This window comes from Cavia porcellus, unplaced genomic scaffold, assembly GCF_034190915.1.
Source record: "Cavia porcellus strain 051 isolate PalLab524CR breed Dunkin Hartley unplaced genomic scaffold, mCavPor4.1 scaffold_21, whole genome shotgun sequence".
Lineage (NCBI taxonomy): Eukaryota > Metazoa > Chordata > Mammalia > Rodentia > Caviidae > Cavia > Cavia porcellus.
In genome coordinates this window covers 66006016-66078104 of record NW_026947504.1, presented here as the reverse complement: position 1 = coordinate 66078104, position 72089 = coordinate 66006016, and the positions used below count along the sequence as shown (strand labels likewise).

General features: G+C 38.1%; 1 protein-coding gene across 1 annotated transcript; it reads left to right on the top strand.

The window, feature by feature from the left end:
• The first annotated feature begins 34700 nt into the window (after nt 1-34700).
• Dleu7 (deleted in lymphocytic leukemia 7) lies at nt 34701-64008 on the top strand. The gene is made up of 2 exons (XM_003477327.5): nt 34701-35784; nt 56564-64008. The coding sequence occupies exons 1-2, from the start codon at nt 35344-35346 to the stop codon at nt 56768-56770; spliced, it is 648 nt and encodes a 215-aa protein (XP_003477375.1). The 5' UTR covers nt 34701-35343; the 3' UTR covers nt 56771-64008.
• The last annotated feature ends 8081 nt before the right edge of the window (nt 64009-72089 follow it).

Sequence of the window (72089 nt, the reverse complement as noted above, 5' to 3'; positions counted from 1 at the left end):
TCCTTTCTTGTTTGGTGCAATACACCCCATGGCTTTATCTGGCTAATGATTTTTTCCATATCAAAAAATTTCTAACTACAGATTAATTTTCTCTAATCGATATAGATTAATTTCTTTAATATTTTCTCTAGTTTATCTAAGTTCAGTGAACTGTGATAGTTTGTATCTTTCAAGGAATTTACCCATTTATATATAAAGTGAAATTATGAAGTTTTTTATAATAATTTCCTGTTAATACTTGAATCTGCAAGTATATAGTAGTTGTTGTCATCACTACTATTCTTTTTTCTTATTTTGATCTTGTCTGAGTTTTTGTTTTACTATTTGTCTTCTTTTTTATTTTGAGATAGATATTTTTAGTATTTCATAGTTTTTCTTGTTGACTTTATAGCTATAGCTTCTTTATGTTTTAATTTTTATGTGTATATTACAATATTTAATCTAACTCTCTTCACTTAGACTTAACATTTACTTACTGGAGGTAAAAATAGAAATCAAATAATAGTATATTTCCATTTATCACTCCTCCAGTCTGTGGGCTATTTCAGTCATACAGATGACATCTTTGTGTATTTTTAGTCGTCCACATATTATTTTTGCTTTAAATAAGTTTATGGCTTTTAAAAAATTGAAAGATGTGTAGTAAATTTTATTGTACTCACATAGCTTTGCTTCTGGCTTTACAATTTGCTATGTATTTCTGGTGTCATTTTCTTTTAGTCTTACATTTCTTTCTTTCTTTTCTCCCTCCCTCCCCCCTTCCTTTCTTTTCCTCCCCCCTTTCTTCCTTCCTTCCTTTCTTATGCCCTGCTTCCTGCTTTGCATCTTTCCTTTCTTCTTACATTTACTGTCGTGAAGATCTATTTAAGACAAATTTTCTGTTTTTACTAATCTACAAATCTTTTTGTCTTTCCTCTTAGTTTTTGAAGAATAAATTCACAAGATGCAGAATTCTTAACTGACAATTCCCCCTTCAGTGCTCCAAAGTTTCTTTGGTGAAATCAGGAAATATTTTCATTGTCCTGCTTCAGGTGGTTTTAAGATCTTTGCTTTCTCTTCTTCTCTTTCAGCTGTTTTTAGGTAGGAGTGGTTTTCTTGAATTTCTCCTACTTAGAAGTAATTGAGTTTCTTAGTCCTGTGAATTCATGTTTCCTCCAAACTTAGGGACTTTTCACATTTCCTCAGTTCCTTAGAAACTTAGCACATTTCTTCAAATAATTTTTGCTGGCTGGTTCTCCTCTTTTCCTGAGAGTCAGTGCACACATATGCTGTATTGCTCAATTTAGTTCGATGTCTCTGAAATTTTGTTTCATCTTTCTTTAGTATTTGTTTCTGCCTGCTTTGGCTTGACTAATTTGTATTTCTAAGTTTCGTTCCTGCAATTTTAAATGTCATTGAGCTCCTACAGTAAATTTTAATTTGTTTTTGTTCTTTTCACTTCTAGAAATTTAAAGTTTTCATTTTATGTAGATATAGCCTATTTTTATTCACCCAATAACATTTTCCTTTAAAACTTTAAATCTATGTATAATTACCATTTATAGTTTTTGAGAATCCAACATCTGGATCCAGATGGAGTCAAATTGCATGAACTTTATTTTCTACGCAAATTTAATACTTTTTGACCATTTTACTTAATACATTGCAGTGATTCTAGAGTCTGTAAAGTTCCTCTGGTTTAGGTTTCTTTTTATTCTCTGAGGCAGTTAACTTACATGAATTCAATTTGCAAACTATCTTCTTTTGGTTTGTCATACAAGGCCTTTATCATATTGAGGTAAAGACCATCTATTCCAATTTTCTGTAAGGTTCTTATGAATGAATGTTGGACCTTAACAAAAGCTTTTTATGCATCTATAGAAATGATAATGTGATTCTTACTTTTGGCTATATTGATATGATGGATTACTTTTATTGATTTATGTATGTTGACCAATCCCTGCATGCCTGGGATAAATCCCACTTGGTCATGGTGTATGATCTTCTTGATGATTTGCTGCATCCTATTTGCCAATATTTTATTGAGGATTTTTGCACCTATGTTCATTAAGGAGATTGGCCTGTTGTTCTCTTTTTTAGTTGGGTCTTTGTCAGGTTTTGGTACTAGAGTATTATTTGCTTCCAGGAATGACTTAGGAAGGATTGCTTCCCTCTCAATTTCATTGAAGAGTTTGAGGAGTGTCAGCATTAAGTCTTCTTTGTATTTCTTGTAGAATTCTGCAGTGAATTTGTCTGGGTCTGGGCTCTTCTTTGTAGGTAAAGACTTAATTACATTTTCAATTTCATTAATAGAAATTCGGTTATTCAGCAATTTCACATCTTCTTGACCCAGTTTTGGTACTTCATATGTTTCTAGGAATCTATCCATTTCTTCTGTGTTATTGAACCTATAATAGTAGAGGTTTTGGAAATAGGTGTTGATGATACTATGTATTTCTACAGAGTCTGTAGTGATTACACCCTTTTCATTCCTTATTGCATGAATTTGACCTTTTTCTTCCCTTTTTAAAAATAAGGTTGGATAGCAGCTTATCAATTTTATTTATTCTTTCAAGGAACCAACTCTTTGATTCATTGCTTCTTTGGACTGTTTTCTTAGTCTCTGTTGTATTGATTTCTGCTCTGATTTTTATAATTTCCTCCCTTCTTTTGGCTTTGGGCTTGACTTGCTCTTCTTTTTCTAGATGTTTGAAGTGTAGCATCAGGTTGTTTATTTGTGTTCATTCTGTTTTCTTGATGTTCGAACTCAGTGCAATAAATTTTCCTCTGAGGACTGCTTTCATTGCATCCCACAGATTCTGGTAAGTTGTGTTCGTATTTTCATTTGCTTGTAGGTATTGTTTAATTTCTTTTTTAATTTCCCCTGTGACCCACTGATTGCTTAGGAGTGTGTTATTCAATTTCCATGTGTTTGTGGGGTATTTGTAGTTTCTTTTATCATTAATTTCTAGTTTTATGGTGCTATGATCCAATAACATGCATGGGATGATTTCAACTCCTTTGCATTTATTTAAATATGTTATGTGGGCTAGTATATAGTCTATTTAGAGAATGTCCCAGAATGTATATTCTGATGTTGTTGGATGGAACACTGTATATGTCTATCAAGTCCATTTGTTCACAGGTGTGATTCAGTTCTGTTATTTCTTTGCTGATTTTCTATCTGGTTGATCTGTCCTTTGGTGTCAACGGTGTGTTAAGGTCTCCTGTTAAAATTATGTTATTGCTTCTTCAATTTTTCTTTTCTAGTAATACTTGCTTTGTATAACTGGGTGCTCTGGAATTTGGTGCATATATATTTAAGATTTTTATCTCTTCCTCTTGAAGTTTTCCCCTTACCAGTATGTAATGACCTTCTTTGTCTCTTGTGATCATTTTTGGTTTTAAGTTCACATTGTGTGCAAACAGAATAGCTACCCCCACTTTTTGTTGTTCCTGTTGCATGAAGTATTGTTTTTTATCCACTGACTTTCAGTGTATGAGTTTCCTTTTGGTTTAGATGGGTTTCTTGTAGATAGCATATGGTTGGATGTTGTTTCTTGATCCAGTCTGCCAGTCTGTTTCTTTTAATTGGTGAATTGACACCATTTACATTAATGGTTATAACTGTTATATATTGGTTTATTGTTGATATGTTATCTTTCTGCTTTGCATCTTTATCTTTCCATTCTATTTAATTGTCTGCTTTGCTTAGTGGTTTTTTCCTAAGTGTATCTAAACTGTCTTTCAGTATTCTTTTCAGGGTTGACTTGGTGATCATGAAATTCTTCAGCTGTTCTTTGTCATGGAAATATCTTTTTTCTCCACCCATTTTGAAGGACAATTTTGTAGGGTACATCAGTCTAGGTTGGAAATCATTTTCCTTTAAGATCTAAAATACTTCACTCCGTGCTCTTATTGACTTTATTGTTTGTGCGGAGAAGTCTGCTGTGAGTTTGATAGGTTTTCTTTACAGGTGATCTTTTCTCTCTAACAACTTTTAATATTCTCTTCTTATGTTGGATTTCTGGAATGGTGATTATTATATGTCTGGGTGTAGTTTTATTTTGGTTATGACTATTTGGAGTTCTATATGCTTCACTGATCTGATGTCAGTTTCTGATCTCATGTTTGGGAAATTTTCAGTTACTAATCCTCTAAATACCCTCTTGACATCCTTTATGTTGTCCCCTTCTTTTTCATTAATCCTTATCAATCTTATGTTGTTTTTCTTTGCATCATCTTGCAACTGTTGAATTGTTATTTCCTGGTTCATTGTTATTTTTAAAAGATCTTTCTTTTCCTGTTCACTAGCTGCAATCTTGTCTTTGAGGTCTGAAATTCTATCTTCACTTTCTTTGAGGTGGTTCTGACAACATTCAATGGAATTTTTTATTTCCTGTATATCTCTTTGAATCTGCTTCATGTATTCTGTTGGTTTCTTGTATTGTTCATGCAGGGATTCCACCTTTTGTTTTGTTCCTCTGGTTTTTTTAAACTATGTCTTCTTTAGATGTGTTCAGCATCTCTTTCATTGCTTTTATAATTTCTTCTTTTACCTAGAAAATTATTTCTATTTTAAATTCCTTTAAAGCTTCCCAGAGTTGCTTCTTTATTTCAGTTGCTATTATTTCAGGTGTTTCAGGTGTATGGCATATATTTTCTTCTATATACATACCTCCTAAGCTTTCTTGGGATGGGCTGGAGGTTTGAGATTGCATTTTGATCTTTATTTTGTAATTTTCCTATATTTCCGTGTTTCAAGTGTTGTTCCAAGTGTTGTTCTTCCCCTGGACTTGTTGGAAATCATCTTCTATTCCCTTGGCTCCTGGAACTGAATGGAGGTTGCTAAGCATGGTCCAGTCAGGCCCACCAGACCTCCCGTGCCACCTCAGTGTTCAGGAAGCTCAGTGGGCACCTAGCCACTGTTGGTGATGGTCCAAAGCCCTCTCCGGGCAAGGACCAATTCTCTGGAACTCATTTCAAGTGTGTTCAACTCTCCTCATTGAAGAAGGTTGCTGGGCGTAATCTAGTTGGGCCACAAAACCTCCCACAAAACCTAGTCTAGTCTACATGGCTGGAATCTGGGCGGGTCCTTGACCACTGGGGGTGATGGTTTCAAACTCTCCTGGGACTACAGATGGTGTGCAGACACTCACTCCCTGGTGCCCAGTTCCCCAGATTGAGAGAGGGTTACTGGGGGCCCAAAAGCTGCGGAGCTGGTCAAGTGTGACTGGAAGCTCTCCCTTTCACTTTTGAACAATTTCTTCCCATTTCACAACATCCTATGGTACATTTTAGACTGACTTTACTCTTTCAGTTTCTCATAGTACAGGGATAATATGATACTTACGCATGTGAGTTTGAATTATTCCACTTCTGACTATGGTTTCACTTGCATCTATTTATCTATAAAAGTCTGTAGTTTACCTTTGCTTAGAGCTGAGTAGTATTTCATTACATAAAAATACCACATTGTTTTTATCCATTAATTGGGTAATAGGCATTTGGGTTGTTTCTAACATTTAGCTATTACAAATTGTTCTGCTATATACATGAGTACACATATAAGGCTGTGCTATGAAGTTTTTATTCTTTTGGGAAGATACCCAGAAGAGAAATATCTGGGTGTAATGGTACATCTAATCTGAGTTTTTTTTATGAATTGCTACACTGATTTCCACCGTGGTTCTACCAGTATACGTTCCCATCAACAGAGAGGTGTTCTTTTTTCTGCACAGCCCCTCCAGCTTTTGTTATTGGTTGATTTCTTGATGATTCCCATTATTTCTGGGGTGAGATGAAATAAGTGTTCTTTTAATTTGCATCTCTCAACTGTATGATGTTGAACATTTTTTCATATATTTATTTGTTACTTGTATTTCTGAGAAGTGTGTATTCATCTCAGATCCTTATTTTTTATTGCATATTTGAATTTGTGAGGGCTGAGTTTTTCAGTTCTTTATATTTCTAAGTAGAAGTCCTTTGTCTGAGGAACAAATGGCTAATATTTTTTGCACTCTGTAGATTTTCTTTTTACTCTGTTGGTAATTTCTTTTGATGTGCAGAAGCTTTTTAATAAGATGAGATCCCAATTGTTGATTCTTTGAAGCATTCCCCTTGCAATCTGGGCTTTGTTCATGAACTCTCTACCCACACTGTGTCTTCAAGATTTCTACCTACTTTCTCTTCCAGTCAATTTAGTGTTTCTGCTTTCTTTTCCTTTCTTTCTTTTCTTTTTTTGTACCAGAAATCAAGCTCAGAATCTTATGCTTCCCAGACAGGTATTGAGTCATTGAGATAAACTCCTGGCTCCTAATATTTCTATTTTAATATTTATACCTTTGATGTATTTTGTCTTTCATTTAGGGCATAGTGATAGGCATGAGTCTAGTTTTAATCTTCAGCATATAGGCTATCTTTCTTCTAGTGAACATGTTTGGACTATTTTTCAAAGCTAAGATGACTGTATGTTTACAGTTGTGCCTAAATCTTCTAATCTGTTCCACTGGTCCTCAGGTCTCAGTATTTATTTATTTGATTTTGCAAGTATCATGCTGATTTTATGACAGTAGCTTTGTACAATAATTTCAAGTCAGGGATAGTGATGCCTCCTGCCTTGCCTTTGTTGCCTAGAATTGCCTTTACTTTTGTAGGTTTCTTTTATCTCCAAATGAACTTTAGAAATATTTTTTCTAGTTCTGTGAAATATGATAATTGTATTTTGATCAAATTGCATTAAATTTTTATAACAGTTTTGGGAGTGTGGCCATTTTCACATTGTTGGCCTTTTTTCTCCATGAGCAAATGATGTCTTTTCATTGTCTGATATCCTCTTTGGTCTCATTTTTGAGTGCTACACTTTTCAATATAGGTCTTTTACTTCCTTTGTTAGATTGACTCCTAGATATTTCATTTCTTTGGATGTTATTGTGAAGTGTATGGTTTCCCTAATTTGTCTCTCAGGGAGTTTATTGTTTTTGTACAAGAATGCTATTGATTTTTGAGTGTTGACTATATCCAGCTGCACTACTGAGTTTGGTTATCAAATCTACCAAGTGTTCTGTTTAAGTTTTTGGGGTATTCTATGTAATGCATCATGTAATCTGTGAATAATGATAATTTAACTTCTTTCCTCTCATAAATCCTTTCATTCATTACTGTTGTCTAATTGCTCTGGCTAGTATTTCCAGAACATTATTGCATAGGAGTGGTGATAGTGGACATCCTTGTCTTATTCCTATTGTTAGAGAGAAAACTTTCAGCTATTGTCTATTTAATATGATGTTGACTGTTGATTTATCATAGATGGCTTTTATTATATTGGCTTGATGGAAGAGATCCTTCTTTTTGTGTGTGTGTGTGTGTGTGTGTGTGTGTGCTGGGGATCAGACTCATAATCTTGTGCTTAACAGGCAAATGCTTGAGCCACTAAGCTAAATCCCCTGCCTGCTTTTATCATATTGGAATAAAGACCATTTATTCTGATTATCTGCAGAAGTTTTACCATGAATGACTTTTAGGCTTTTCAGCATCTATTAAGATGATCATGTGACTTTTGTCTTTGGCTCTCTTGATGTGGTGTATTACATTTATTGATTTGCATATGTTGAACCAGCTCTGCATTCCTGGGATGAATCCTACTTGGGCATGGTATGTAATTTTCTTGATGATTTGCTACATTCTGTTTGCTCATATCTTATTGAGGATTTCTGTCCTCTATGCTCATTAGAGAGATTGGCCTGTATTTATCTTTTTGTTCAGTCTTTTCTCTGGTTTTGGTGGCAGGGTAGTACTTGCATCTAAGGAAAAGAGAGTATTACTTATCTTTCAATTTCTTTAGAGAGTTTGAGGAACATTGGCATTAAGTCTTCTTTAAATTTCTTGTAGAACTTAGCAGTGAAATCATCAGGTCTTTGGCTTTTCTCTGTTGGTAAGTTTTTAATTATGTTTTCAATTCCATTGACTAATATTGTGTGTTACAGTATTCTGGCACAATAGAGAAATGAAAAGTAAAAAAAGAACAAGTTTATTGAGGACATAGAAAGGAGCACACAACCTATGGTAGTTAGGTTGTCTCCTTTGACCAGATACAGAGGGACAGAGGGCTATATGACCTCTAATTGGAAGTGGCTCATGGGAGGATATTGATGACATGTGAGGAACTGATTGGAATTATTTTTGCAAACAAACAAGAAAGGGAGTTGCAATTAGGGCTGGAGAAGAAGGAGGAACTGATAAGCATTACTGCTTTGGCCTTGCACATGTTAGGCCACTGCCGTAATTGTACAGTAATTTATACTAGGACAAGAACCTTTTATTTTTGTCTTTGTATTGTTAGGAAAAGGGCAAAGAATGTCTCTTATTATTTTTTGCTGGACAGGGTCATTGTGTTGGGGTCTAAAGGTTTGACAGGATGATGGTAGAGGCCCATATCGAAGCTGGTACCAAGTGTTTCAGTCTGGACAAGGAGTTTTTTTGTTGGTAAATGTTTATGTCCTAGATTGGAGAAATAAAAAGACAAGGTGCTATGAAGAGGAAGGTCACTATTATAATTAAAGGACCCAGGAAAGATAGAAGGAAAAGTGCCCTTGATCCAAATGTGTTGTTCCATCAGGGCCATGGTGAGAAGGAATCTGAAAAACAAATGTGGAATTGGGAAGGGTGAAGTTATGAGAGTTAATTATTTCCCCATTGAAAGGGTAAAAGTGTAAGTAGGACTTGTCCTTGGTCAAGGGTGAGCTGGAGAAAATGGGAAGCATGAGAAATGTAAGACCTGACAGTTGAATCATGTTTGGAAAATTATAAACTAATTTATAAACTAATTGATAATTAGTTTATAATTAGGGAGGGCTGTGGCTGCATCACTATAATTGACATGAGATTTTAGACCCAGAGGGGTCTCATGTTTAGAATGTAAGGGATTAGGAACCAAATAAGATAACGAAACATGACCTACCCTGAAAATTGTGGTGGTGGGGCCTTGATGAGATGGAGACAGGAGATAGAAGATGAGATGACCACTCAGGATGTTTAGAGTCAGGGGAGTTAGGGTTATTAGGCACTGCTTAGCTTGAGTGATGTGGAACCAGGATGGCAGTCTCGCAACCTTGACCACCATTGAAATTCTGAGGAAGATCAGATAGGGGAAGTGCCACTTTGGTTGTAGTTGTGTTGAAGAATCTGAGAAATAAAGGCTGGACCATTATCTTACTGAATACTGTGAGGTAGACCAACTCTTGGAATGATTTTTTTTTAATGGGACTTGAGTAACTATATTAGCAGTCTCTCTGGCTACAGGAAAGGCTTTTATCCATCCTGAAAAAGTAGAAAAATGTAAGAAGATTTTTAAGAGTTTTGTGGCAGGTCATATGTGTATAACCTATCTGCCAGTCCTGACCAGGGATGTGTCTGAAAAATTGATGAGTAGGAAAGGAAGAGGTAATATGAGTCCTTGAGGAGAGATTTGACACAGATATAACAGGTTTGAGTAAGTTGTTAAGACCTGAGAGTTTCTGGGTCAGGCTACATAAATGCAAAGGAATCTAGACACCAGGGTGTAGGGCAGAATGATAAAAAGGCATATTTAAGGTCTAGTACTATGCAGTAAATAGAGAGAGGAATATGAGAGAACATAGTACAAGGGGTTGGCACCACTGGGTGTTCTGGGGTAACAGCATCACTGATTACCCTAAGATCTTGTAATAGATGATAGGACCCATTAGGCTTGAGTATTAGGAAAATGGTAATATTGTAGGGTGAATGGGTGGGTTTGAGAGAACCATGGTCTAAAAGATGCTTAATTATAGGCTTAAGTCCCCGTAAATGTTTGGGAGCTATAGGATATTGGGGAATGCAAGAAAAATTGAAGGATCCCTGAGATGTATTAAAACAGATATAGCATGGATAGTATGGGAGATATAGGATATTGGGGAATGCAAGAAAAATTGAAGGATCCCTGAGATGTATTAAAACAGATATAGCATGGATAGTATGGGAGATATAGGATATTGGGGAATGCAAGAAAAATTGAAGGATCCCTGAGATGTATTAAAACAGATATAGCATGGATAGTATGGGAGATATAGGATATTGGGGAATGCAAGAAAAATTGAAGGATCCCTGAGATGTATTAAAACAGATATAGCATGGATAGTATGGGTGGGGTTGGAGGCATTTTAAACCATGGGATCAACAAGGGAAGAAGGGAGAGGAGGGGATGGCTTTGTGGTGCACTGTGAGGGTGTTTGAAGGATGAGAGTTGTGGAGAGGGAGAAGATAAAGGAGAAGTTAAGCTTTTGGAGAAGATCTCTACCTAAAATGGATGTGGGACATGTTGAAATTATCAGAAAGCTATGGGTGAAGAAAAGCGTTTGGAGCCTGTATAGAATGGGCCCTATTTGTAGAGGCTGTGTAGGTTGGCTGCCATCACCCATTGCAGAGACTTGGGATTTAATATAATGGCCTAAAAACTGAGGAAGAACACTTTATGTGGCCTATGTGACTACAAGTACAGAGAATGTCTTACCTGAGACTTTCAGTGAGGCCTGAGGCTCTGAGAAGGATACCTTAATGGGGGCTGGGGGTCCTGAGCCCCATCAATCTTTAGCAACAAGTTCAAGTAGATCATCCAGTGATGGAATCCAGTGGTGATAAGATCTCCTGTGAGAGCAAGGAGTTAGAGGATGGCTTATCTGCTCTCTGGCAGCTAGGACAGTCGCTCTTCCAGTGGCTCTTGAGATTGCAGAGGGGGCATTTTCTTGCCCAGTGTCCTTTTTTGTTGTACTTGAAGAGTGGTACGGGAAGGGCTCATGCAATCCTGCCTTGTTTTGGTTTATCTATATTAGAGCTCTAAATGTTACTGCTAAAAGATCAGATTGTTATTTTTCTCTTTTTTAATTTCTATCTCTGTTGTTGAAAACATGAAAAGCCATATTAAAAAGGTCTTCCTGTGGGGTTTGAAGGCCAAGTTTAGCCTTTTGTCTTGGGATCTTGCCCACAGTGGGAGGTATCTGTCTCCTTTAAGGTCACAAGACATCTGGCCTTCTGTGTTGGCTCCTTTGAGGCCCTACCCCTATCTGCCTGTCTATAATATTTTTAACTGACTCAGCTGCCTGTAGCATTTTTTTTCTCTGAAGAAATAGCCCAAACTGCCATAGGGGTAATGGGCGATGACAAGTCTGGCTTTTATATGCTGAAGGGGGTTGAAGTTGTCGAGAGGCAGTCAGGGATGCTCTGTAGAGCTTTTAACTAGTGGCCTTCAGTAGATAGCAGGCATTTTTATCTTGGGTGGGTGTACAGCTTTAAGTCTAGAGAAGAAAAAGGCAAAGAATCAACTAATCATACAGGGGCCAAATAATAGAATCAATAGGATATTTATGAGTATAGTTTTAATAATGGCTTCCCATAGAGGATGAGGATAAGTCCAGGGAGTTTTAGAAACTGACATGTCATTGATTTGTCATACATACATTTAGGTTTTATAATTGTATAAGGACCCCTTGTGCTGCTAATGTCTAATAACATCTGATTTTGGAGGATTGCCTGTTCTATTGATTTTACCTTTTTTATTTAGGAGAGAGATCAACTGTAGTATCATTTGAAGCCAACTGAGTATAGTTAATTATGGCCTCAATCTGTATCATATAATTTTTTTGAAAAAGATCTAGTGGATCCCAGTAAAAGGAATCTAAAAGGAATTTATAATTATCTCTGAATTTCAGTTGTTGAACATCCAGTAGAAAAGATTGATAACAGTACAGTGTGGTAGAAGCAGTAAACTTAACATAGAACATTAAATGGAACTGTTATTTTCTGTTAACCATGACTGTTTTGTTTTGAGATGACATTTTTTAACAGATGTCCTTTAATAGGATGTCACTGAAAAAATTTGTGACATTGTTTGGACTGCTCAATATTTAAGCATCTCTAAGTATAGTAGTACATATATAAATATACATTACAAAAATTTTTATTTAAAATTATCATTTTACTGGTGACCTCATGTTGGTTTGACTTGAATTTCTTGACTGGAACACAAGAAAAAGGCAGATATCTGGATCTGAAAGAAAATATTTATCATCATAAACAACCCTGATTTACATTTTAAGACATCAATATCCCTTAAGACCAGCAAAAATAAATTGTCTTAGCCATATGAACTTTAGTTGGGTGTCTCCCAATAAGACTATGGAGATTATTGGGGCCTCCAATTAATGAATTCAGCTGGTTAAAGTTACCAGGTAGCCACTTTCTTATCAATTGAAGTCTTGTTTAATCTCTCCACACCCCAGGGGATTTGTTTTAACCACTTTTAGCATCAGTTCGACTAGCTGGCAACTTAGGTGGAAGCATGCTTTTTAAATCTATAACCCAAATAAACCTTGATTAAATTATCTGAAAATGCAAAAGAAAAAGGAAAAAAGGTTGTTGAGCTCAAATAAAAAGGAATAGCTATTTACAGAGCAGACAAATGGACAAACATGGACAGATGATCTGTACAGTATAAACAGACTGGACAAACAGATAATGAATATAGACTGACAAACATCTTACAAAGTCAGTGCACTCAAATATATTTGGCCAATTTTAGCTATAATAAATAGACTAGTGTGAACCTTTTTGTAAGTTAATTGATAGAGATCTCTTGAAATAAGAATAACAGAAAAGGAACCTAATTTATGGTTACTCTGAGATAGGTCAGAAAGGGGAAAAAGAAACATGAATATGATCTAGTCCCTCAGGACTAGCCTGTTCCCAAAGAGGGATAGGGATTGAAGCTGAGAAGGCTATGGAGTGGGAGCTACTAGCCAACCACCCAGCTGGCATTTGTGGGCAGTTACCAGGTGACCAAACACAAAATGGCCAATCATCACAATGAGAGAGGGAAGCACAAGATAGCAACTGGTTACCATGAGACTCACAACAAAATGGCTGCTGTTACATGGTGAGGGAGCACAAGATGGCAATTGGTCATCATGTGACATGCAACAAGATGGCTGCTACTGATCCCATGATGAGGGACTGCAAGATGGTGGCTGTCCTCCATGTGAGCTGCAGCAAGATGGCTGCTGAAGACTATGTGGTATGGGGCCACAACATGGTGATCAAATACCCTGTGACTTGCCAGGTGCCCGAAATGCATGAGACCAAGTACAGTGAACCTGTGGGGGAAAGGCAATGCAAGAGCAGGGGACAAAGAGGAAGAGGGGCTGTCTGAGGGGATAAATGGCTTGGATTGATGAGTCTGAGATTGGGGAAAGAAAGTACAGGAGGAGTTAGAAACTGCTGGGGGCGAGGAAAAGGGTGAATGAATGAGAGAAGAACACATCCTCAAAGTGAGAAAGACCTGAAAATAATGGATTTCTGCCAACTTGCCATTGTTGTGACAAAGGTATAAATAAAAGATTGGTTTTTATAGCCTTCTTGAGACCAAGATCACCAAGGTTATGAACCAGGCACATGAGGTATGTTTTTTAAGGCTGGGAAATGGTTTCCATGACCGAATTATAAGTGAGCTGAGAAAACAACTCTGCCTCTGGACTAAGAGCGTTAGCTCCCTCTCCCCCAAGGAACATGAAAGCTATCCTGGATCACAACTTTCAAAAGAAGTCATCACTTGTTTTGAAAGTGTGACACTAGACTGTCCCAACACCCATTCTCATCAGCCATCACCTTGAGTACAAGGTGGGGTCCCAGAGAACAAGAGGGTAACAGTTTTTTCTTGGGCTGATCTGCCCAAGGAATGTGAAAATGATTATCTGTGTCTAGGGACAGCAATGGATAGGTTTTCTGGGATGCAAGCTTGTGAATTTTAGGAAAGGAAACAGAAAACCTCCCATGGCAGCTCATCTGTGATGAATGAGGAAAGTCAGTATTGTGTGCAGATTAGCAGCAGCAAATAAACAGGTCCTGGAGGAAGGGAAGGTAGTTTGTAGGCAGGGGAGCTCAAACTACAAGTGATTCCAGGAGCTGGTACTGTCCCATCTGAGCCATGGCACCAAAATGTTGGAGTTATCTGGCACAATAGAGAAGCAAAAAGTAAAAAAAGAACAGGTTTATTGAGGATGGGGAAAGGAGCACACAACCATGGTGACTGGCTGTCTCCTTTGACTTGATACAGAGGGGCAGAGGATTATATAACCTCTGATCAGAAATGGTGCATGGTGGATATCGATGTGGGAGGAACTGATTGAAATTCTCTTTGCACACAAACAGGAAAGGGAGTTGCAATTAGGCCTGGAAAAGGAGGATGTGGTAAGCACTACTGCTTTGGCCTTCCATCATGTTAGACCACTGCCATAATTGTACAGTAATTTATAATAGGGCAAGAACTTATCATTATGTTACTCAGAATTTTCATAACTTCTTGATTCAGCTTTGGTAATTCATTCATATCTAGAAATTTGTGCATTTCTTCTATGTTTTCCACTCTATGAAAGACTTTTGAAGTAGGTATTGATGATCTTCTGAATTTCCAGAGGATGTGTAATGATTTAACCCTTTTATTTCATCGTTGCATGAATCTTTTTTTTTCTTTGCATATATCTTTTCTTTGAGTCTTTTCTTTCCTTTTTAAATAAGATTGGCTAAGTGTTTATGAATTTTATTTATTCTTTCAAAGAACCAATTCTTTGATTTACTAATTCTTTGTATAGTTTTCTTAGTCTCAGTTGCATTTGTTATATGATCTCTGATCTTTATAATTTCCTCATTGTATGGACTTTGGGTTTGACTTGCTGTTCTTTTTTAGAAGCTTGAGGTGCAACATTAGGTTGTAGATTTGTGTTCTTTTTGTTTTCCTAATGTCAGAATTCACTGCTATAAATTTTCATCTTAGGACTGCTTTCATTCAGTCTCACAGGTTCTAATATGTTGAATTTACATTTACATTTAATTGTAGATATTGCATAATTTTTTCTTTAATTTCATTTGTGGCCCATTGGTTGTTCAGGAGGGTTGTTATGGAGTTTTGGCTGTCTTTTGCTTTTATTTCCTATTTCATTGTACTATGGTCAGATAATATTGTGGGATTTTTTCCATTTACTTAAGTTTGTTCTGTGGGGTGGTATATGGTCTATTTTAGAGAACATCCCATGTGCAGCTGTAAAGAATGTATATACTGATGTTATTTGGTGGAACACTCTGTAAACTTCTACTAAGTTCATTTGTTCACAGGTTTGGTTCTGTTCTGATATTTCTTTAATGATTTTTGTGCCTTATTGATCTATCTGTGATAGTGGACTATTAAGTTTCCTCATTACAATTGTGTTATTGATCATTTGATTTTTCATGTCTATTAATATTTGTCTTCTATAGTAAGGTGCTCCCATATTTGGTGCATACATATTTATGATTCTTATCTCTTCCTCTTGAAATATTCCCTTAGCAAGTATGTAGTGACCTTCTCTCTTTTGATCATTGTTGGTTTGAAGTTCCTTGTCTGAAATCTGGATACATACCCATTTTTTCTGGGTTCCTGTTGCATGGCGCATTGTTTTCCATACCTTGAATGTTTTTGATTTAAATATGTTTCTTGTGTACAATATATTGCTGGATCTTGTCTCTTGATCCATTCTGCCAGTGCGTTTCTTTTGATTGGTGAATTGAGGCCACTTACATGGATGGTTATAATTGATATGTATTGCCTTATCTTTGTCATGTTATTTTCCTTCTGTTGGGGTCTCTTCATTTCCCCTGTTTAATTATTTTCCCTGCTTCTTACTTTTGCTGTTGTTGCTTTTGTCAGTATTGTGATCATTTTGTCTTTGTCAAGATTACTTTCTGGTGCACTTTGTAGTGTTGGCTTGGTGGGCATGAATTTCTTCAATTGTTCTTTGTCATGGAATTATTACTTTCCATTAATTTTGAAAGATAGTTTTGTAGGGTTCATCAGTCTGGATTGGAAATTGTTTCCCTTCCAGAATTGAAATACTTAACTCTAAGCTCTTTTTGACTATGTTAAATAGTCTGTCATGATTCTGATGGGCTTTCCTTTATAGGCGAACTGTTTCTTTTCTCCAACATCTGTAATGTTCCGTTGTTGTGCTGAATTTCTGGGGCTCTTGATTATTATATGACTGGGTGTAGATTTATTTTGGTTGTGGCTAATTGTGAGAAATGAAAAGAGTAAATAAGGTCTAAAATATACAATAGATACTGTGAAATGGGAAGAAATTGTTCAAAAAGAAAAAGGATCTAGAATGGGGAAAGGGGGACAGGACAGAAGGGAAAAGGCAATAAAATACGAGTCAGTTGTACTATCAGTGTCTCTTAGTTCATTGAAAGGAAGGTTTGGGCTACTATCACTTAGAAAAAAATTAATGCCCATACCTTATATTCTGAATAACTATATTAAAGATAACAGTATGTGTTTGCACCTTGCGAGTACACAAGGCTGCAGTCACAGGCTATTCCCATGCCACTAGGCCTGGGAGGCAAAAGGCACCCCACAGCATCCCCCATTTTGCCTGAGGAAGTTATACACTACAACGGCGGCAGATGATGGTAGCAGTAGAGCTTACAAAGAAATGGATGGGAAGTTAACACCCCACCTTGGGAGAGGCATAACAGTTGGGACCACAGCACCCAAGTGCTGGGGCCTGAGACAAACAGATATCAACATCTCACTCTTAATTAATTGGAAAGGTAGGATCTTGTGACAGACACAAACCAAAAACCTCCCACATATAGAAAGTATCTCAGAGGAACAAACCTTCCCCAAAGAGGCTTTGTTACTACCTATTGCAAAAACTTGTAAGAATCAATACAGAAAACAAAACAACTTTTGAAACAGAAAATCACAAGACACAGAAGCAAAATGCAGCCTCAGACCTCCAGGCCACACAGAACAAGACCAAGAGACAATAACATAGTGAAAATGGAAGACACATCTGAAGTTTCCAAAATGATAGCAACTAAAGTAAAGAAACAAATCCATGAGACTATAGAGGAAATCATATCGGAAACAATCTCTTAAGTAAAAAGAAAAAAGAAATGTCAACATTTAAAAAAAATTTCTCAGCAAATCAAAAATAAAGACAGACTTAAAAAATAGATGATTATTATAAAATGGAAACCATGAATGATCAACATAGGAAAGAACTAGAATGCATGGAATAGATTCAAATATGTATCCATATTTTCATTTATCATAGCAGGGAAACAATGTGACGTGTAAACACTTGAGTCTGATTTATTCCACTTGTGTAATATCCAGCATTCTATTTGTTATTTTTTTAATTTTAAAAGCAATACAAACAACAAACAAGAAAACAAAATACCAGGCCATATTTTCAAAACCGTAAAGATAAGGACTTACTAAAATTTTAAGTTGGAGCTCAAATTTTATAACAGAAACCCTTCATATCTGTGTAGAAGCAAAATGCCATATCAACATCTCAGGAGATAAGTTTGTGCCATCATCTCATGACACTTGAAAATTTAGGGGATGTTAAAAGGCACCTGTTTTTTTTACTGGTACCTGCAATGCATAGTAAGTGCTACTATAACACTTGTAAAATGTTGCCTACAGACTTGAAGTGAATCCAGGACAAACCTTTCCACACAGGAACTGCATCTCAGCTGACTCGTCAATAGTAGCTTTTCATAAACTAGAGTAAATTCATGTGTATTCAGCATATTATCTTTTGATTGTCATGTATGATATATAACTTGATTAAAATACAATGCTTCTTTTCATTCTACTCCTATTTTCTTTTGGGGGTGGATACGTTTTATTGTTCAAAAAGCAAATATATAAAAACTTAGCATCTTAACCATTTTGGATGTTAAATATATTTACATTACTATGAAACAGATTTTCAGGAAACTTGTATCTCTTTCACTATGGTTCCCCCCCACCCCGTACTGGGGATTGAACTCATGACCTCGCACTTGCCTGGTAGGTACTTATGCCACTGGGCTAAATCCCCAGCAAAACTTGTACCTCACAAAGCTTAAACTCTATGTCCATTTTCCTTGCCTCCAGCCTCTAGTAACTGCCAATCTATTTTTTGTCTCTATGAATCTATTTTAAATACCTCATGTAGATGGAATTTGTCCTTCTGTTGCTGACTTATCTTACTTTGAATACTGTATTTAATGATCATTCTTATACTTAAGGCAGGATATTCCCCATTTTAAGACTAACTATTCGATTGCGTGGATACATACCATGGATACATACCACTTATCTGTGAATGGAAATTTAGATTGGTTCTACTTTTTGGCTGCAGAAAATTTTGCTGCTATGAACAGTTGGGATTAAAAACCTCAAATATCTTCAAATTTTTCAAATATTGAGAAATGGGATTGCTGTATCATGTGGCAATTCTACATTTAGTGTCTTGAGGAAACTCCGTGCTGATTTTCATAGCCATTATAAAATGGTACCACCATTTAGCTACCCTAAACACTGTGAGGTGGTATCTCCCTGAAGCCATGATTTGAATTTACCTGATTCTAGTGATAGTGATCATCTTTTCATGTTTGTTAGCAATTTATATATCGCCTCTGGAGAAATGACTATACAAATCAATTACCTCCTTTGTAACTGGGTTGTGTGATTTTTTGTAGTTCAGCTATTTTAATATATTATTGATATGACTGATTTTCAAATATGTCTTTCACTTCCTAATTGCTTTTTCATGTTGTTGATTGCAGGTTTTGGTACATAAGAATTTTGAAGTTTGATATAGTCTTATTTGTCCATTTCTGCTATTGTTGCCTGTGCTTTTGTTGTCATGGTGAACTGCTGTGTCATGGAGCTAATTTTTTTCTAGGAATTTTGTATTTTTTTAGCATTACTATTTTGGTTTTCAAGCCATTTTGAGTTAATGTTTCAAATGATATAAAATAAGGGTGTGACTTAGTTCTACCTAACACCACATGTTTAAAAGACTGTGTTTTCTCTATTGAGTTGTACTGTTTTTGTTATTTGAGATCCCAAATGAATTTAAGGATGGATCTTCCTATTTCTGCAAACAAATAAATAAAGACTATTGGGATTTTGATAGGAATTTTATTGAATTTGTACATTACTTTGGGTAATACAAACAATTTCAGCAGTAGTTAAGTATTCCCATTCATGAACATAGGCTACCTTTCCATTTGAGTTCTTAAACTCTTTCACAATGTTTTGTAGTTTTCATTGTGCAAGGCTTTTTCATTCTTATATTTGTCCCAAGTATTTTTATCATTTTGATGCTAATATAAATTAAATCATTTTCTTGATTTCCTCTTTAGGTTTTTCATTGTTAGTGTACAGAAACTACTTTTTTCTTGATGGTATTAAACTAAAAATATATGTACAATATAAACACGGCTACAAAAAACAGCTAAATGTGGCACTCTTATTAATCAAGTTCTTTGTTTTCTATGCTATCTTGTGTAATATTTATGAAACTTTATGTTGATAGAAAAAATGTGTTTTGCGTGAGGAACAGGAGAAGCTGGTTATGCAGATGCTGGAACTAGAAGAGCTGATCTTGGATTTAATGTAGAAACACAAAGCTCAAAGTAGAACTGCTAGATGCAGTGATGTTTTAGAAGTCATAATGGTCCACACTTACAGATTATTGCAGTGTTGCAGGCATTGTTTTCAGTCCCCCTTCTATCATAACACATTCAGTGCTCATGATACCCCTGTGCAGAAACTAGATTCAGATGCCTGTGGACCTCCAACAGTCCCTCTTGCACTTGGAGCCCTTATGAAAGTAGGACCCATTCAAGACATACATATTAGAGGCTATCAAAGTCAGTAAAGCAATGTATCAGCAGCCATCAAAGTCAGCCTGAAGTTTGTCACTAGTTGAATCAAGTTTGAGCGTTACTTTAAACTTTGAGTCTATAGGTATGTCATAGATTTCTTTCCAAAAATACTGTATATTTAACACACTGTTCCTAATTAATTTTTCAGTGTTTACAAAATAAGAGAGAATAATACAAGGATTCTCAAATATGCTTATTTCCAGATTCTGAAGTTATCAAGATTTTGCTACTTTTACTTTGCATTTTCTTTTTTTTCTCCCTCTTTTACTTCCTTTTCTGTCAATCTCCGTACTGGAGATGTTAAAAGCAAATCATAGATAGAAAATCATTTCATTCTTACATAGTTGAGCATGTACCTCTAATATGAGGACATGTTCATATATAACAATGTTATTGTCATACCTAACCACAGCGTACATATGTCCTTGATACTTTTTGTTTTTTGGGTACCAGGGATCGAACTCACGACCTCCCACTTATCAGGCAGGCACTTACCAGATGGCCTTGATATTATCTCACATCTAGTTTATGTTCAGCTTTTCTAAATTATATCAAAAATTTTTTTGTAAATGGACTTTAGAGTGAAGATCTAAAGATGTACTTCATATAACAATTGTATACTGTATCTCTTACATGTTTCAATATATTTTATGTATTTATCAAAACTTATATGCAAATTTATTATCCAGGAGAAAATCCATTTTGCAATATGCAAAAGACATACATTTATTTTTCCTACTTCCAAACCTTGCTCATACATAATACAATATGTAGATCTTTTACTCAGAGAGATATTACAAGATAGAGAACAAAGAAAAAATATATATAGCATAAAAATGTGAAGTCAAGGGATAAATGGGGAAATGATTATCCTAAAGCTCCTATCATGAAAAAAAACCACTGATGTGAGCAATGAACATTATTATGAGTGTCTGACAGTCAAAGCAGGGAGGGGAAAACAAGGGGTGACATGATTTTATACTAGTTTGTCAGGAAAGGCAAAGTTTCCAAAGCTCTGGTCTCCCTCAGACATGTACTGTGAGAAAGAGATTCTCTCTGCAGGATGTTGAGATCCATACTGACACCCTCAATGGCAGCTTTTCTAAAACACCATAGGAATATTCTAAATGCAGACTTAGCTTAACTTGAAGCCAGAAAATGTGCATTTAAGAGCCAAAGAGAAGAAGATACCACAAGAGGAAAGAAGACCACTGACAAAGGTGGCAGAAATCTTGCAAAGGGAAGTGTTCAAGAATGGAATGGTTAAAAAGCTGATAAAGGAGTCACTGCATTCACAACAAGCAGGTTGACTGGATTTTAGGGAGGGCCCCTTTCTGGAGTAGGGACAATGGAAGTGAGAATAAATGAGAAGGGAGATAATGAATGTGAGCGAAGTCTTAAGAAGTCTGCTGTGCAGGATGGAAGTGAGTTGGGCTGAAGTAAGATGGAATTTTTAACCCATGAAAATAACAACGTATATTTGATGGAAAAAAGCAAGTATAAAAAAACACATCTGGAAACTTTCAAGAGGAAAAGGTTGAAAGTAAAAGACATTCGGTGATTGCTTTGTGTGCTAAATGCTTTGTATATATGCTTTGTTATATTTTTTACTTAATTCATATAATAAAATTTTTCCCTGTTTTACAGATGGAGAGCTTGTTATATGTATATATAACAAACAATGCTCACACACTGTAAAGTCCAAACAATCTCACAGAAAATACATCTGCAGGCAAATATATTCTTAATATTATTTAATATAATAATGGCATCATGATTGCTCTGCTAACATGTTATATTTCTCTTGCTGTCAGGTTTTCTCAATAAAACTTTATACTTGTTATCTGTTAACATTCTACAGAGAATCCACTTCTTAGACAACTATGATTGATAACAAATTAACAGTTCTCTGAACAACCTCTCAATATGGTTGCTGGTTTGACTTATGTTGTGAAAACTCTACAGGTCATTGAAACCACTCTTATTCATAAAACTAATGATGAAATTCTCTTCCACATGTTTAGACACATCCAAGAGTTGTTAGACACCCCACTGTATCTTTTTTCTGTTACTCACACATGCTCCCACTGTTATCTCCCTGACCCCCGATTGGAGGGCAACATTCATGCTAATATTTTGGTTACCTATTTAGAAGAGGATATTGCTTCACATCATTTTTTTCCACAGAGTGCTAATGTACTATTTCCTGCTTCTAATGTTACACATAAACAGACCCAAGAAATCATTTGCAATTGTCCTGACTGCCAAAAACAGGTACAATATACTTTTTTTTTTTTTTTTTTGTCTTTTTCATTTTTATCGGTACCGGGGATCGAACTCACGACCACTTGCTTGCAAGGCAGGTGCTTATGCCGCTGAGCTAAATCCCCAGCCCCTTACAATGTACTTTTTATACAGGTGTTAATCTCCATGGTTTGAAAATTAATAACATTTGACAAAGGGGCTATCTCATCGTAACCCTTTTGGTGAACTTAAATATCTTTCTATGCATGCATGCTATAGATATTTATATGCCTTTTTTTACAATCAAATAAAACTATAAAACATGTAAATGGCATTTCTTCTCGTATTTTTCTGTAATGGGATTGCTTTCACAAATAAGATTGACAATGAGCCTGCCTACATTTCCAGTTCTCTTTGGATTTTCTTTCAGCTTTGGGATGTTAAACATATTACAAGCATGGATATCGTATAACTCTACAGGTCAAGCAATAGTGCAGCAAGCCAATGAGCGCCTCAACACCCAATTAAAACAAAAAAAGAGCTTGATGGAGAAGCTCCCACCATAAGAACAAGCAACTAAGCATTATTTACATTAGAATTGTGATTTGGACAGTCTACTACAGTAGAGATTATTTTATTCCTAAAAAGATCAGATCGAAACCATTTGTCCTTTACTCTTAGCATTGTTGGCTCCACAGTAGCTGGCTTCAACAGCATTGTTAGCCTGGGAGAGGGGTATGCATCTGTTTTGTTACCCACCGGTCTTTTTTCAGTTCCTGGGCATCCGTACCATGTGACACTGAGTGAAACACTACAAAGACTTCACTTCTGAGAACCTGTTCTTTGCAGTCATCATGTAAGTCATTTATAACCTCAAAATTACAAAGGTAAAAGGTTACTTACCTTTCCGAGTTTGGTGGCACATATATCTCAAGTAAGTGATATGATTTATTGGGCTCACATTTCTACTTTGCCTATCTTTGATCTACTGTAATTACATGAGGAGAGCTACCATTAACTTTTTCCTCTAAGGACATTTCACGTGCAGAGTTTAACTGCCACTTTTGACCCATTAAGGGACTGTGGGAGGGACTAGACCACTCCACTTATTCCAGGGGTTAATACCTGTTACCCCACAAATAGGCATTTTCTGTCAGAAAAACTCCATTATGCATAGCCACCAATACCACTGATAGTAGTTATTATATTTCATTCCAGCTCCAGTGGTATACAAATAATTTTAATATCTCCATGTTATTCATCTTGCTTATAACCTCAACCAAGAAAATTGGGAACTCCACAATCTGATGGTATTTGATTCTACCTGAAATTATGTTTTACCTTTTAATTACTATGGCAGCCCACCTTCATGGGTTTACTGAACTTTTGTTATGTCTCTCCTCAGTCACTTACTTTGCTCTATCAAAAAATCATTTTGGTATCTAGCTATTCCCTTCATCCCTAGTATTATTGAAATTGGTAATTGTCAGCTTATAGATAAACTCAGCTGATATGTCTGATCATGTTGTGATCTATACTTCCTTCCCATATAGTCTAGTTTTTATTAAGTAAGGACCTAAGATAACTGAATATAACTCCTCTAACCATTGTTACAGACCCCTTTAAGCACTTAACATCTCAACTACCAATGACATCTGATTAACTCCTTGTGTTACAAATAATAATATTTTTCAACTAAATGTTACACATGTTAGAAAATGAGCCTGTTGTAGTCAGAGATTGCAAGGAGAAAACTACATACAGGATACATAATTTATAGTGTTATTTGTAATGATCACCCAAGGAGTCAAATACAAAGAAAATGCAGGAAATCTGTCCACAATGGTAAAGGCCTACAAAATCCATATGAGGTTATGGATCCCATGGCAATTACCCGTATGAGTTCAGCTGAAAATCTAGAGTCCGCAAGAATGACTCATGCAAAGTCTATTTCATGGATCTGCACTGGCAAGGCCCAAAGGTCAGCAGTGGGAACTAGAAAGTCTATGCCATGGCATAGGTGAAAGATCTGTGCCAGAAGGTTGAGGATTCTGCAGTGGAGCCAAGAAGTGATGCTCAAAAAAAGGGCCAGGGTTCCCCTGAAAGATACCACAGCCACTCTCAGCAACGATGAGGTCCTAAGTTCCTCTGACAATGAGAACAGTTGAATTCATATCAGGCAGCCAGTGTGACAAGCTTCTCCTAGAGATTGTGCACACCATCTTCCCCTCCAGAGCCATGAAGTGATGCTCAAAGTAAGAACCAAAGCTCCCCCAAAGTGAACCACAGCCATTCTCAGCAAGAAGATCCTGAGCTCCTTTGATGAAAACAGCCTAGTTCATCTCAGGGAGCCAGCATGACAAGCTCCTCCAGGGGAACCAGGAGCTCCAAACAACAACACTTAGGAGTGTTGTTGCTACTCTTCTTCTCCAGGTTTCCTTTTTATGCTGGAAACAGGCCTCAGGTGGGCCAGCCATGCTCAGCACCACACTGATTCAGTTCAGTTGATGTTTAAATTGGTTTCCCACCAATCTCACTCAAGAGTGGGTGAGAGATTCAACCCTTTAACAAATTACTTCATGATTGAATATAGAAAACAAAAGCACTTTCTAGGCATTTTGATTACAGCTATTATTGTGGCTACTATAATGGCTGTTACAGTAGTGACAGCTGCATTTGCTTTGATTCCCTCAACCCAAACTGCTCAAACTATGGATGAATATCTCCAAAATTTTACCTTGAAATTATTGACTCCAACTAATATTGATAAAGAAATTCCACAAAGACTTGACACCTTGGAGGCTGGTGTCAGTTGGCTCCACAAACATCAGTAGGCTCTATAAACACGTAGTCATCTTAGTTGTGCACCACATGATGTATATCACTCCTATTCACTTTAATCATTTTGAATCTTGGAAGGAGGCTCAACAACTTTCCCATGGTGCCTTTCATACAAATCTGGACAGAGATATTACTAATCTTTGAAGCCGACCTTATGCTTCTTAAACTTCAAATGGAAGCTCACAACATTACTTTGGTTCACCTTGACAATATTGCCTACTATTTAAATCCTAAACATTGGTTTTCTGGTCACAACATTTACATTTGGATCCTTATAGCCATTAAAATAATTTTTTTTTGCTATTTTCTGTGGTCCTAAGAACACTCTGTATGCTGTTCCAACAGATCCTCCACGTGAAAGCTATGGTGACCCTTCTGCATCAAACCCACTAATCCTATGTCTTGTACTCACGCCCTCTTTTTTTGCCTTATCAAACAAAAAGGGGAAATTGTGGGAAGACCCTGGCCAAAGAATTATGCAAACAGAATGCAAAAAAGGAAGGGACTCTGAATTACAGTTCTGGAGACCTGGAATGAACAGGTTAAATTTACAGCAGATCTGTCAGATAACAGCAGAATCGAAAGCAGATTCTTTTCAGAAAAGTTTTGCTTTAGGCAGTGTGTTCCCTCAGCCTTCAGTAGGTTCCTATAGATTAGATGGGCCTGTATCATATAGCAAGCTATTCTGCCCCTCCCCTGTTCTTGGGCACAACTTCTATAGAAATGTTTTCTTCTACATCATATGTGCTCGGGTTCCAAATAACAACTACAGAAGTCTCAGGCTGCTGCTGTCTTCCTGAGGTTCTGATGAGCATAAGCAGCCACTCTGGGCTTCTCAGATTGAATTAAATCTCATCTCTGAGTAATCTTTTTTAAATCATTTATGCAACTGTGGTCACACTACAAGAACTCCTCAAAATTTCTTTCAGCTAAGGATATTCATATGATAGCATCTGTCCAATGACATGTAAAAAGAAATCTGTGGTTTTCATTGTTTTTCTCTCTGCCTTCGTACCTGAAGTGCTGACCTCTTGCATGGAAGTGAAGTAATTCTCATATAACTGTGAGGACTATAGCCATGTGCTGAAGATTCTAGACCAGGAAGCCAGGAGGAGCTTTTTTATTCCTGCTGATCTATGCCCTATGCTGATCCTAGCTCTATTACACACAATAAGTAAATTCTTTCTAATTTAAGCCTCTGCTAATTGAGTTTTCTCCTATAGCTGAATAAAAAGAAAAATGCATACTCAGGTTTATTTTTCTTCACAGGACTTATTTATCCTGCAGTTCTAGCAAACTGTATATTAAGCAAACTGTGTATTAACCAACCATTTCTGACAGTGAGCAAGGTCATATTGCATGTAGATTTAATTTACATTTTCTGTTTACTAGTGATGCTAAGTATATTTTTACATATTTGTTGAACTTATGATATTGTTTACAGTTTTTATGTATATTCAGACAAAATCATGACATTTAAAAAGCTTAAGGTTGCTCTTTGTATATTTTTATATTCATCCATTGTATATTTTTTGTGCTATAAGTGTTTTTGGAGAAGAACACTTGAATTTAGAGAAAATTGGTAACTTTTTAATATTTGAGTTATTCAGTTAGAAAGTAGAAATTTCTCTCTTTATATATAGTATATATATATATTCATGTATGTATATATGATATATTTTTAAGAGAATAAAACCAAACAAAATAAAACAGAATAAAGCAAATCAAAACAAAACAGTAAAAGTGATACAAGACTTCAAAACAAGACAATAGGAAATCAACAATGGCTGCCATAATGCCTCTTGCTCTCTTCAAGATAGCTGTCCATACCATTAGACACATATTGTCTATATATAGTTAGGCCATTTTATATATTTTAATAAATTTTGCAGTTTTTTATTATATGTAGTTTTTCATTATAGGTCTTGAAAATGTCTTATTAGTTTGTTTAATTATTTTTACAGATGCTTTTGTTATTATGAATTGTATAATTGTACAGTTTTTCTTCTGACATTTCTCACCAATTATGGTACACAGAAAAAGTTAATCATTTTGAATGTGCATTGTATATATCGTGGTAAGCACTTGTGTGTTTATATTATTTTCAGTTGATTTCCTTGTACTCTCGGGACAGATGTTTCCATCATCTACAAAAGCTCCATCTGTTAGCTTTGTACTACATTGTTTTGCCCGTGAGACTTAAATTTAGAAATTGAAAACAGCATGGAAACTTAGAGGAGCTTTAGAAATGTTGTAATTTGAAAGACAGTAGCAATTTTGTTAAATGAAATAAGAAATTTCAAGTCAGACCTCTTATCATATTATAATATGTTTTAACTGGCATTGGAATATTTACTCAAGTTTTCTTAAAAAACAACTCATAGTAAATAGAATTCTGAATTAAAATTGACACTTAGATAATCCTGGATTTATCTAAAGTGAGTAGGACAGAAATAACTCTTCATGCTTCCTTAACAAACTAACTACCATTATCTAGAAATGATCCATCAAAGTCTATGCTTTAAGCTTCTAAGAAAACTCAGTTATTTGAACAGAGACATCAAAGATCCTTTTGAATGTGGATTCAATTTTCAAATGAGAAGTACAGATCAAGAAAAATTTGCATATGACTTTTTGGTTAAAAGCTTGAAATGTGACCATTCTATGAACCATTTGTATTTTATACTATAATCAGCATAATTAAGACTACTCACTAATTAACAACCAGTGAATAGTAGATAAACAAATGGTGAGATTTTAAAAAGACACATCCTTTTTGCTAAGATATGTAATATTGTATTTGTATATAAATAAAAGCTTAAGAATATTTTATATTTTTTCCTCTAGGGAAAAAAAAGGATCACTTTACTCATGCTATAAAAGGTTATTATTCTTAAAGCATTTTTAACCTTATTTCAACTCTTCAGACTATTCTCAATAATATTTTGAAACAAAAGTCTTAAAATGACTAAACAAACAGAACTGTTGGCTTCTCTTGTTTTCTTAGCACAGAGAGCCAACGTGGGCAAGCAGGTTAAATTCTCCTTTGGTGCCCTCAGGTAAGAGCTGAGGAAGTCTTGCATTTTCTCCTATGAGATTGTGACCTTCATGGCAACATACCCATAGCAATCACAGCAAAGCTGAACAAAAGAACTGTGTGTTCCTAACCCTTGTCTCTCCTTTCCATTACAAATACCATAAGGAAAGAAAGCTCTGGAAAGATAGGAGCGAGAGAGGAGTAATTAAGAGGATGGTGTTATGGTTTATGTCTAGACGTCCCCCTCAAAACTTAATGCAATCGTATTTGAGACTTTTTAGAGGTGGTTAGACCTAGAATATGGGATGCTGGATTAAGTGTGTGGTGCTGAGTTCAAGGCTGTGTGATTATTAAATTGGTCCAATGATTGGTTTGACTTAATTCTGAGTGTGGACAATAGGAAGACTCACTCTTGGCACAAGTGAAACCTAAGAATGTGAAGCCTGGCTACCACATAAGGCACAGAAAGAGGGCTGCCATCCTCATTTGCTACTTGGTTCTTTACAGCTTGTGCCTTGCCATTTAGCTGCCTTCTGCTCACCATGAACTATTGTTCCTCTTCTATGCCATCCTGCCTTGGAGCCAGACAACACAAACTGAAACTTGGCAAACTGTGAGCCAAAATAAATCTTTCCTCCTTTAATTTTGGTGTCAGATATTTTGTCTCAGCAATGAGAAAAGCAATGAAGGCCTCCAATGTCTGTTCAGCTATAAAACCTGGGAGGAAGGTATCAGAAACAAGAATAAAGAATTCCTTAGAGAAATAAAAGTATGCAAAGGCATGAGGAATACAATGTAAAAAATTAAATATGTCTATCTTAGTCAAATATGTCTTTCTATCACAAGAAAATGGTACTTTCTAGAACATGAAAAGTGATCTTGGGAAGCGAGATAAGTATTCACATTTTATTTTTCACTAAGGTTAAATGCAGAAGATCACTTGGAGGGGTCTTCTTGAATGCAGAACAATTACCTTCACATTAGTTAAACTAGGCCCTCTGTCCATATACTGATACATACAGAGCTGGCTAAGCTAGTTCTTTCTCCCTTCAGTTGACTCTAAGCAATGTAAATAGGTCTAGCTGAGGTACTGATGTATAATCTTTAAAGCCAGGTAACAGTTTCCTGTTTCCTATAAATCTCCTTATAAATAGTTGAGCACAGTGGGATGGCAGAGGCACATAAGCCCCACAAATCTCAACTGGATTTGAGCCTCAAGATGAGAGGCTAGGACTTCTCAGGGCACAAAAGCTTACATATCAGGAAATAAAGCAGCAGCTTCCTAAACATTTAAATGCTACCCCAATTGAGCTGTGCAGACTGGTCTTTCTGCATACCCTCCTCTCTGCATATTGCTGAAGTGCTTTTTGGCTCCCTAGCTAAGTCTAGCCCATAGACTTGTGTAATTCCCACCATTCCCACCATCACTCATCCTCAAGCCACTCCTTTCTTCATGAGTTAATAAATTCTGTGTGAGGCCCTGGGTAACAGCCTTTGTCTTGTGAATCCTCACCTGAAATGGACTTAGGATCTTTTGGCTGTTATAACTATGAATATGTTTTAGTGTCTTTATTTTCGCCATAGGTTGCACTGGAGGTGGTAGATTGAAAATTAACTTGTTGGAGAACTCCCAGCCATGGTGGAACTCAGGCAGCTTATTCACCCACCTTCTTGGTAAGCGCCTGTGGCGTGGGCCTGGAGGAGAACCATTATCTGTGAGCCTACTGCCACAGGGGCTGAAAATCAAGCACCCTTACCCCGCCCGCTCCCCACCCCATAGCTACTGGGGATAGATGTCTCAGCATCTCTTGGGAGGATGACCATATGCAGTATAGCAAATATGGGGGATTTCCTTCTATCTTCTGTTCGAAGGCATAAGTTGTTTTCACTGTTTTGTTGTGTTTCTTTTGCTCTATTCAGTATTCTCAATTGGTTTTATAATGTTCTATTTTTGGTTTGATTTGCTATACCTAATTGACCAGACAACTATTGCGAAGTTAAAGAGATATACCATAGTACATATTAATGCTATCCCAGTATCTTACTGTGAAATCCTGTACCAATTTCATTGCATTGTCTCGATTGGCTTTGTTCTGTCTTATGCTGTTGCATTTTTACTACTTTCAAATAAAATTTTAAAAAAAGGAAATTAACTTGTTGGGATTCCTGTAATGATTCGATGGGATTATAAATATAAACTTTCCAGACTTTCAAGGAGGAGGGATTATAATATTTGGATTACAATAGTTAAACATCCTGGAATCTAGCTGGCAAAATTATTAAAACACATTTTCCCCTTCTTCCAGTTTTATCATTACTCTTTTTTTTTTTTTGGTGCCAGTTTTCATACAATCATCTACACAGTTCATCAAAATAATATAGGAAATCAAGAAAACAACATAGGAAAAATTATGATTTTTCCTCCTAAGGGAAATGCTTTTCTTCAGGGGTTTCATTTTATAATTATAAATGGAAGGGCCAGTCCAGTGAGGCAGTCCTGTTGAAATGAGTAGAATTCGAGAATAATTCTACTCATTCTAGTTAGGGTAGTTAGGGTTATTGTCTCACTTTTAAAAACTAAATCACCTATGAAGGATGAAAAAATATTTGTTGCTGTTCCTGCTTTTCTTTTCTTTTTTCTTTTTCATTTATTTATTTATTTATTTATTTATTTATTTATTTATTTATTTTTGGTTGAGACAGGGTCTTGCTATGTAGTACAAGCTAGTCTTGAACTCACTATGTAGCACAGGCTGGCCGTGAACTTGCAGTAATCCTCCTCCCATAGCTCCCAAATGCTGCAATCATAGGTATGTACCACCATGACTGGCTTATATGTTCTTTTAAAATTCACTTTTGATTATTTTCTTCCAACATCAAGAATTCCTTCTGTAAATAAGTTACTAAATTAGACCCAAGTAAAATTATTTTTATGTCCAGAAAGAAATGTACTTTGTGTTGTGGAGGTGAATTTCGGAGAAGAAAATGCACATCAGATTATATCAAGGACAGGCAGTAGGACCTCATATTTTTATCTTCTCATTTCCCTCTTTAACCTCTCTTCTCTGTTTTTCTTCCCTAACATCACCAAGTTTCATTTAGCTTCATCAGCTAAGGCCTAGGAGGGCAGTGCCTGCATGATATCCTTAAAACATTGCCCTGTGTAAAAAATTATTTTTGGCAATCCAGAGGTTTCTTGGTAGGACACATTTTTTTCTCTGACAATCGAATATTTAGGCTAAAGTTAAAATTTCATGTGCATTTTTATGACTTGGTGTATTCAAACATTATAATTGCATGTTTGAAAAAGGGAATTTGTTTCTTGCTCTTTCTTCATTGTGCCTACCCCTTTTCCTAGTTGGATTATCTTCTCTTGTAGAGCACATTTTCATATCTCGATATATCTCCTCAGCATCTGTTTCTCCTCAATTGTAATTTTTATTCAAGAATAACAACTTCAATCGCTTTGGATATTTTTGTTTTGCTCCCATCTATAAGCCTTACCAGGGTGCACTGAAGGTTAACAGTTCCATTTCTCGAATTCTTTTGGATCCCTTTTGGAAAAAAGTGCCAAAGAATATAATTGGGGCTCAAATGCATCTGAGTGCCAAGAACTTTGAGGAAGCCTCCACACAGCTGTGTCTTCTGCCAGCTCCCTTCTGATCCTACTATGCCCAGCTTCCTGATGGTTCCACACAGGAACATACATCTTTTGTTTATGTGAGAAAAAAAGTCTTTGGATCCAGGAAATGCCAGAATCCGACTTTACCTAAGAATACTCCACCTTGTTCAATAATAGATGAAATGATTTCTCAATTCACTGAGTTTTCTATTCTTCTTTATCATAACGGATCTAAGTGTTGCCAGTATTCATTTTTAAGGGCTCCTATCAGCCATGAGGAATAACCAGACTTGCTCAAAGAACATTTCTTGAAATTACTGAAACAGTAAACATCATGTGAATAGCAAAAGTATTGCAGGAAGCACTCCATTGGAGAGTCTTGTTGGCTGTTTTGCCAAAGAGACTTTGGGCCACAGGATCACTTTATTAGCATACTATTTTTTCCTGTAACACATAAAGCTGTTTGTTTCAGTTGTGAGTCTTTTTGCTGTAAGAGGCAGGAAACCCAACCCAAAGTAGCTCAAGTAAGAGGACTATTGGCATGCATCGCTGAAAATCTCAGAGGTGGCATTGTCCACTTGTATGGCTCAGATGGTGGATTTTTTTCTACAGATGTGTTGGTTTTCTTTTCAATGTTGGCTCATTCATGACACCATTTAAGATACTTACAGCAGAAGATATTGTCAAAGATAATAAGACTAAAGAGAATAGGCTCCAGAACCTGTATTTTCTGTTTCAATTGTACAAAGATGCTGAAGCCAGCCATTCAACAACGAAGGCTTAGCCTAGATTTCCTGTTTATCCAGAAAGGAAAGCAGCCCTGGGAATCTGATGTGTTTTTTACCTAGGGGTTCTTGCAAAAACCTCAGTGTACTCTGTTGCCATTGAGGTTGCCTGGAAATAAAATCAAGATTGCGTCAAGCATTTTCCTTCCTATCTGCAACCATATGTTTCAGAGGAGGCTAAACCGAGGCCTAGCTCCAGGATTAAATTCTGGTTCACTTAAGACTCGTAGGATAGTCCCTTTCCTCTTAATTATGATGGCATATAACAACAACAACAAAACAAAAAACAAGTGACATCATAGTGATCAAAGAAAAGTGAAAGGAAGGAGCTAAAGGCTTTGGGAACTATTTCTTTGCTGTTAAGAAAGAACACTGAAGATGAGATACTGTTTAGATCTGATACCGGCAGCTACTGCAGTTATCTAGAGGCTTAGGGGAACCAGCCCAAGGACTGCGGACTATGGTGATGGTGATGTGTTGGGGATGGCAGACCAGAAAGATAGAAGCAATCAGGGCTTTGATGACACCAATCCTAGAGCCCCTTTGTCTTCAGATGTTTTGTGATGTAAGACAATAAATTATTCTTACTGAATAAACTGTATTATGTTGAATTTTCTTGTTAATGGGAATTAATCATTTTTCCAGTTTGATCTCTTTGTGTACATTCTTTTAGTCTCATTTTTTTTGAGAATACATACAGCTGAAATCTGTGGGGATGTGATGTATGACTGGCCTCAGCCTATATGATCCATCCCTTCTGTAGTGGAATGAACTCATCTGATTTGAGCTCATGAACTAAGAGTGGAGGAGCAGGAATATCATCTAGGGTATTGTGGTATGGCCTTCACAAAATAGTAAAATAGATTCTGCAAGGAGAATAAAATAAATATCTAGTACTTTGTCCTTTTGAATGAGCCTTGTATTATATAATGGCCTCAAATTGTGAGTGGGCAGGAAATATGTAATTTATTACTTGGTCTGAAAGCTACACATCTGTAATTTTGAAGATGTGTAGGATCAGCGGTGGAGTTGCTGGTCTATTATCTCATCTCAGTAACCTATGCAAATTTGTTCTCAGAGTCTCATATGGCCAGCGTTGGACCATAAGCCATTTTGAGATCACAGCAAAGAAAAATGTGACCCATGGCCAAGACAGACAAAGCACAGAATTGCCGGGTGATCCAGTGGTCCCTAAAGACACTAGAACAAGTCACTATTTAACCAGTATGTTCCTTCCCACAAGCCCCGTGGTTTTCTGGTCCTCATCTCTCATAATCCGTGAAGCTCGGTTGGTTTCTTGGCTCTCCAAATCAACCTGCTATGTAGAAGAGAGGTCTTGGGTCAGGACTTGTCTAGTGATTTCAGTTTTTCTGTTGCCTGGAATTCCCTCTGTCAAAAAGTTTTGCAGTCAGCCGTTTCATAATGAAGGGTTAGCCTGTGAAACTGGATTTCCTGTGCATCTGGAAAGAGGAGCAGCCCTGGAGAGCTGACATGTTTTGTGAAAATTGCGGGTTAGTTTCTGCTATTCCCAGTTAGTCTCTGCTGAGCCTAATGTATTCTATCATCCGAGGATTTAAAAATAAATAAATAAGGAAGAATTTTTATATTTTTACAAACTTAAATAACTTCATAGCAAGAGAATCTAGTCAACATTAAACTATTTACTTCCCTCCAAAGTAATTTCCTCTTCACAGTCACAGACATACGCATTGACGAAGTTATAATTGGTATGAACATACTCATTTTTGCTTAAGAAAGGTTTTCTTTACCTTGGCATCCAGATATGTTTTCATAGGTGAAGAAAACTCTGCGGAGAAGGAACCTTTGCTGAAGGGTGGGTAGAATTATACGGAGTCATACTATTCCCGAATTATAGAAACTTTAATGGACACCATATCTCTTCTTCTAGCTCTTAGTATTATGCTTCTGCACTGCTAGACACAGTGGAGAGGTTTCTGCATTTAAAGCTGTGTCCAGATCTAACCCTGTAGGACTCTTACTTCTAAAGAGAGAATGCAGTCCTCCCCCAGTCTGCCAAAGCCTACTCCTTTGCCACAAGTCTGCTCCCTGAACCCTTGCCTCTACTTTCCTAAAAGGTTTTCCTTGTAGGGAGAAAGCAGAAATGGTGCTGGCACAGTTTTGTGGTTCATACTGTACTCCTTAAGTGTTTTCTTAAATGCAAGCATACACTGATGATTTCTAACCTATCAAAGCAAAAATTGCCAGTCCTTTCCCCCAAGTTCAGGAAATAGCCACATTTGGTTTAATTAAAAACAGCAACTATTTGTACAGCTGTCCCTGGGATCACAGCTCATAAAAGGATCGAGTTTCAATCTTGCTGTCAGAGTTCTTTGAGAGTTTCCTGCAGAACCATTGAGGCTCCTCATTTGGGCACTGCCAGACTTAGGCTTCAGCAGAAGGCTGCACCAGTCTTGAGAAGATACCAACCACTTCAGCAGCCAGGCTACAGGTGCCTACAGGGCAGGTCGCAAAGCCCAGGTGGCAGAACGCTCAAATACACAAGTTTATCTTCTTTTATGTGGAGGGATTCTAGGCCTAAGACTATTCTAGGAAGCTCCTGAAGTCACCCTTAGGGTCAGGAAGGAAGGGAAGGAAAATCAGGCACTGTTTTGCCCTTTTCCACTTTTGCTGGGATCTTTTTCCGCACTTTTGTTCCAGGGAGAGTCTATGTCATCTCTATCTTAGGCAGAAGCATCCCACAAAGGGAAAAGAGGCGGGGAAATTCTGCTGATGGATGCATCCGCACAAAGCAGCACGTTTTCCTAGCAAAGCTCTGGAGAGAAGGAAGAATCTGCGCTCAGCTCAGCATTTGACTGATATTCAAGTGCACACCAAGCAGCGCTCCAGCCTGCTTTGGGTCAGAACAAGCCTATTCGAACCAGAAACGTGTGAAGGGGACAGTGCGGTGCTGGCCGCACACACTGAGAGAAGCGGAGACGCTGGAGCCGCGAGTTAGGAAATGTAACCCTGGCGACCCCCTAAAAGCCCCACTTCCCTGCTCCTGCTCTACCTGCTTGCCAAGCGCTGAGCCGCCAGCCCGGGCGATGACTAGCCCTGCGCCCTTAGTGGCCTCCATCAGCCACCAAATGGTGGCTCTACAGACCCTGCAGCTGCTGCAGCAGGAGTGGGACTGGGTGGACGGTCCCGGAGCTCCGGGGAGCCTGCGAGACCAGGACCACGTGCCCGCCTCTGCGATGCGGGCTCTCCCGCGGCCAGAAGGCGAGGAGGAGGACAGAGGCGTGGGGGCCAGGAATGTGAGTGCCCGGGAGTGGGCGTGTTGCCCCGAGGTGGAGGGGGTGCAGGGCGCCCAGGGCGGGGCGGAGCTGCTGCCCTTTCCCCGCGATCGCGGGCCCTGCACCCTGGCGAGCAGGGCAATGCGCAGCGCTCTGGCCCGAGTGGTGGACTCCACCTCCGAGTTGGTCAGCGTAGAGCGCACGCTGCTGGGGCCCCTCCAGCAGGAGCGATCCTTCCCCATCCACCTGAAGGTGAGTCCGGGCCCAGCTGCACCTTCGGGCACTCAGGGCGGGGCTACAGGGGCAGGATGGAAATGGGGTGGGGTTGCGGGAGCCCTAATGGGGCTACCCACTGCGGTTTGACCCCGAGGAGACACTCTGGGGGCTTGGCCGGGCAGCTGTGCCCGGAGCTTGAGATTTGCCTAAAGCCCGCCTCATTGCAGAACCGGACGCAGGCGAAAGCCTTGCCAAATCCTTGCTTTGGAATTATTTCCTCTCACATAAATCAGCTTGCTGCTATAGCTGAAGGCCCTTTCTACATGTATAGCTTCTAGGGATGGAGGGCAGTTCCCCTCCCCACCTTCCAAAGAAATAACCTTTCCTTCAGAGCCTTAAGTATGCTTCTTAAGTCACCTTTGCTTTTTGTGTGATGAAATCATTTACATTCATTTAAAGTTCCTTCGGTCTCATGAATCACAATTCTTTTTGCATAGATCTAGTTCCCCAGAGTACAGAGGTCTCACACAGTCAGCCTGAACTCTCATAAAGTCAGTTGAAGGCAGGTTGGAGTCCAGGTGTTGAAGTGTGAATACTAGTAGGAACTCCTGCTAAGTAGCCAGCTCCTTGTTCAGAGGACACAAGTTCCTCTAGAGATACCTGGTGGTGTTAGCCAATTTAGCAGGAAGAGAGCTGAGTGGGGTCCTGAAGTGGGAGATTGGAGGCCTAGTTTTGGCCTTGCCATTAGCCAATGTAACTGTTTAAGATTGTAAATCTGTTTCAGACCTTCAGATTTGCAAATTCTAATCAGAAATATTGCTGCATTGATCCATTCTAGAGACAGAAGTCAGGGAAGGTTATTGGGGAAGGGTTGGAGCACTCTTCCAGAGAGTTACTTTTCTGTTTCTACAAACCAAGGTTTGGGAAAATTACTACATATTAAGTTGCACTATACACTTTATAAGCTGTATTTAAAATCATGTGTAATAAAGCATAGTATGCACCCAAATAAGGATTGTTTGCACTACGTTTCTGGGCAGCACTGACATTTCCAGCTGGGCAATTCTGTATTGTATTGTATTGTATTGTATTGTATTGTATTGTATTGTATTGTATTGTAGGATGCTTAGCAGTGTCCCTGGCTTTGGGCCATTGGATGCCAGCCAGTATATCCCCGTCCTAAATTGATGTAATGAGCAATGTCTCCAGACATTGCCAAATAGGGGTAATGGTGGAGCCAGAAGCCAAGAAATCATGTCTAGGTGAGAAGCATTTAAGTCCCTTAGGAACTTAAAAAATGAAACTGCATTTTGCCAGTGACCTCCAGGGTAGGATGAATTTTTGTTGTTGTTGCTAAGATATTTAAAAAGCACTGTCCATTAAATTATGGCACACTGCTGATCATAAATTACATCCTAATTTCACATTTTTTTGAGATGTGAGAAAATATGCGTCTTAGAATTGATGAAATATGGAGTTGTGTGCAGTTAGGAGAGTACACAGGGCATAGATCTATTGACAAAAGGAGAATGAATCAACCGTTTTACTTCAGGTAAATATGGAAGGCTTCTTGGAGGAAGCAACCTTAAAAAAAAATGTGTGTTTAGGGGCTGGGAATATAGCTCAGCGACACAAGCACCTGCCTGGCCAGCATAAGGTCCTGAGTTCAATTCCTTGTACAAAAGAATAAAAGTGTGTTTGTTCTCCAGACATTAAAGGGAAAAGAGGTTCAGAACTGTGTAATCTAAGGTCAAGGGGCATTAAAATGGCCCGGGGCTCTGGATGAACTGTAATATATTCAGTATGGCATGGTGCAAAAAATGGTGCTGAAGACTAAAGTTTCCCCAGGTAGAGAAAGGCTTGCACGGCATGCTGAGAACCTTGAATTGTCCTGCAAGCCCGGGGTAGATAAACCACCTAAGCCCAGGGAAGTCTACAGAAAACAAGGCTTTAGTTTCAGTCAGATCAAAAGACCTCGGCCTAAGAGCCTCAGCTCAGTGGCCGTCAAGTCGTGATCTTTGCCAGGGAGACAGTTTTCTAATAATCATTATAGCTGAAACTATGCCACTAGAGCTTAACGCAGCAGTCACTTGTGTTTGGTCGTTCCTTTAAATAGCTCTAACTGACTTTTGGTCTTAAACACTTCCTGCCTTTCTTCAGGCGTTTTCATCTAAACCTCAGTTCTCACTTCTGTTGTGAGAAAACTGAGCCCATCTGACAGTCTTCTTTCCCTGCTGCATTTCTACTCATCATTTTATGAATAAATAAAGGTCCCCCACGTGCCTTCTTTCTACAGGCAGGTGAGCAAATCCTTCTCATCCTCCACACACTTTTCGGTCAATCCTTTTATCTCTCTGTATGCAGTAATCCTCCTTTAGCCTTAGGAGATGTGTTTCAAGACCCCCGGTGGATAGCTGAGGATACTACTATACAGTGGTGCCTTGGTTCAGTCAGTTCAGTTACAACCAGCATCGTGGGGTGAATTCTGCCACCAGGATTGTGGAAAGAATTAAGTTCAGGAACTGAGGCACCACTACACATGCTGTGTTTATTCTCATGCATTCTTGCCTAGGATAAGGTTTAGCTTATAAATTAGGCACAGTATGGGATTAATAATAACTAATAATAAAATAGATGAGTATAACAATATATTCTAATAAAATTTATGTAAATGTGATCTTTTTCATTCTCAAAATATGTACTTGTGCTATACTCATCCTTCTTGTGGTAATGTGACGTGATTCACTGCCTATATGGTCAGATGGAGTAAGATGAATGAGGCAGGCATTATGATATTGTATTTTGCTACAGAGAAGGGCTTTTGAACCCAAGCACTGCCCTACTTTGGTGACTGATCTGATAACCAGGATACCTTCTAAGTGACTTGCAGCAGGCATAGGATGTGCCGCATGAACCACTGGGCAAAGAGATGATTCACATCCTGAACAGATTCGTCATATGACTCAGAGCCATGCAGTTTAAAACTTATGAAATATGTATTTCCGAACCATGGATGTACACAGGTTAAATGGAAGTTGAAAAAATGTAAGGGGCACTACTGTATTTTCTAATACCACTCAGTCCATAGAAGGCTCAAAGCTCTCTTTACTCACCCATCTTTGAGTTATGGTCCTTCCCTTTTTTACCTTAAACAAACTTTGAGTTCTGCTGCTGGAGTCTGCTGTGCATTTGCAGTGGAGGGATACATTTCAGGGCTGCTGAGAACAGGCAGGGTTTATAGTAGAGAAGGAAACAGGAGCAGGTGCAACTGTGAATCTGTGGGGTGCCACTTGAGGAAAAGCAGCATCTCCATTCGGCTTATAAATTAATGATTATGAAGCACTTAGATTTGAGGAGACAGCATTCTGTTTTTCTCTGGGCTGGTTATGCAGACTTAGCTTCATTAACATTAATGTTAATTAAATTGATTTGCAAGGGTGTTTTCTATAGTTTTATATCAAGAACATGCAAGTTGGTTTTCTACAAGAGAATGGCTTTAGGAGGAAGTCTGCTGAAATAGCTATTGTGTATCACTTAGAAGCATGTGGAAGCCTCTCTAATATCTTCTCTTTGGTGGTGTTACTGCAGAGGATGGGAGGGAAATTCATTTGAACTAGAACTTAAGGCCCAGATGCCAGCATTAAAGATCCTGCAACAGAGCCAACACCATAAAGTAATAGAGTTCCACTACTCATTCCAAAGCTGCTGTGCCACTTCCTGCTGTAGGAAGCTAAGTTACTTAGCTTATAGTGCCTCGGTTTCCTCATTTGTAAAGTGGGGGTGGTGTTATCTAAACTAAAGTGTTACTGAGATAAAGAACAGATATAGTATGTATCCTTATATTACAACTATTAATGGGTTCTGCTCATATGGGACTCTACCAGGCTCAGCATGGCACCTGCTCAATGTGGCACTGAGCCCTAAAACAGTATATCTCTCCTCCAGTAACTTCTGTGTTCTTCTAGTCCCAAAATAAACTTCCCACCTCCCTTTTGCATGAGCACTGAAGCTCCTCCAATCATCTGACACAGTGCCATGTCCACTCACAAAGTCTCCATCTCTAACCAAACCACATAAAAGCAACTCCCCAGATTTGTCTCTTTAGAGGTCCTCACAATCTCCTAAGCTCACCTCTTCCAGCAACAAAGGGTTTAAAAAAAAAACAAACCTCTGTCTGTGTCTCCCAACTGCACCAAAAACCCTAATATTTTGGTGCCCTGACTTGGATCAGTTGGGGGTACAGCTCCTAAGGGATATCCTAGTTTGAGTTCTCGCTGCCAATAAGCCACACTTGCCCTCTCCCTCGTCTCTGCTTTGCTATTGCCAGTCTCGGTGAGCTGCTTCTCGTGCCAAGATCTCCTGTCACTTTCTCACTCTCTCTCAAAATCATGAACACATGTCAGGATTTTCTCATGTCCTTCAGGATGCCCTTCTGTCCCCTAGGTGACAACCAATAAACTCTGATGGATATGTCTGCCTCTCTATCACACTCTGAGGATGGCAATCCTCCTAGGGGTTGTAACCAGCTTCTGCCTTTGGCTTACCTCCAATTTGGTCACTATAGGAAATATTTCTTCTCACCCTCTAAAACACACTCCACTTGGGTGTCTCTTTTAAAACGTACACACCCTAGGTCTCTGGGAGACCATCAAACCAAAACAGCTAATCTTTTACTGCTAGATGATTTGGACCAAGTATAAACTTGATAATGGCAGCCACTGATCAGAAGATGGCACTCTTGACTTCAATGTCTTCTGTAATGTAGACAACTTTTGCTACCGCAATGGTAAATGCTCAGAAATACCTCATGTGCAAGCATTTTTGCTCTCAGGGCACGTTCTTTCTTCATTCTGGTGTGCAGCGCAACCCAAATACTCCTGGTCCACTCTCTTGCCAAACCCCTTACCCAATAACCCCACTGATCCTCTTGATGATGTCCCTTCTGGATGTCCCCTCCGCTGTATCCACAAGAACCTCCTCAGTCTTCTCAACAGGCCTCACTTACCCTGTCTCCTTCTCACCCCACAACCCCACCACTGTCTCCTACCCTATTTTTCCATTGCCATTTCCCCTCTGGCACACCACACCTGATCCCCCTCCTCTTACCTCCCGGTCATCTCCTTACCAGCTGCCACCACTGCTGCCATTCCCTCCACCCCACCCACAACCTCTCCTTCCTCTCCTGAGATGGTTGGCTCTGAAGGGTTGGTTCATGTTCATGTCCCTTTTTCTCTTTATAACCTGTCTCAAATCTCTCATAAACTAGGGGCTTTCTCCACAGACCCCTACAACTATATAAAATAGCTCCAATTTGTGCTTACTTCCTGTGACCTACATTACAAAGATCTCTGTATCATTCTTACATCTACCCTTCTCCTCAGGAAAAAAAAAAACTCAACAATGGGAAGCATCCCAAGCCCAGGCTGGCCATAGAAATCAAACTCTGACCATCACTCTGGGGCTACTGCAGTACCAAATGCAGACCCCCAATAGGATTATTAGGGAAATAATGGCTTATAACACATGAATATAATGATTAACTGCATTATTGTGGGCCTAAACAAAATTTTCCTTAAGCGCACTATTGTCAAAAAATTCACAGATAAGCCCAATATACTGATCAGACCCTGCTGAATCTCTTTCATGTCTTACTGCTACCCTAACCAGATACAATAATGTCAACCCCCATTATGTTGAGGAAAGAGTTCTCATCAACAACCTTTTCACTTCTCAGTCTGCACCTGATATCCATGCTACATTAAAAACAACACATTTTGGCCATCAGACCCCACAGAGAAACCTCCTTAATCTGGGCTTCCATGCCTTCAACAATAGAGAGGAACAACAAAAGCAAGGTAAACAACAATATGCCAAACTTGAATGCCAACTTCTTTGGACTCATTGCTAGCCAACTTGCTTGGTCTTGCTGCTGAAGAAGAGTGACGGGGGTTGGGGTCCATGGCGCACATCAAGGTATCTTTTTCAGAACCCCAATTCTTAATGGGTATTTCAGATAAAACACTCTACTCCCTTGTTGACAGAGGGGCCACCCATAGTGTTCTTCCTGAGTTTTCAGACCACTGTCCTCAGTTCATAATCTCGATTGTGGGAATGCATGATCAAGATACACAACCCCTTCAGACAGAACCCATCCCCTGCAAGATTCCAAACCCTTTTATTCACTCATAATTTCCTTGTTATCCCAACTTGCTACACATCCTTGGGCAGAGATCTCCTCCACAAATTCAACTTCTCATTTACGTTCACCTTCCCCGTGGCTTCTGTCCTTCCAACTCAACCACTGTGCATCCCATTCCCCTCCTCCCTCCTCCCTCCTCCCCTTGTTGATCCCATGGTGTGGGATCTGGGACACTTCCAGCACTACTCATGCCACCTATGCCATCCCTATACTGATTTGCCTTAAAAGTCTTAAAGCCTTTCCCTGGTTTCTCCAGTATCCAAAAGTGCCCAAACACCAATAGAGACTCAAATCTTTAATCCAATGCCTATTAATCAGTGACTTTCTTACAACTGTCCATTCACCCTACAGTATCCCTATCCTTCCTGTATTCAAACCAAATAGTTCTTACTGCCTAGTTCAAGATCTTAGGGCTATTAATGATGCAGTGATGCCACTTCACCCAGTGGTACCAAACCCTTACACTATGCTCTCCTACATTCCACCATCTACCTCCCATTTTACTGTTTTAGATATTTTTTTATCGGTACTGGGAATCGAACTCATGAACGCCTGCTTCCAAGGCAGGTGCTTATGCCGCTGAGCTAAATCCCCAGTCCCCTGTTTTAGATTTTTAAGATGCATTTTTCATTATCCTTCTATACACAAAATGTCAAGACCTCTTTGTTTTCATGTGGACAGACCCAGACACTCTCCAGTCTTACAGCTTCCATAGACAGTCCTACCTCAGAATAGTCTTCACTTCTTTAGCCAAGCCCATGCTACCAACCTCCTGACTCATAATCTCAAACCCAGAACTCTCCTTCAATGTGGACCATCTCCTAATCTGTTCCCCATCCTGTGTTTTAGCTATACAGTATACAGCTACCTTTCTCAACTTTCTCTCATGTTGAAGGTAGTGTCCCCCACCAAAACCAAAATAGCTTTACAAAAAGTCAAATATCTCACCCTCACTTCTATCCCTTGTTCAGTTACCACTGACTGCAAAGCCCTCTTCCACAACCTCCAGGTGCCAACTACAAAACAAAAAGTTTTGTCCTTCCTTGATCTAGCTAACTTCTTTCACCTTTGGATCTCTAACTTCACAACTCTTCACTGCGTTCTCTGTCAGAGCCACTTGACCCCACCACTTCTATACACTCTTCATTCTATAAACTAAAAGAGACACTCATAGTCCCTAATCCAACCCAACCCTTTATTCTATATGTCACCTCTTAGGATCATAATGCTGTAGAAATTCTAAGACATGAAAAAGCACTTTCCTCCCAAGAAGTAGCACATCTCTCAAAACAGTTAGACAACACAATATGTGGCTGGCCTCTCTGTCTTTGGGCTCTTGCCTCAGCAGTCACATTAACACAAGAGGCAAACAAGTTCCTTTTAGGACAGTCAGTAACAGTCCATTCACCCCATCACCTTAGTGAGCTCATTTCACACAGACACTCCCTGCCTTAATGACTCCTCTGCCTACAAGAATTCATTCAGTACTCATACAAGACCCCTCAATCACTATCTCTACCAGTAGTTTCCTCAACCTGACTACCATGCTCTCCACCTCTGACGAGAACCCTTACCACAATTGCACTGAGGTCTTACAGATGATCCCTTCCCTCTTCCCCCATATTAATGCTCCATTCCCTACAGCCTCTGACACATGGTTCATCAATGGCAGCTCAGCCAACACAGACACTCAAAAAAGGGCAGGTTATGCTATAGTCAGTGGCTATAAGTAATAGAGGCAAGTCCACTGCCACATGGAACGTCTTCATAAAAGGCAGAACATATTATCCTTTCATAGGCCCTCATTCTGGCCAAAGGCTAAAACATAAATACCTAAAGTGACTCAAAATGCACCTTCAGTATCCTTCATGCCTATGCTGCCATCTGGCAAGAACTCAAGGGACTCCCATCATTAATGCACCCCTCATTCTCAAAGTACTTGAGGCAGCGCAGCTCCCAGAACAGGCAGCAGTCATTGACTGCAGGGGACACAAAGCACCAACAGATTCCATGTCTCACTGACACACAGGCCAAATTAGCTGCAAAACAGTCATACCCTTCTATCTTCTCCCTCTAGTCCCAAACACCCTGGCCTCACTTCAGTACTTACCTCAACAACTACATTAGCAGCTCCACAAACTTACCTATACCCAAAGCAATCAGGGATGAAATTTCCAAGAATGTCATGCCTTAAATATCATCACTACCCTACACAACTGTTTCTATGTTGGCATCAAAACTTTATATAAACTCCTAATTCCAGTTACTACCCATCCTTCCCTAAAAACCATTATTTGCCAGGCCACTCTCAATTGTTATCTCTGTGCCAAGATCTCTCCTTAGGGACACTTGCCTCTCCCTTCTTTCCCAATCCATCAACTTCATCGGCATACTCCAGGTGAAGCCTGGCAGAGAGGTTTTACACATATGCCTTGTCTTAAGACTTAAGAGTATCTTCTTATTTCATCTACACTTTCTTGGAATGCTAGAAGCCTTTTCCACTGCCTGAGAGACTGCAGACACAGTTTCTAAAATTCTTATACAGGAGATTATCCTCCAATTAGGCTTATCTCAAACTATCCAATCAGACAACGGGCCAGCTTTTATCTCTCAGATTATTAAACAAGTATCTTTGAGCCTGTCATTTGGCATTTACACATACCATACCACCCACAATCCTCAGGAAAAGTAGAAAAGGCAAATGGTCTTCTAAAGACATACCTCAAAAAACTCATCCTAGGGCTACCTTGGCCTCAACTCCTTGCCTTAGCCTTAACGCGACTGAAGGCTATTCCTCAAGTTCCCTTTCCTAAGCCCCTTTGAACTCATGTATGGTAAGCCTTTCCTGCTTCACAACTTACCTACCTCACAAAACCTTCCCCCATCTCTAACTATATCCCATTCCTCTCCTTTCTTAGACACTTTTCATGAAAATGTGCTGATTTATGTCTCCCATGACCAAAGATAACCCCAAACCAGGCCTTCCTATAACTCCTGGAGACTTAATATATCTCAAATCCTCTGAACTCACAGGAATTCAACCAGGTGGATGGGACCTTATCTGGTCATTCTCATGACACCAACAGTGCAGTGGTCAAAGTCACCAGTCTTTCATCTTGGTTTCACATCATTGATTAAACATTGCCCTGTCACTCTTGACCTCAAACTCCTGCCCACAAAGTGGTCCTCACACCCTCTGTCTTCTGCTTGTCTTCACTTCACAATCCCTAAATCTCAGTGTTCTGTTACTCAGCACCCTCTCTTCCTGCCTTTTCATTATTAGTTCTTGTATTTGCTATCACACTCTGGACTGCTTCCCCTAAAGAAACCAGCTGACTATGGTTCTATTCCTTGCCACAGTCTTAGGCTTAAGCACTCTCAACTGTCTAAAATAACAACCATCATGATTTTAAATGTTCAAACTTTTATACTCCTTTCCTTTCTAGCTTCCTTACTAACTACCACACAAGCTCTTTCCTTCACTTTCCAAATCTCCAGAAACCATTTCCAGATTCAAGAGCTCCTTCAGAATTGCTCCTGTCCCGCTGGACTCCCAACCAGAATTGACCTACGTCAAATTTGGCCCTGGAAAATGATTGTTGGGCGTCTGGCCTTATTGTGGAAGACATTAACAAGAGAAAGATAGAGAACTCTTCAAGACTGGAGCTTACTTCTGTTCTTGCTGCCAAAAAATCTCTTGTTCTGCCCCCAATCACTTTTGTTGTCCCACATGGGGCTGCAAAACCATTAACATCTATCACCCAGGATCCACTAACTCTTAGCAACAATAGGACCCCTGATTCAAGCTTTCTCAACCTTTTATCTTATCCTGCAGCACACAGGGCTCTTGCAATCCCATCAATCTAAAAATAAAACAACTGTCTGACCCTTCCTGGCTGACAGGCTACACCTGGGGGATCTGATTCTGTGTTTTGGAAATAGATCCAGGACTCCTTAACATAAATATGAAAAAGGCACCAAAACCAAAAAAGATACCTCCTGTCAACCTTAACTCTTTTTACCTTACCTCCACCTCTGCTCTCTTCACATCACTCAACCACTATCCCTGAGCTTCTCAATCACACATTTACCCTTATACAGTCTTCTAGCTACACAAACTGGACCCAGTGCTGGCTCTGTCTCCTGATCCATCACTTATACAGGGCCAAACCAATCATGTGGACTCCTTTCAACTTAACCTCAACAGACAGACACCTCGACAGATCCACTATCACTCTCTCCACTTTTTACTTCCAATTCTTTTACTTGACTTAGCCGTAATAGTTCCTCTGGCCCTCAACTGGGAAACTGGGCTAACTGCTCTACTTACATTTCTCCTCCCAACCTCAACAAGCCCACTTGACCCCCATCACATTCCTTTTTCATATGCCCTGGGATGGAGGACATACACATGTTTCCTGAGTTGCTGGTCCAGCTCCTGTACAATAGGATTTCTCAGCCAGCATATCTCCTTAGCCACACAGGCACCCCCCCCTTTACAGCCATACCACATGGGTACTCAAGGGCAGCTCATATTCCACTACTCCTTGGAGTAGGGATCTTCTCTATTGTAGGGGCAGGGCTTGGACCAGGGGCTTTACAACCTCTTTATTATACTGCTACCAAAAACTCTCAACCAAGCTTACCCAACAACTCAGTGAGGTGGCAGCCTCAATACAAACACTCCAAAACCAGATCAACAGTTTAGCAGCAGTAACCTTTCAAAACTGCCATGTCTTAGATGTTCTCACAGCAGAAAAAGGGAGAACCTGTGCCATGCTGGGAGGATAATACTAGTTTTTTGTTAATGAGTTGGGAATCATCATGGATAAAGTGAAATATATCAGGGAGTACATAGAGAAAAAAAAAAAAGACAAGAACAACAGGACCCCTAGTGTTTTCCAATCGGCTATCACAGGATCCTAAGCATTAGATAGCCTTACTCTATTGGGGACCATTTTACAATGTTTATAATTCTACTACTTGTGGAACCATGCCTTTAAATTTTTTTTTTTTACCACGTTTCTTCAATCCAGGATATAGGTTTTCACTATCAGAGAACTCCTTGTCCTGGTCAAGACCCCTGGTCAACAGCCCCTACCAAGATCCCCTTGTCAGCAGGAAGCCATTTAAGAGAGTTGTTGCCCCATAACAAAAATATGGGAATGACGGATTATGAGACTCTGCCAGGCTCAACATGGAGCCTGTTCAACATGGTGCTTAGCCCTAAAACAACAGTATATTCCTCCTACACTAACTTCTGTATTTTTCTTCTACTCTCCAAATAAACTTTCCACCTCCCTTTCATGTGAGTGCCAAAGGCTCTCCAATCCCCTCCTGACACAGTACCTTATCTATTCATCAAGTCTCTTCCCTTAACCCAACCCCATAAAAGAAAATTCCAGTCTGGTCCCTTTTGAGGGTCCTCATCATCTCCTACAGCCCTCCTGTGCTGGCAATAGAGCTTTAAAAACAAAACAAAACAAAAAATAAAAACAAAAACACCTCTGTCTGTGACTTCCAACCACACCAAAAAACTACAACTATTATCATTGTTATTAATGCTATTAACAGGTGATTGCCTCATGGATTCTTACTGTTTCTTTCAGTTCCATTCTTGACACTGGGGAATTCTAAGAACTCTGGGATATTGGTAAAACCTGAATTAAGATGACCAAAAGAGATTTCCAAGAAGCTTCTCTAAACAGTGATTAGTCATGGGCCCTGTGCCCAGTGATCGATTTTATGTGTTATTGTTGAGTGACTCACCAAACAAACCACTTGATGGCAAAGGAAGTGAAATTTTTATATATAAAGATAGAAATAATCACCCGACAGTATAAAATGATGTTTTTATAGTAGTTTACTCTTTAAGTGAAAAGTTCAACACTTAATACTCTTTTTTGAATATTTACTAATATCAAACATATGAATAAAAATATGAAATAAATTTCTTCATGGTGGATAAAAGTGTTTAATGGTACTGGATTTTGATGAATTTAGGCATAAATTAAGTATCAAGCAGCTTGGCAAATGTTTGTTAGAGATGGAACTTGAGACTTAGAGGAATTCAGGACTTTGTAGCTAGGAAGTGATGAGATTTACTGACTCTTGCATCACAGGTCAGATCACAAGGTGTTATAAATATCCTTCCAAAATAATATACATGAGAGTACATGGTAGCCAGGGCCACAACTGTACATGCTGTGCACCACATGTTGCTCATATTACAATAGATATTTCATAAACTGGGCATGTTAGCTCATTCCTATAATGGCTTAGACAATAGATATTGTCTACAGCCATACCACCCTGAACGTGTCCGATCTCATCTGACAATAGATATTTATTTTCTTACTGTTCCAGAGGCTACAAGTCCAGGATCAAAGTGCTGATGAATTCGGCTTCTCATGAGAGCCTCCTTCTGGTTTATGGATAACCACTTTCTCTCCGTCCTCACATGGCCTTTAATTGGACTTGTGCAGACAGAGAGCTCCTTGGTTTTCCTTAAACAAGATTAGCATCCACAGTAGGTCCTCTTTTCTCCTTATCTCCCTATTTCCCATGGGGGATTAGCTTCAACACAGGAACTTCAGGGCTAAACTGCACACAATTCGATTTATGACACTGGGTGATCTATGTGCCTGCTTCTATGATGGTCACCTTATATGCTGACAAAAAGCACTAGGTAAACTCAGAGAATCATCATTAAACTAGTAATACTTTCCAAAGGGAGCAATGAAGGGTGAAGGACTCTAGAAAGAAACCCATTTTTTAGAATTTTTTTAATTGCTGAAAATGATCAATTTATGTGGGAACCATTGGCCAAGCCAGTTACACAATTGGTCTGATTGAGTTTGGTTGGTCTTCTTTTGAGACTTAAAAACATTTATAGTTTCCAGAATTCTTTTCTGAAGCAAATTACACAGATACTATAGCTGATACCAGCTTTCTGAGGCAGAAGAACTTTCTGGACATTGTGGGGGCCATTGTGGATTAAACTTGTCTGTGAGTTTACATGTTTCAGTGAGCTTATTCTGGTACCAATGATTCTATCACATTCAGTAGTCTGGTCTGGTTTTCTCATTCTATGGAGCACAAGCAACAGTCATAAAACTGTTGGTGTTGGCATCACAATCATTGCTAATGCTCTTTGCAAACCTCAAGTATGAGCATTGGGTTGTTCAGGGGAAGATGTAAGAATGAAGGCTTTATTTTCACCATTAACATTAGTGAGGCTAGTTTTTAAAAATTTGAGGATTGTGTGTTCCCAAATTAATAATATAAGATGTGAGAAATAAATACTCCTGGTTATTTATAAGTATCTATAGTCAGGGAATTGCTTATTATTTGGGATAAATTGTGCCTTCATGGCCCAGTGACCTGTCACAGAATTTCTGTTGTCCTCCACAATCCCAACTTCATGCACAGATACACAGGCTGTTTGATAGTTTTGTAACATCTTATAATGTGAATGGCATGAAAATTAGGACATTAAACCTTTCTGAAATGAGAATTTGGGGAAGACGATTTCAGGAAAACCCTAAGACAAAACTACTTACATTTACCAACTTGATGGAAATGCTGCAGCATTTTATTTTATTTTAGTTTAGTTTAAAGTTTTTGAGTTTGCCTTGTTAGCATCCCTGAATCAAGTGTTTGTGCTCATTACAAAAGTGCTTTTCAGTGTATTTTTTCAACTGAAAATGCTGCCATACCAAAGCAAATGCATAAGGAACCTTAGTTACTTGTGAGCATTTATACTAGGTCCACCACAAGTAAAAATGTTTAATTTCCTGTGGATGATAGACTTTTTATGGTGACTGGCAAGTACTTTGGTTCTTCATTGGGTGTTTTATTAATACACAGTTACATATCTATTTGAGACTGACCTTGGGTTTGGGCAACTGGTGATCACCCTGGGCCCTGTAAACTGGTAGTCCAGGGCCAGATTCCGATGAACCAAATGAAATGGGGACAACTCCTGGTTTATGATACTGTGTTTGTCACAATGTCCTTGTGAAACAGAAACATCACTGCTGCTTTACATACCCCTCTTGTGTAGAGATGCCCGTGTCTGCGGAAGAGGTTCCTGTTCCTTTGTCAGACCCATCCCCGGAAGGCAAGTGAAGAGCAGTCTGCTGTTCACTCAGAAGTTTATTAATGACAGGCTGGAGAGCTGGAGGGAAAAATGTAAAAAGAAACATAATTTAAGATGTGACTTTTTTAAAAAAAATAAATAAATTTACTGTAAAGCCAGTGAATGGTTGATCATGAACTGATTAATGATTTACATAAATCTAGAAGTGACTTTGAAGCTGACATGATAAGCAGAACAAAAACAAAAACAAAAAACAAACTAACTGTTCAATACTTGTGAATTGTTTAAACATTGTCTGCATTTTAGAGCCTGTAAAGTCATATTGTATTTTGACTTTGGTATCCACTGGTGTTGCTTTCAGGAAACAAGCTTTGAAACTGACTCCTTCTGCCAGATGCCTTTTGTCTTCAAGCTTTCAGTTCTGATAGGAATGTTTATTTTCAGTAAGAAGTTTAAAAAGGGCTAACTTTTCCTCCAGTGAGGCTCTTCAGGTGCAAAGAACTTATTTTAAGTGTTTTTAAAGTTCTTTCAAATATTGTTTTAGTTATTAAAGAGTTCTAGACATGTGCATTCCTAATAAACACAGTGCATAATGCAGAAAAGCAAAAGGGTGGAATTGGCCCAAGAGATCTCCCTTGCACTGTAGGAAAGAGCAGAGCTAAAGAGACAGGGCTCTGACTGAGATGTCTCTGGTTGGCTGGAGGTGGCTTTACAGAGGTTGTAGAAAGCTTTTTCTTTCCACTTTTTCCTCTGTCTTTCATTTTTTCTTTCCATTGGCCTTCCCTTAAAGCTTGTAGAACAGCTTTAATACAGCCAAGGCCTCTCAATTACATTTCAGGGACACAGACCAGCAGGCCAGCCTTCATTTTGGGTTTGGTCATTGCCCATCCGAGATTTGTAATGCTCTAAAAACTCAGTCAGCCTTAAGAAAAATAGTGTGAAGATAACCAAGAAGAAACACGAAATGATTCAGTTGTAGTAATTTTTGTTCCAACCTCAAGTTTAGTTGCTTGCTTCCGTGGAACCTCGGCATCCTTCCCTACTGCCTGGTTATTTTGTCATGTGGTCTCTTCTCCACACTGGACAGCAGGCTCTGCTCTGTAACTTGTTAGAGCTCAGTTTGTAACTTGGGATGGGTCTTAGATGAACAGTGGAGTGGCAAAATAGAGAGCTCTACTTCACACATCAGCTTTGTAAGAAACTTGTGCTATACTTAGATTTGTGAGAGCACACCTATCTGTTTTTCTACAGGATTGAGTTTTTGTGATTTTTACCACACCTCTCATATTTTGTTGAACATTTAGATTCATGATTTATGTGTCTCATTCCCTTTACCAGTTTCTAAGTTCTTTAGAGATCAGATACTATGTCTTACTGCTTTTTATTCATTGTAGTCAGTTATGTAGTGGAGGTCTGATACACATGTGAAATAAATTTAATTAACTCATTAACTGAATTAAACACAGCCAGGTCATCAACCTGGCAGATCAGTGGAGTCATGGGAGACAATCCCACCTCATTTGGAAAGGTAAATGTTGGTCATCAATTTAGATTATTCTAGCAATCAATATATTTCCTATCCAAATCCTGAAATTACACAATGTTTTAGAAGTTCTAAAACCTGCTTTAGATTGCTCAACCATATTGTTCTAATTGTGGCAAAATGCTCAAAGTGTGGTGTGGGACATTACATCATTTCTGGGAGCATCTGCGACTTACTAAATACAAGCTGATGGGAGGATACGCTCTATCATTGAATGGAAACACTGTTAAGTGAAATCATCATTAATATTGATCATGTAAGTTTCTACTGGAAGTCTGTGACCCTTAAATGGGCTCCTGTCTTAACACCAAGACTACAACTCTCACCTTATGCAGCAGAAGTAGCAGAGGGTTGGTTGCAGGTAATGATTCTTGTATTCATGGTTGGCCTTCAAGTCTTCTAGAAAGGAAGAAAAGCAATCATTTCTTTTATTTTTTCCTCCCCTGGCTTAAGAGTCCCATGGAAAGCCTATTCCTGTTAATTTGTTTTCTTTGACTGTTAATATATTTGGGAAAGGATTAGAAGGAAATACTGTACTAGAATAGTAAAATAAAGAGACTTTGCAGAGCTCGCCAGAGAGCTAAAGTTTGCCCAGGGCCTCAGGGACTAGTACAGCCCAGCAGTTGAATTTTATTATACATGTAATTTTCCCAAACGATGCCTTCTTTGATTCTTTTTACAGTAAATGTGAAATTGACTTCAGGTTTTAGGCACTCAACTATATTTTTAAAGGCATTTTAATCTTCGCGAGGTGATGAATGCCTTCGTAGACTGGCTAATAGGCACACGTCAGCACACGTCTTAGTGGCTCTTTCTATTTTGAACTTTCCTTTGCAAGTTTTCTTTGATCCTTTTACTTTGTACTTAGAGTTGGATTACTTCTTCTTTAAAGCAAGCAGACAATTTCCCTTGATGTGGATTTTGGGGAAGTCCACAGTAATTCTTCCTCCTATTTTCCCTTTCCCAAAAAATATGCTTCAGCAACACAGGTTACTCCTAAACTAAGGGACAGAATATTTAAGGATCACTTTGACATCTGAACAGAAAGGAGAAATACATAAAGATAGAAAGTAAAAACATTTTCAAGAGAAAAAGCCCAAGTGCCCTGCCTGGGAATATTTATTTGAGGACAGGAACTAACATGTGTTTATCTGTCTATCCCAGCATCTAGCTTGCACAGTGGTCTGGCAGCCTTTGTTTGTAGAATTGAAATACATGGATATTTGCTTTGATTCTTGAGAGATGCTGTCAAATAAACACTTCTTCAGAAACCCAGGTCTTTACCACCCAAGTGACAGGGTTTTTCTTGGGGAAAGGATAGTGCCTCTTTCTATGCAAAATGAGGAAGAAAACGGTTGTCTTTAATTAAATGTTGCCTCAGCTTTTAGTTCTTCCTTTCATTTTCTTCAGAATTATCAGTTTTTCTTCCCTAGCCTATCAAATTGAATTCTTAGCTTGTTTCTATTGGCTCAAAATTCTGTTCAATCTTTTATTAGTCTTTTCTGAACATGTTGATTGTTTTCTTGTGTGATTCACCAGTTTCAGAGAAAACTGAGTTAAAATAATCCTTTATATTTGCAGAGTGAGTGCATATTACGATGATCAGGTTTATTTTATCGCCAAAATGATCCTTGTTTCCAGTAGTATTTTGCCTTCTCTTTGCTTTTTCTTCTCTTCTTTAAATTGGTATCCAGTTACTTTCAACTTTTATGGGAATTTAACTTTAAACGTGTTTGTTGTTTGTGAACGGTAAATACACAGATGGTTAAAATCCAGGCAAACGCTGTCTTTCTTTTTTTTAAATAATAGATTTATTGAAATAAAACTCATACAATCATAAAATTTACTCTTTTGTAGTGTAGTGCTCAAGTGGTTTTTAGTATATTGGGAGTTGTACAACCATTACCACTATGTAACCTTAGAATACTGTCTTCCTCACTCCCAGATGAAATTCACTACCGGTAACTCTCATGCTGCTTCTCTTGCCCTGTCTGGCCTGAGCTCCTTTTGGCAAACACTGTTCTATTGACTGTCTTTATACCTATTCTGAACAGCTTATATAAATGTGCCCTTTTCTGATCGACGTCTTTCACTTAGCCTGCTGTTTCCAAGATTCACCCATGGCATAGCCTGTATCAGTACTTTGATCCTTTTTCATTGCTAAATTAGATTAGATAGAGCTAGAACACAAATTGTTGTCTATTCATGAGTTGACAAACTCTGTCTTTCAAAAGATGAGTTTACCAGGTGGTACTTACTGTGCTTATTGATAAATTCAGATTTATTTCTGCTATTTTATTTAGTGTTTTCTGTCTGCTTTGTATTTGTGCCATAATTTCTGCCTTTTCACCTTCTGTATATAAGACCAATAAAATTTTAATATACAATTTTCTTCTGTTGGTTTGAGTTTTATGTATTTGTGCATATATTCACACTGCTACTTCTAGTGATAATCATTATAGTTTTCACATATATACTTTTCAAGTCTAAAATTTATCAGTTTTCCCTTCTTTATCTGGAAAAATACAGTACTTACAATGCCATTCCATTGTACATGTTAAGGACATTTTATAACTACTTTGTACATTTTATAGCTATTTGGCCTCTGTAAAGCCCTTAATTATATTTTAGATTCTTAGATTCACATCATGTATTTAAGTTGATTGTTCAGACTTGCTTCTTGCATTTCATTTTTTCCTCCTGAGTTGAAATTCTTTTGCTGAATCTTATCCTGAGAAAGAGCTAATTCTGAATGCCCATTAGTGGTACACTTCATCATTTTAAGGAGAGTATTTTGACCTGAGTTTTAAATAATAGATTAATAGGCTTAAAAAGTTTTAGGTTAACACCTTCTGTATTACAGAATATTATTCCATGTTCTTCTGTCTTCAGTTGTTACAGTAAGAAGTCAGTTGACTGCCTTGGCATTTCTTGTACCACTGCATCTGATCTTTTTCTTGTTGCTTTTAAGAATAATTTTGCCTCTGGTCAGGCAAGCCAAGGCATGCTTGTGATCCCAGCCATTAAGAAAGCTGAGGCAGGAGAATTAGAAATTTCCCAGCTGAATAATTTAAAAGGACCTTGGCTTCAAAAAAATTGTGATTGGATGTAGCTCAATAGATCACTCCTGTACCAACCCCCCTTTCTTTTTGCTTCAATGAGTTTAAATTTGTATTTCATTGAACTTGTTCTTCCCACACTCATTTATCTTCCTGAACCTAAGGATTTATACTTTAATTCAATTCTAGATAATTGTCATCCATTATTCACTTTGAATATTGCCTTGCTCCTATTTTCTGTCTTGGAAATGTGTTTATTGGACTCTTATTCTGTCATCCAAGTTGCTTAACTTCCTCTTCATATTTCCCATTCTCTTAAATTTTTATCTTGCATTCTGGGTCATTTTCTCATATTTATCATCCAGCTTACTAATCTTCACTTCAGACAAATCTAATCAAGTGATTGAAACTGTCCAAAGAGTTTCTAATCTGTCATTATATTTGTGATTTTTAAAAGTGGTATTTGGTTCTTTCTCAAGTCTGCTTTGTTTTTCTTAAAATCTTTTGGAAATTCTTCCTTTTACATCTTTAATCATTTTAAACTTACGTTATGGCCTCATAAATTCTTGGCATCTGATCCTGCCATTGCAACTGCCATCTGATGGTAGATTGTATTTTAAATTTCATGTTTTGAGTTCATCTTTGACAGAGGCTTGTGGGAATACTATGATGGGGCATCAGTTTTGGACATGTTCCCTGGAAGAGATTTTTGTTTGCTTTTGCTGTATGTCCACACATATTTCAGGCCAGTTCAAATTGTCAAGTTAATTTCATAGCACATGTGTTCCCAGAATATAAATATAGTGGGAAGGGTGATTCCAAATTTAAAGTATCTGTACTGCGTAGGTACAAGTCCACAGCTGTACAGTCTCAGGTGCAACTTTACCTCCTATCCTACATCTAGCTCAGGAGAGATTTTCTTTTCTTGATAGTATTGGTGGACAGCTAAAAGAGTCTGATTTTCCTTTTTTTCTGGACATTACAGCATTTCTCTTACTCTCTTACAATCTCAGAAAGGATGTTTGCCCTGTTTTACTTAGAATTGTAGGAATTCAGTGACATGGGATTTTGGGGGAACTGAATGTGCTCTGTTTCCAAAAGCAGAAATCTAGGAAGTTTATTTTCCTGTATTTAAAAGAGATTATATTGAACATTTTCTCTAATGTGGAAAAATTTCAGTGTACTATTTATTTGCAATGGATTTTAGAATGCGAACCATTTGGGATTTAAAAAACCTGTTGAATTACTTCATTCTTTAAATTAACCTGGGAACCACTCTCTCTAAATTTGCATTTGACATTTCTTGAAACAATATTCATTAATAATGAATTCTATATTGGAATCTTGAGAACAGTACATAAGCAATCATAGGAATAGAACCTATTTGTGTATTAGTTGCAACTCTTAACAACAAGTAATACAATCTCAACTCTAATTGGCTCAAGCAAAGAAGGGGTATTTATTCACTTAACTGAAAAATCCTGGTGTACGTTGTTTGCATGCTTAGGAAAGGTAGAGTCTGTCTCTTTTAACCACTTGGTTCCCCTTTCTTCTCTGTTGGCTTTGTCTCATTTGGACTCTTTTGGCATAATGGCAAGATGTTTTCTAACAGCTACAGTTAAAGAGGGCTTCTATTTGCCAGTCTAGCACATGTGGGACTGGTCTATAGCTCAGGTCAACTGTCCATTCCTGAAAAGTCCACAGAGCTGGGGTGGGGGTGATATACTCAGTGGGACTGGTTTCAAGAGGGTGGCTAGAGTTCGCTTTGGTCAAACTATGTAGGCTGTGAATGGAAGAGGATAGTTCTGAATGGAAGAGTGTAGTTCTCTGAGAAATCTCTGGAAGCTGGGTAAGCAAAGCACTACAATGTTTCTATCATCTAATTTCCTATTTGTATTTACTGTTCATTTCAGGACAGTGTTGAATTTAGAAACATCTGCAGTCATTTGGCTCTGCAAATGGAAGGACAGCAGTTTGACAGAGACTTGAATGCTGCTCACCAATGTTTGAAGACGATAGTCAAGAAGCTGATTCAGTCACTTGCTAATCTTCCTTCAGATGCCCACCTGGTTGCCTGCGCTTCCTTGAGACAGATCTTACAGAATCTCCCAGATACGTGATGGTTAAAAGCATCAGAATGTAGGTCACCGTGTTAAGAGAACTGGATTCATTATCTTCCTAACTTCATCAGCAGACAATGGTGATTTTTATTTCTATCAAGCACACTTGTAGTAGTGTGTCAGTGGTAGTCTGTAGCCTTTACAATTATGGCATGTTAGTGAAAAAATTTTAAAGCTCTATTTCACATTTAAATATGCTGACCTACTTGCTACTTCAATTGAAACATATTTCATTTTGTGAAACTGATTGGATTACATGCATATGTATTTATTAATTCGTGTGTTAGTTTTCACCAAATGATACCTTATTCTGCATTCATATTAATGTGCGCTATAGGGTTTAAGATTATTTATATTAAGATCCATGGAATTTAAAATTATCTTGAATAAATAGATTCAATAAATAGGGTGTGTTCTACTTGCTGGGCACTTCACTTTTGGTTATGAGAATAAGTTTTAATTATAGGACCATGTGAGTCAGTACAGTAATCATGAGTTCCGATCCTGGCATTAATATATAACTTACTGTTGGAAAGGAAGCACTGGTTCTAAACTTTGTGCTTTCGTATCCTGACTTTTAAACTTCCAGTGATGAACTCTGAAGCACTAGGGCCACATGATATGTAAATACAAAACATAATATTATTAGTCTTATAGAAACATCCAGCTCTTCTTATTGTTTGTAACTATTCTGATTGAAGCGGGACATCCTTATGAAAAAAGGAGTGTAAGTGTAATGGCAGGTTTCCCTGACCATTTAGACACTGAGGATTTGAAGAGAGAGGGTGACTTGTTTTTTTTGTTAGCAAAAACAATCTGTACATACTTAGAAAACCTAAGCTCCCTCTTGTTCAATGATGACTGTATGAGAACAAAAGTAAGGTGCAGGGCTTGTTCTCTATCAAAGATTAAAGAGAAGCAGCATTGGATTAGAAAGAAAAGATTACAGTGTATGTGTACAGCTTGTTTCCTAAAAGCATTGTGAACTGGGCTCATGTGGTGAGTGTACCCCTATCTTAAAAAAGAAGTGCTTATAGTAGTCAAAGCCTTTTTAATTCCACCTATCCCAATCCTAGTTGGTTCCAAATGTTTTCTTCTAGCATATGAGAATGAAAGGTTTTCTCCTTCAGTGTAACTATTTCCACAGAAAAGAATGTGAGAAATATGAAGCTAAATTCTGAAGGAAAGAGGGACGTTTTGTTGAACATGTGCATGATGGCATCTCTTGGAAGGCAAGAAGGAAGACATTTATTTCTAGGGAACACTCTTGACTAATGATCTTTTCTCAATTCTAAGAGAGATTTTATTTGGGTTCGGGGTATGACTTTGTTTTAGGAGGAGGCTTTTCCCCCCCAAGAGCACTTACCCCAGTGCTCTCTTAAAGACTCATCAGTATGCACGTCTGCCTTCCCCACTGTAATTAATAATTCTCCCAATTTTAAGGGTTTTTTTTTTTGCAGTGGGGAGGGGGTATTCTTACCCTGAGACATTGAACATTTTTGGCTTTTCTATCATTGCTTATGCTTTTTCTTAACTTTGAATGATGTCTTTTGCATGTAATTAAAATCTTCCTCATTCTTCAAGGCCAGATTTACCTGCCACCAGATATGAACCCTTCTGGACTATCCTAATAAGAGGTGAATTTTTCTTCACCTTAACTTTCACAGAGCACATTTGGAGCTACTTCTCTAGTATTTGTGTTATACCATCTTTGTAGCACTTGGTTATTGGGGCCTCTGCCAAGAATATCAGTTTGTGCAGGCAAGAAATTTTCTAGACCTCTTCGTGTGGTTCATAGCACATACAGCTCTAAAAGTTTTTGATGCTATTAGAACAGTCCATTGGCCCTCCCATCATTTTACAACTCCTCCCCATTTTAATTTTTATGTATTGTCACAGAGTGAATCTGTACAGTCATTTCATTGTACATGCCACGAATACCCTCTGCCTCTTTCCCAGGACCCTCAGTCTTCCCCATTAGCCCTGTGTTGTTTCGTAGATTTGTGATATGCAATATGGTAGGCAATGGCCATATATGACTATTCATATTTGAAATGTAGCTTGTTTGAATTGAGATACTCTTAAAACATAAAAAGCACACTGGCTTTTGAAAACAGTACTAAAATTAAAAAAAAAAAACTTTAACTATCTAAATGTACCTCATTCTTTTTACTTTCACTATGCCTACTAGAAAATTTTAAATTCTGTAGGTAAGATGCATTATATTTCAGTGGGACAGTGCTGTTCTAGAAAATTCATTACACAATATATACTGCTGTCTTTGACAATTCACTCTGAATGTTGTTCTAAACCTTCTCAAACTTAACCCTAAACTGCCCTCCCCATTTTCAATTGATGACTTTGCCTCTAATTGCAGAGGATGATGAAAGCCATCAGAAAGCATGTGGATCATCTCAGTAGCAGGTCCGCCAGCTTTGCATGTGCACCTGTATGTTTTGAGTTCCTTTCAGTTTTAAGGAGGACCTGCCCTCCTCCCACCTGAGGCTGGCCAGTCATTCAGGTCCTAGATCCTGTCCTTTTTCACTCACTCATTGACTGCCCTTTGCAGTCTATCCCTTGTGTGCATCATCATCTTTTGCTTCTCAGGAACATTTTCCTAGCATGATATTATGGTGTAGTGTGTCTCGTATTTTCACTCCCTTAATAGTAAAGCTCATTGCAATAATTTTCCAACTCAATTGTCAACATATAATTTTTCCTTGTCTCTTCTTAACTCATTCTAAGTGAAAATTGTTCCCACAACTGCTCTTGTCAAGACGTCCAATGATTCCTTCACTAACAAGTTAAATGAAAAATCTCAACTTTCATCTTTTTTGATCTACCAGCAACTTTGGACACAGTTGATTACTCATTTCACAAATCATCTTCTATGTTTCCAAGTTAATAGACGTTCATGGTTTTAGGTTTTCACTGGATTCCTCCATATACCTTTTTTTTGTCTGTCCAAATCTCCTGATTTCTTGATTTTGGGGTGTTCCAGGAGTCACTTTTGACCCTTAATTTACACTTACTCCCTGGTGATTTTAAATGCCAGTCATTAATCATTGACACCTGTCTTCTGATTTAATCTCTAGATTTCTGTGTCCAACTGACTTTAGACTATTTCTGCTTGGATATTTAAAAGGCATTTCAAATTTCAAAATGGAATTCTTGATTCCCTAATCTGCTTCTCTCCATCTCCCAAATCTCATTTGGCTGTGACTACTACCTTTCTGGTAACATTATAAAAAGTTCTTAGATTCTTCCTTCAATGCTGTGGTACTCTTGCCTGTACTCATAAAATCAACAAATCCTATTGGCTTAACCTTCAAAATATGTCTCAAATCAAATAATTTCTTAATACTTCTATGACTACTGCCATAGTCCTAGGTACAGTTAACCTTTGCCTAGATTGTTGTAGTATCCCAAAATAGTTATGCTACCTCAGTGCCCCCTTTCTACCATCTCTTCCTCACACATCAGCCATAGTAGTAGAAGTCAGTTCAGTTAGAAATATTTTTATCTTTAAGCCATCAATGACTTATTTTTATTAAAATAAAATTCAGATTCTGCCCATGCCCTACTACACTTCTATTCTAAAATGCATGTTTCTTTGTCATCTTTATCTCTTCAAATATAACATCTGCATAAGGGCTTTTGTACTTCCTCTTCCTTCTACTGAAGGATTTTATTCTCATCTACTTCAAGTAGGTCTCTGCAGTCTGTCACCCATTAAAAAGCCTCCTCGTCTCCTTAACAAAAATAGCATCTCTGTCACTCTCTTTCCTGCTTTTCCCCTCATTGTTCTTGTAATCATCTGAATTTATTGGATTTCTATAGTATTTGTCATCACCGTAAGTTGTGGGCCTCAAGAGAAGTGTTCATGTTATAACAAGGGATGCTGTGGCAATTCTGTATGGTTAAAAAAGTGAATATTACCTTAGATGGTGAAAGAGATGATTATCTTAAGGATATTGTGCTGAGACTGTCTGTGTTTATTTGGGTGGGGACTTTAAATGCTGCCACACATGTCCTATAAAGAAGAGGCAGAAGCAGACACCATAGGCAGAAGAAGAGAAAGTAATGTGTTCGTGGAGGCAGAGGGTGAAGTGATATACCCATAAGTCAAGGAATGCTGATAACAATTAAAATCTAGGTAAGACCAAGACTGATGTATTTTCTAAAGACCCCAAAGGGAATGCTACCTCTGCCTTGAGACAACTTGATTTTGGACTTCCGCCCTCCAGAACTGTGACATAATATATCTCTGTTGTTTAAGACACCCAGTTTGTGTAATTTATGATAGTCGCCACAGGACCCTCATCCATGTTGTGACCCAAAACCATGGTGTGTATTCAGATTTTTAAAAAAAGGTTTTACAGTAAAGGACACATCGTTATTAATCTCTCTCGGAATACTTTCCTTCACTCAAATACACTCATCACATCATTCTTGCTAATTTTTGAAGCAGTTGTTGGAGTTATTTTTCATGAGTTAGTTCTGCAGTCATAGTTTTGCTTATGTCCTGACTTGGTTAAAAACATTGCTTTTACGTTTGTCTGGACTTTGGAGGAGAGTCAACAGGAAGCTGCGTGGCACCAGCTCTGGTGAATAAGGTGGAGGAAGATGTACCACCCTGTTTTTAGACGTTGTCTTTCTGTTAGATGGCACTTGGCTGCAGTATTCACCATATTTTTAATCATGCCTTGTAAATACACTCATGAAAGATTTCTAGAACTACTTCAGAAAGTGGAGGGAAATATTTTGACGGAGATTAATAGTAATATGTCTTTTATTGTAATAGTTTAAAATTTAAACATTCATTATGCTTGTTTAATACACCTTGAACACTTGCCTTTCCTTGGTAGAATGTAAGTACTAGGGATGTTATTCATGGCTGTGTTCCATGCTTGGCACAGAGTAGCCGCTCAATAAATATTTGATGAATGAAGATGTACAAATCATGTGGTTAGTCAATTAGCCATTTTTTAATAAAATGTTGTGGTGTCTCCAGAAGTTCTCCAAATCTTATGTATTTGAAAAATATCTGAATTCAAAGAAAAAGTGAAAAAGATAATTTTAAGGGCTAAATTTAATTAGGTGTTGAATTACAATACAATCGTGTAGCAATCAGTTGTAAGTGGCTAATAGTCCTGGTCATCCTAACAATTAGTGGGCTGTCCTGAAGAATTATCCTTTACCCTCAATTTTCCTGTGCCATTCTTTTTCTCTTCTCCCATACCTTAAAGTCAGCCTGTATGTTTTCTAAATGTGAGACCATACAATAACTTGAGCAATATGCGACACTTTCATGAAGACAGGTTGTGGGTATCTTTTCTTAATTCTGAAGCAAATGGGTCATCTGGTATTTTGTCCACTGAACTGCCTCGAGTATTTCACTCTGCCAGTTTGTGGATGGTACAAACACATTTGCTGATGGGTCTAAAGAAAGGACCTTACTGGAGCCTTCCTAAATAAAGCTGAATAACTGAGTGACAAAGTGGTATCCATGCCCCTTCCGTGATCCTTTGACACCTTCCTTGCTGCCTTCTCTACTTTTCTGCAAGCTCTTAGCACTCTAAAGTCCACCTATTTCTACATTTTTAACTGTCTGCCTTATTCTTCAAGTTCCCTTGGGTGTGTTCCATTTTTTTTCATTTTCATTAACAGCTTTCTTCCTCTGCTTAAACGCTGTTGCACTTCTAAGTGATACAGTTTCTTCCCGAAGTGAATTAATTTCCTTGATTTAAATGAAGGCCTTTGGAGGGTAGGAAACTACTTAGGAGGGTAGGAAACTACCAACAACAGACAGAACATTGGACTGCAAGAAACAAGCCTTTCACATCTTAAAATCCTCCTCCAACAGTTGGCTGTATTTTCAATTTTTCTTCATGCACCAGTGCCAGAACCTTATGCGGTAAATCTATCTGAGATGACTATAAATTCTGTGGATCCATAAATTTCAAGACACATTTAATTCAGCAAAACTTCAGCTAAGATGTGTTCTGTATCATCTGGGTATCCTCGTCAGGGATCCGAGTGCTCCATTCAACAGCCAAAAAATTACTACAGACAGTCCTGGTTTCACTTAACTGTGTATCAGGATCAAAGGTCTAGACCATCATAGCCCTGGCGTGTGTTCCAGAGGGCTTTATCTTTGTCTCCTGTGACTTGTTTACTGCTATGTTTAGTAGACATAATGCTCAAAACTGAGCTGTACTTTCTAAATTTCTCTTCTCATAGACAAGCTCCATGCTCACAGTCATAAGTTAAGAGACACTTCCAAGGCTGGCAAAAGCTTTTCCTGGCACAGAAGTACCATTAATGTTTTTCTCCTTGCCTGGATAAAGACTTTGGTAATAATCACAGTTTCATTTTCTTTTTCTTTAAAAAAATTAGAATATGTCTATAGAGCATATCAGTATCTGGCAGAAAAGCAAATTCCCAGTGACCCTAGGAACAAGTTGCTGCAGAAAAATGTTGGCTTAAATTGATACAAAGAGGAGAGTCAGCAAATGCCTCATCTCCTCTGTAGTTCGCAATGCAACTTAAGAATACAGGAATATAGCACCAGCTTTGAACACTGTGTGTGTGTGTGCATGTGTGTGTGCATGTGTGTGTGTGTGTGTGTGTGTGTGTGTGTGTGTGTGTGTTGGGGACAGAAGAAGTAAGGAGAGGACAGGAATTTCCTTGAACCTGAAGTTCTAATGAAGAGACAGTGAGATAATTTGGAAAATCAATTTTCTTGAGATAGCCACAGTCTTACTTTAAGAATTCACCTAATAAGTTTTGTTAGTTTTTTGATTTGCCCACATTGTTCCTCAAGCATGACACTCTTCATTCATTAAACATATAATGACTGCGAAGTGCTGATGTGACAACTCTTTCATTCAGATCTCCTACTCTGTCTCTTCATCCTTGATCATCTCTCAGCACCTCTCTATCTCTTGGACCAGCTTTCACAGATTTTTGAGCAAGGCAACAGAAGACTATACAAGGAATTTTGGCTTTTTGTGTACAAATATTTTTCTATGCATAAAGTTGTCAGATGTTGTTGTCTGTCAAATTTTCAGATATCCTCTTATCTTCCTTCCAGTTTCAGGTTACATATTTGTTAGGCACCTATTTCCTGTATAGTGCAGAATCGAACTATATGTGTGTTTTCCAGGAAAAATGTTCACATTCACAACGGAAGAATAGTCGAACCCAGAGAAAATATAAATAAAGTTCTATCAGTCTTACTGTTTCATGGCAGTTTTGATTGGTGGAGAAGGGAACGAATGAGAAACTTTTTGAGGTCATTGCATTCATACTTTTACGTAATTAAAGTTAAGTGGTTAGTGTGGTACCTGTATCACTCTCTATTATGATTAACCACTTTAGAAATCATAAATGAAAGCATTTTCTTGCCTTGGGCTGCTAGAAGGAATTTGCACTTGTTGGTTTCTCTTTTCAAAACTCATATCACGAATAACATGAACATGATATTTCCAAGTGTGGCTTTGTTCTTTTAAGATAGGTCCACATTTTCACTTTACAAGAGAAGCTGTAAAATGTGTGGTGACAATGAGCTTACTAAAATGGATGGACACCCATTTCCATATCTTGTTCATCTTTTTGGAGCTTAAACTAGACTAAAGGATATTGACTAAAAGCTATACTAAAAGCTTTTTTAATTTCCTATCAGATGTTACTGGTAATCTTTTGTCAATTAAAGAATTAAAATTGTACATTGAAGTTTAATATAATCTTTAAAAATACATATTGCTTAGAGTGTCTATTATTATTATTATTAACTATTATTTTTTAGATGGAGTTTCACTCTGTAATACAGTTTGACCTTGAACTCACTGTGTAGTCCAGGCTAGACTCAAATTCATGGTGCTTGCCTCAAGCCTCCTGAGTGTTGAGATTATAGGTGTGTGCCTCCACACCCAGCTTTATGTTTGTATCTTTTACTATTTTAAATATGAAATATAAGTAACCAATTATAAATTGGTTACTTATTTCAAAGACTAAGACATAAAATTTTCTTTCGTTTTAAGGTAACTTGTAATGCTGTCTTACTTACTTTTCTTATTGCTGAGACAAAATATCCAACACCCAAAATTAAAGAAGGAAAGGTTTATTTCAGCTCACAATTTGGAGGTTTCAGTCCATAGTTGGCAAGTTCAAAAGCAGAGTGACATGGTAGAGGGACATCACAGAAGAGAAATAGTCCATGATGTATCAGGCAGAAGGCAGCAAACAGCAGGAGCAAGCCTGCCTTCCTTCATTTCCTTGTATTCCACCTAGACTATAAGCTAATAATAATAATTATAATAATAATAATAATAATGTCTTTTTTGAGACAAGGTCACACTCTGAAGTTCAGGCTAACCTTGAACTACTTTGTAGCCTAGGTTGGCCTTGAATTTGTAGCGATCTTTCTGCCTCAGCCTCCCAAGTGCTGGGATTTATGGGGATGTGCCCCCATACTGAGTAACATAAACCTATTGATTGATGGCACCTACACCAAAGTGGGGTTCCATTATTCACATCCAGAAATATGTTAAACTTATTTAGTTATCTCACACACCCTAGATCCACACACCTCCTAAAGCCCAACCTATGAGAGTATGAGGCTTTGGGGGACATATAGACACAAGCCAAGCAAATGTCTTTAAGGAAACAAATGTCCTTAGAAATTCTATTTCAATCTAATCACAAGGAAAGTTGCTACAATTTATAAAAACAGATATTCCATCAGAAGTAAATAAAAGTTATTAAAAGTAGTACATTTTGTCTCAAGATAACTGAGCCATAAAACAGCAGGTGTTTAAATCACTACTTTAACATTTAAACCAAAGAGCTCTATCATTTACTTTAAAGTGTTACTATATTAGACATAAAAATTGCAAACAAATTAGAAGTTCCTTTTTAATTATCTAAGAGAAGATTGTTTTACTTTTTCTCAGGGATTGAAGACAGGGTCTTGTGCATGCTAGACAAGGACTCTACCCCTGAGCTATGTTCCGTGATAAAAAAGGCTTTTCAAGCTGTTGTTCTTCTTCTTCCTAAAGCTTTCATCAATTGGAAAGAACTCAGATGCATCAATGTAAATGCATGCTTCATGTGACACATCTCTCAAACCACACAGAGGAGAGTTCTGATTTTTGTAGATGCTTAGGGGGAAAAGGCAAAATCTTGTTGGTCTTTAATATTTTGAGAGCATTTGTCTTTTTATACACAACAGCTAAAATTTAAAAAGTAGTTTTAATTCTAATTAATGTTTTTTTCCTGTCCTTCTACAGTTTTTGATGTTATAATGTCAATATTTTCCTCAGTTAGTTAAAACCTATCATAAATCTTATCTTTGACAAGAATTACACATCTGAAAAACTATACATAACTATTCACGTATATCAATAAGTTGTATCCCAAGTTTCAATTGTGATTAATTGAAAACCATTTTTCAAATAATTTTTAAAATTTTAAGGGTAGTAAAATCCAACAGAACAAAGCCAATCAGAGCAATGCTGCAAAATTGGTGCGGACTTTCAAAGCAGGAAAACAGTAATAGCTACCATAGTATATCTTGTTATCTTTACAATAGTTGTCCATCCCATCAGGAATATAAAAATCAAACAAAAAATCACTATAAAACCAATCAAAACAGAATATTAAATAAAGCAAAACAATCAGATCAAAGCAAACAGTGAAAACAATGTTGGACTTCAAAGACAAGACAGAAGGCGATCCCCCATATTTGCTATATTGCATACTGCTATCCTCCCAAGAGATGCTCGGACCACTGGCCCCAGGCCTGCATTATCAATTAGACAATACAAGCATTTAGCTGGAAAGCCATTTGTTTTTATTTAGTGAAGTTTGTGCGTTTCTGTCCACATGGCTATGGTATCAGACTGTGCTTTGCCCTAGACACATGGAAACAGGACTTTTATAACTGCTTTCCATTCACTTAGTTACAATCAAGCTGTTGATCTTGTCACAGCCTCCCTTGCCTTTATTGTACATTTCTGTGCACAGACCAAAACTCCCCTTTGAAAATCTTAACCACGCATGCATACAGCAATGCGTTTCTGATGGTGCTATCCAGAGCCAGCAGACTGAGGGCTGAAAGGTCTGTCAAACAACCTGTGGAAGCAGCAGGCTACTTCAGGAGGTGCTTCTCCAGGCAAAGGTGATTGGCAAAACCCACTGGGGCATTTCAGGCATGGGATCCAGTGCCATTCCTTATGCTCTTCTCCACACCACGCGGTGGATCCATAGTGTGTTCAATAGCATTTCAATTGAAAACAGGATTCTGGCCTGAAAAAGGTAAAAATGAATAGTGTAAATAAGTGAATTGAACAAGAAAAACCCCAAACACTGATATTCACCAATTTATTCCTGTTTTTATAATAAAGCTTCTGGAGATAGGTCTACTTCCCCTAATTCTCGAGCAGGTCTCCTCTAAAGCATCGGGCTGTTGGGGGTGGAGTCTATTTTTACTTAGCTCAGTGTCCCCAGATTATGTGGCTGTCATTGGAAGTTTGGTGATGCTGGGATTTGGGGAAGGAAGCATGAACACCAAATCTATCCACTGATTATTTTTTGTCTCTGAGCAGAAAGAATCACTGAAGTCTCTGCCAGAAATGTTTGCAGGTGAGCAAACTTCTCTCTCAAAAAATACCAGTTATACTGATTTTTTCTGGGCAAAGATCCAGCCAAAGTCCCAGACAAAGTCCCAGCCAAATTTATGCATATTTGTTAAACATACAGCAGTGCCAAACTCAGCACAAAGACCATACAACACTGTTCATTATGACTGTGGGCCCATCTAAGCCTAAGGCTGCATTTTAGGAAATCTGCTGCAGATGGACCAACATTTTGATGCTCTTTTTTCACCTCTCTGCTTCCTTCATACTCAAAATTCTTTTTTTTAGGCCCTTACTTTAGCATGCAGTTTCTGCCTAAACCTTCCTGTTTGTAAGGCCCTTATAAACGAATAAAAGCTTAGACTGAAACCCTAAGGAAAGTAGGACTCTCCTTGGATAGTGCTTTATCTCACACACACACACACTGCATTTATACACTTGCACATATATGTCTTTGCCATGCACATATATACATATGTGCACACACATACACGCACATGCATACACACATATTCTTACATGAAACCACTGGGGAGTTTATGCTTTCATTGGTACAAGTTATTCTGAAAATGTTCAGAATCCTTTCTACAGTGACACTCCTTTTAAAAATGAATTTCTGGGGTCAGGTTTATTACAAAGAAAATATTAAGCTCTTTGAAATTCCACAGAGCTTTAATGATTGCAGGCTCTTGAAGTGTTTAATATGAATTTCGCCAAACTTTCAAATAAACTAAAAAATTCACAACATTTGAATTCCTCCTGCGAAGCTCTGGAAATCCAGATTGTTGAGATCGGGTAATGACGGATGACTCTACAGGCTGAGTGTGAACAGCGCACAGTGACACATTTCCTGTCTCCAAGTGCTCTGCACAGTAAGTTCACTGTGGTCTTCCCCTGATGCAGTAGGGAACAGGGCTGACTCCAGCCATTATCTTCAGCTTTCAGGAGTAAAATGGGGACTAGGAAGATGTAGAGAATTGACCTAGATACCTGCATTCATTACAGGGCTCTGCTCTTCTTGGGAGCTCTTTAAGCAGATTACATTTTTCTTGTTAAATGTTCATTTCTTTTAGAAAATAAAGGCACTAATAGGTGGTAAAAATATTTTATTTGCTTAAATAGCCTTTTTTTAAAGAGGGGAATTCTGGATTAGTTTTAGAATCAATTTCAGGTCTGAATGTGATGTCTGGAGAACATTGCTGGAGGACTGTCAAATCTCTAGACCTGAGGGGAAACAGCTTCTGGAAGGAAGGCCTACCACCACTGAAATTCTCCAGAGGATTTAGCTGTGTTTTTTTTTTTTTTTTCTTAAGGAGACCATGTCTTCTAGACAGTGTAGGGAATGAGATGGTGAAGGATTCATTATGTTAGTTTTTTTTCTTTTAGTGACACCCACAGAAGTACAGATGGATTAAATGCACAGTCTTCCTAAAATGTGAAGTAATAAGCAAGGTTGAAAGAATTGTTGTTACCCAAATATCATGAGCAAGTTGCTTCCGTTGTTGATCTGTTCTTGTGCTGCTGGCTCAAAGGATCATCGCCTGTGACACTGTGTAACAAACAGTGTCCCCAGGTGTTTACTTTTTCCTAACAAATACTATAAATTTTCCTCTTGTAGTGAGCAAACCTTGTTTATGCAGCTGTGATTTCTTCAGTGAACACTTTCTGCCCCAGTGTCTTTCTGTTTCAAAGGCATTTAAAGGGAGCTCTCTGGTAGCATCTAGGGAGGACTTTTCAAGTAAGACTGCCTCATTAGGAACAATCACCATGCATTAGATCCCCTAAAAGAAAGGAGGTTTTCTTGGCTTGGTTAAGTGTTTCTATCTTGGGTTACAGGCTTCATCAAAAGCAACTTCTCCCCTGGCCCATGAGTCCTTTTAAGGCAAGAATGAAGGTAAGATTGAATACTGATTGCCCAGTAGAGATCTAGAACAAACTGTCAGGAAATCTCAGCCCCTCAAGAAGCTGAATGTTCACTTCTCTGAGACCAACTGAGATTATTCTCCAACTTCATTTAATCAACCAGATGATAGGTTGACTGATGGGGTCATTCTGTCTAGGATAAAGTAGTTTTAGAATAAAAATTACGTACTAAGTGAAACCTCAGCTCCTTTTCTATCACCCCGAATGCATACAGTCTTCCTATTGTGATTACCCTTGGGCTAAGACTGAAGACATGTCCAGTCCCAAGGTACCTATGTTTTCTGGAATAGAGTGCATGATATTTTTTCCCTAACCACATGAAAATGAATTTCCTAGGTTTTATTTACTAAATATCAGATACAAGGTTAAATACTAGTGGCTAAAAGCTTTTGTGGGGCAAGTGATTGAAAAGTATTAAATTACTATTTTCATTTTCATGCTTATATCAGTCAGGTAAGTGCACAAGCTTCTGGACATGCAGAATTGATTGACTATCTGAGAACTGATCTCATTTTTAAAAATTTTCCTCAACATAACTATTTTGCTTATGTACCTTCAAATTTAAAATATCCCAGGGCACCACAGGACTTTTTCTTTGTGACTTTTGTTACTTCCTTTTTTATTCCTATCATCTTTTCCAGATGTTTCTCTTTGAAATAAACACTTTGAATGTCATAATTTTATAGAAAATTTCAGTTTTCAAAAATATTAGCAATTTCTCATTTGAGTACCTTATGCTAGAGCTTGACTTTTGACAGCTAAACCCAGTTTATAAGGTCATCATCCTTTTTCTATCCTCTCCAAAGTGACTTCTTTTCTTGGAGTTATGATTTTCTTTATTGGCACCTTTAACTACCCAACAGCAGAATGGAAAAAAAATAGTCGGGTTCTCCCATCTAAAGCTATCCATCCATCCATACATCCATCTATACATACATACATACATACATCCTCCACCTGTACTTTGGGTGCCTACTGTGTGTCAGATATAACCCTAGGGACTGAGGAGAAATACATATGACAGATGTAGAACCCCATTCTCATGGTGACTATATTCAAGTACATTTCTTCCAGAAACATTTTCTCATTTCAGGTCCCCCCAACATCACATATATATACTTCAATATGCATAATGCATTTTGATATATTGTATATTTAAATGTGTTATATAACTACATAACAAAGAACAAAACCAGATGTTCCCACATGAATGACCCGGCTTCTTTCAGCTGCCTGAGAGGTCTGCTGGATGACGTGAGTGTGCTGAACTTGACACCCATGGCAATGTTGTGGCCCTACCAGGGGAGGTTAGATGCTTGGAAGCTACTTCTTTTTTTTTTTTTTTTTTTTTTTTTTTTTTTTGTCTTTTTCGTTTTTATCGGTACCAGGGATCGAACTCACGACCGCCTGCTTATAAGGCAGGTGCTTACGCCGCTGAGCTAAATCCCCAGCCCGGAAGCTACTTCTTTAGATGAGTTATCCACAACCAAATAACTCTAATCCTGCCTGATGTTTTAGCCTTTGTTGACACATGAGAAATGACTGAGAAGCATGAAGGGTTCAGCATAGTCTTACGGGAAAATGATCTTCTGAGTTCTTACTAAGCCCACAAAGTTAGAGTACTCTTAGAGTACTCTAGAGCACTCTGGTGCAGATCTAATCCACTCCCCGTGCAGTGGAAAGTCTTCTTTGGAAGGTCCGCAGTATCTCATTATATGACGCTTTTCAGTCTTGTCGCTTCCTATCCTTTCCACATGCTGATAGCTTTTTTTGAATAGAAAGTCCCTTCTTGCCTGCATCATTTTCTATGGGAAATTTTCAGTGTTATCCTTCGACTGATTGGGTGGTGTTTCTGATACAGCACTTGCCGCGCCCCCAAACCAGAGAACACGATGCAAAGTGGCTGAAGCATGTGACGCAGTCTGGCCTTGTGAGTGTGAGGTGAGGTGCCCTCAGCTAAACACCTTCTCTCTCCTGCTGCCTTCACTTCAGCCTTCCGAAGTTCCTGAAATGCCTTTTAAAGAGGAAACTCCAAAATCCCTTTTCTCCAAGCAGATGTGACTTCAGGATTTCCCAAACCTCCAATATCTTTGAAAATAGTAATAAATTACTTTTTAAGAAATTCAACAGTCAAAAAAGGAAATTTGTATATGGAAAAGACTGCAGGTAGTGGTACCTGGAGTATGGTCCTCAAGAGAAGTAGGAGGCAGGGAAGGTAGATCCCATCTCTCACTCTTTCTCTTTTTCTTTTGTATTTCCCTCTTTCCTCCCTTTGTCTTTGTTTTTGACAACCATCTTTGAAAAACTGTAAATGACATATATGAAATCAAGAAGGAGAAAAAAATGAGACCCTAAGAATTAGTAGGAAGTTTTTTAAAAATCTGGGATAAAATAATTTGGTTCCTCTGACATTTTTGCTCATATATTGAAGCTCATTGAAATTTATTAATAACTAGGAAATACTAATGCTAGATAAAATTTATTTAAAATTAGTATTTTTTTAGTACTAGGCATTGACCCTAGGTCATACTGAGCTATCTCCCCAGCAACTCCCTCCAGCTTTTAAAATCTTTTATTTTGAGACAAGGTCTTATTAAGCACCTGGCTTCTGGGTTGGGCTCCAATTTGCAAAGTGCTGAAATTACAGGTATGTACCATTATGTCTGACTAAAAATTGAGATAATAAAAGATAGTCTAAACTGCAAATTTATCATAACATGTATTTTAATATCATTAGTATTTCATTAAATTTGCAG

Bases quoted from the DNA above. Each gene is read 5' to 3' on its own strand.
- Dleu7 (XM_003477327.5), top strand. From the start codon at position 35,344: ATGACTAGCCCTGCGCCCTTAGTGGCCTCCATCAGCCACCAAATGGTG. The intron at 35,785-56,563 runs GTGAGTCCGGGC...TGTTCATTTCAG, and splicing joins CCTTCCCCATCCACCTGAAG to GACAGTGTTGAATTTAGAAA.